We start from the raw sequence: 60,948 nt of genomic DNA, 5'->3' as shown, positions 1-60,948 counted from the left end.
ATGTGATGCAAACAAGTATGTACAAAATGACTTTCCATTAGCAGAGTTTGAACACTTGCTGAAAAACTTGAAATGTCTGTTTATCAGTCAAACCGAACAAGCAAGAAATGATTTTATGTAACAGTACTACTAAACCAAAAAACTGTTTTTCCAAAGTTTATATACATTTAAAGGGGCTGTATGAAGTATTTCTATTTTCAAATATATATCAAAAAATCACCTACCGTTACCAATGGTTTGTCAGAACTCTTAAGTTTTGCCAAAGATGATTGTAAAAATGTGAAGTAAATTGATTCACACTGAAGGTGGATTTCTGTGACCACTAGAGGGAGTAGTGAGTCTCTCTGTCGATCTCCTATGTTGAGAAAAACTAATGCCAGAGGGCCTTTGACCAAAGAGAGTTATGATATGAGGTTTACTGTTTACTGTTACTAAACAGAGCTAAGCTAACAGAGTTATAATGTAAACTATCAGCTGATGCATTACATGAAGATTATGAGACACAGTGTTACTCTGAGCGACTGTCAAATTAATAACAATGAGTTTTTGAGAGTTTGGATTATCAATAATACATAGAACCCCTTTAATTAGGTTTAGACATTTATCATTGATAAATTTCAGTTATTTCAAGAATAAAACCCAGATTCCTACTGAATAATATCAATTAATTTGGTTCTTTGTAATTAAAATACATAGCTATGGTTTTTATTTTATTTTATTTTATTTTATCATGAAAGCCGAGTGGCCTGTGTGTGTGTGTGTGTGTGTGTGTGTGTGTGTGTGTCAAGGTCATTATCATTAACAAAAACTAACGCAGTGACGAAAACTAGAATTGTAAAAACATTTTCATTAACTGAAATAATTAAAAACTCTAATTAAAAGAAAAAAAAAAGATAACTAACAAACTGTATTTTGTGTTTACAAAACTAACTAAAGCGTATAAAAATTCTGGATGAATTTCCCTTCGTTTTCGTCTTTGTCAATGTCGGATTGATATAAAATTGATTTATTTTTCTCAAGCAATTTTAGCTGATGGCACCATATGATATTTAACGGTCCGTCACTTCTTGTCACTTGTCGTTTTGTCGTCTTTTCATCCCCACTCTACCTGGAAACATGCAGACTAAAGTTGGGAGAAAGCAGCAGAGTCCTGTCTGGGATTTATTTGAATACGACGACAGAGAAGAAGAGAAAAGATACGACAAAACTAAAATTAATACTAAAACTAAACTAAAATTAAGCATTTAGAAAATAATAAAAAATTAATAAAAACCAGCAAACCTGCTCTAAAAACTAATTAAAACTAACTGAATTAAAGAAAAAAAGTCAAAACTAAATAAAACTAAACTATAATGGAAAATCCAAAACTATTAGAACCTTGGTGTGTGTGTGTGTGTGTGTGTGTGTGTGTCTTGGGAATCACAAAAAATCCAGAAAGAGCTGACTGCTGCAGTTTGTCATAATTATGTATTTTTGGTCATGGAAGAGACTAGTGAAAACAGCGAGTTGATAGGACCAATATTTTGGGAGATATTAGTAATTTTGGAATACAATAGCCTTACAATCACGTTGCTATGCCCAGAACACTTTGGTGGTGACTGCTGGACAAATGAGGTACAGCATGCACAAATACACAACAGTATAAAAACTACCACATCTAGAACCCGTGGATCCCTACGGGCAACACGCTAATTTTATTTTATTTTATTTTATTTTATTTTATTTTATTTTCAGGAACGGAATATAACATTCAACCTGTTTTCATCAGTGTAATCACCTGAAATTAAGACTTGTGTGTTTATTAGCTTAGAGTGAGATGTTTATGTCTACAGACTTTTTTTCGTTCTTCTTATTTTTTGAGTTATTATCCTTTGAACAGAAAAGCCCACAATGGACATTCTAAATCAAACAAATGAGAACCTGTCAGACATTGGAGGTTTTTGCTGCTGTCATAGACGAGGGTGAGGCAAGAGCTTTTCATTTAGTTACACTGTAGAAATTTAAAGGCATAATGTGTGAGATTTCCCAATTAATTTCAGAGAAGAAAAGCAGGTCAAATGAACTAGAAAGTTAAAGATTGTGCAAGAAGGAGAATGAAGCAGTGAGTTACTGAAATAAACCAGTATTTCTTGATTATTTCATAGTAGCTGGAGTCAAATTAACACGCACACACTTTCACATGAGCGCAAATGAAATTCTTCCACAAAGACATTAATGCAGCTCTGTGTGTGCTCAGCCTTCACTCAGTTTTGCAGAAAAAAAGAAGTAAGATCCTGCATGGAGGTGTTCTTGCCAGAGGGGAGCACAATAGTATATGCCCAGAAATGTCTAGAATACAGTAAAACGGGAAAAAGAGAAAAAAACAGGCAGAAGACCCTGAATTTATAGGTAAAAAAGAAAAGCACTCAGAGAGCGCAGACCTCCAACAAGGCAGATCCCTCCCCCCCATCCCCCCCCAAAATTTAAGGTTTTGTTCCTTGTGCCAGTATCAACATTTCCTGAAAATTTCATCACAATCCTTCTATAACTTTTTGAGTTACCTTGCTAACAAACAAACAAACAAACAAACAAACAAACAAACAAAGTAGAGAAGCACTAGCACAGACCTCCGCCAAGGAAGATCACCCCCCCCCCATCACCACCAAAATTTAATCATTTGTTCCTTGTGTCAGTATCAACATTGAAAACATAACCTCCTTGGTGGAGGTACTAAACTACTACTGCACTACACTGTCAACCTCTCCTGGTGACCTAATATTTAAAGTAATTACATTTCCTGTGATAACCACTAATAACACAACAAAAACAGAAGAAACAGCAGTAGTAGAAGAAGAACAGCAGTGCAGTAATTGGTGATGAACTGGAGTGGGACAACACAACATTTCACTTATTTTCAAATCCCTGTTTTTAAGTATGAGAAGGTCGTAAGTAGTCACTTTTCCACTGACCCTCAAATTGCGCAAATATAACTTGCGCATAAAAATTTACCTACTGGAAAAACGGCAATTTTACCAAAAGTCTCATTTCTCAATTAAAAGGTTTTGCGCTGGCAAGAGGTGGTTTTTCAGGCGTAGTACAAATGGTATGTCACGCAAAACTGCAATGGAAAGACATTTTTTCGCAACTACAGTCAGGTGAATTAAAAAAACGGATGCTGACGTACGTTACGACAAGCGAAGAAGAAGAAGAAACATGTTGCGGTATGTGTGGACACACCAGGAAACCCAATCATTTTTTAATTTAGTACGAAATAGAGGGGTAATATAGAATAATAATGAATATATCTGTAAATCAGCGCCATATTTACGTTTGTCGCCGTGTTTATGGAATGACTTCTCGTGTCATCTCGCGATAATGAATAAACAAATCATCGCATTTGTGATTTAATGGAAAAACCGACAGTGCAGACTTCTGTTTTTTTGACATTTAGTAAATATCGGTAAAATTGTGTGCAGATGTCCAGTGGAAAAGTGACTACTGTTTCTAAAAGCATCATTGGATAAAATACCCATAATTTCTTCTCAATATACAGGGTTATTCGAAAAGAATGAACTGATTTCATGACGCATTGCTTCAGTTCTCAAGCATCGTCATGGAATGAGTCAGTGACCATTTGAAAGAGGAGTTTTCATAATTTTGAATGGCTGCCACAGGGGGCGCTGTAGTTGTGTTGTTCTTCCGGCAGCGTTTAGTTGTTTGTTTACGCTCAGAATGGGCCACAAGACCTTGCTCTTTGTGCTCATCATGTGTGATTTTTTTCTTGTGGGGATACGTAAAAGATCGTGTTTATGTTCCACCGCTACCTTAAACATCGAATAACAACAATGATCAACTCAGTGGATCTTGATATGCTGGTACCAGTGGCGATTTCTCCCAGACTGCAAGAGAAGCTCGACTTCCCCTAAAATTACGAAAATTCAATGGTTAAATCTGTTCGGTTGTGTTGACATTTCATTGACTCCAAATGTGTTGGAACACATTCATCTCACAGACCAGTTGGTTCAGAATCAATTTTATCCCAAATCAGTGGACTGGATGTTGTTCACTTCTCCATTCCCGTGTCTCTGTTTTCTCATACGATCTCTGCATTTCAACCCAGCATGCACTTCAATGGGACTGAGTGGAACTGTTTTTTTCATTGTCTCAAAACTGGACGCTAATTACCTCCGCCAAGGAGGTTATGTTTTTGCCAGGGTTTGTTTGTTTGTTTGTTTGTCTGTCTGTTTGTCTGTCCGTTAGTGTGCAACATAACTCAAAAAGTTATGGACAGATTTGGATGAAATTTTCAGGGTTTGTTGGAAATGGGATAAGGAAGAAATGATTAAAGTTTGGTGGTGATCGGGGGTGGGGGGGCCCACAGGGGGGGCCACTGATGAGCCTTGGCGGAGGTCTGCGCTCTCCGAGTGCTTCTAGTTGGATAAATGCCATCATGTTGTCCTGCCCCCGGACACTCAGCATCTCTGGGGGTGAATGGAGCTGTGGGCGGAGCTCGGCTGGGCTGGACGCCTGGCTTCCATGTGCTGATTGGAGGATCAGTCCAAAGGCTGAATCCTGTTTGATTGACAGCTGTTTTCAGATCTACTCCTTCACTGACACAGTTCAGTTTCATACCGTCACACATTCTGCTGTGAAATCAGAGAAACCACTACCAAATTAACCGTTCATTTCTTGCACTGTAAATAAAACACACTCATTGTACTTCCTTGTTTCAATTTAACATAATTTCAGTGTTTTCTTGTTTAGTTGGTACGATAAGGGCACTGAGCCTTTTCTTAAAATGGAACAGAGGGAAGAATTTATGTTTAAACTAGAAAAGCACTCTGAGAGTGCAGACCTCTGCCAAGGCAGATCAGTCCCCCCCCCCCCGATCACCACCAAAATTTAATCATTTGTTCCTTGTGCCAGTATCAATATTTCCTGAAATTTTCATCCAAATCTGTCCATAACTTTTTGAAAGATCCGGATCAGTCTTTGCCATTTGATAGAACACCCCATTGTAAATCCCTGAGTCAAATTGCATGAGATTTGCACAATTCCCCCATATTGTGATTTCCACCATAAATATTAGTCCCATATTTATTTTACCTATATTTTAAGATTCCTTGACCATGAAAACATACCATTAGCAACTGGATTCATAATTATATCCTTATTAGTTCAGTAGTTATTCACGAAAATCACATTTCTCGTAATGGCGGTTTTCTTCTGGATCTAGCTCCTGAAGTATTAAAGCTACATGAAATCCGGTGGCATACTCCCGATGCGGAACTGACTGAGCTACACGATGGCGCTTGTCAGAAATTTCTACCTTTAATATTAAAGGCACAGTAGGCCAAAAAGTAAGGGCACCCCCATTTTTTATATAAATTGAGATAAAATCTGCCTTCTGGATCAGATCCAGATCAGCCTTTGAAATGTGATAGAGGACCCCATTGTCAATTCCTGAGTTAAATTTCATGAGTTTTGGTCAATAATTAAGCGAGATATTGGGAAACGAAAATTTTGGCCCCATTTACCACAATGTTAACGAAAATTTCAAAGTGATCCAGAATCCAGGATTTCTTCCGGATCCCCCCCAAAAGTTAATCATTTCTTCCTTATCCCATTTCCAACAAACCCTGAAAATTTCATCAAAATCTGTCCATAACTTTTTGAGTTATGTTGCACACTAACGGACAGACAAACAAACAAACCCTGGCAAAAACATAACCTCCTTGGCGGAGGTAATAACTAGACTTTTTTTTTTTTTTTTTGATGTAAGCCGACAATGAGCTTCCCCTGTCTGAAAGACCAGCAGCCGCCACTGGCTGATATGTGTCTGGGAGGAATTCTCTTATCACATTGATGTTGTCTGTGCTGGAGGTGGTGGACACTTTGAACACTTGTAAGACAGGAAATAAAAGTTGATTGTGAGTAAAATATTTGTGACTTGGCAGGAGTTTTCTTTTGCTTTTCCTTATTAAAATATTGCGTAATGAAATCGGTTCATTCCTTTTGAACAACCCTGTATTATAACTGATGTGATTTTTTTTTTTTTTTTTTTTTTTTTTCCAGAAAATGTGCCACGTAATAGAAGCTTTTAGCTGCTCATAAACAGGTAGGGTGTTAAATGTGTGATTTTCTGCTGCAATTACTGATAATTTTCCAATGACTTCAGCTCCCATAGCTTTAAGAGGTATTATGATTATTGTGATTTTTTTTTTTTTTTTTTTTTTCATTAAATAAGATCTTACATATTATGCCTTCAGGGGGTATTGTCACATGGCTCTGGAACTTTTCTGTATGGCATTGTCGACTGCTGGGAGGTTAATATCGTACCATCTGTGGCTTCAGAATATACACACACAGATGGATGACTAAAACCAGAGGGAAATTTTTTTTTTTTTTTTAGATTATTTCTCAACTGTGTTTAATGAACCTGCTTCTGCCTCAACTGGTCTGAATGGTTTAATGTCCATTTTGAACAGTTTTCTCACTCAGTGTGCTGCGCTGGGTCATCTGTGAGCTGGAGCGCCTCATCCAGGTGGAAGAGCAACAGGTCACATGACTGAACATTTCTCTGAACCTGGTGGACATGAGGTTGTAGAGGATGGGGTTGATGGCAGAGCTCAGGTAGAAGCAGACCCCGGAGATGAGGTGGACCGGTTCATAGATCCTGTGGTGCAGGTCAGACGACTGGTCCATGTAGCTCCACATCAGACGGTCCACGTGGAAGGGAGCCCAGCAGAAACCGAACACCACCACCAGCACACCTGGACACAGGTAAGACAGGTTCAGATGAATAGAATAGAATAGAATAGAACAGAAGACAAATAGAACAGAACACAATAGAATAGAAAAGAAGACAAATAGAATAGAATAGATAGAACTGAATAGAATAGAACAGAAAAGAATAGAACAGAACACAATAGAATAGAATTGAATAGAACTGAATAGAATAGAACAGAAGACAAATAGAACAGAACACAATAGAATAGAATAGAAGACAAAGAGAATAGAATAGATAGAACTGAATAGAATAGAATAGAACAGAACACAATAGAATAGAATTGAATAGAACTGAATAGAATAGAATAGAATAGAGTAGAGTAGAATAGAATAGAATAGAACAGAAAAGAATAGAACAGAACACAATAGAATAGAATTGAATAGAACTGAATAGAATAGAACAGAGTAAAATAGAACAGAACACAATAGAATAGAGCAGAACAGAAGAGAACACAATAGAATAGAACAGAACAGAAGACAAATAGAACAGAACATAATAGAATAGAATTGAATAGAACTGAATAGAATAGAACAGAAAAGAATAGAACAGAAATGAAGTCAAATAGAACAGAACATGATAGAATAGAACAGAAGACAAATAGAATAGATAGAACTGAACAGAATAGAAAAGAATAGAACAGAACACAATAGAACAGAACACAATAGAATAGAATAGAATAGAAGACAAATAGAGCAGAACACAATGGAATAGAATTGAATAGAACAGAACACAATAGAATAGAACAGAATACAGTACAACATTATTGTCATAACACTACAATGGAAAACAACTTAGTAGCATCTTCCTCGCACTAAAAAATTATAATAAAACAAATAAAATAAAAGAAACAGCTGAATAAAATGCAGATATTTCAATATTGCATTATATGCAATATTTCATGTGTGATGGCTTGATAATAAAGAGCCAATAATTAGGTAACACCATGCAGTTACCAAAGTAATAACCATGTAATGGCTTGGTATTAACAATAAGTATAAATTGGGGTAAAGTTACACTGAAATCTATTTAGCAAGGGGTCAGAAACACATGGTAACAAGGGCAAACATCTTAGTGATAATGATGCATGGATTGGATGACACTTTTAATTTTGTCGTACTTGTTAAAATGACAACGAAGACATTCTATTCTATTCTATTCTATTCTATTTTTTTTCACCAAATATAGGTTGATGATTTCACAATATTATAGGCCACTATCACCAAAGTCTTTCAAAATCCCATGGAAATTCTTGTAAATCAAAAAAGTAGTTACCATATAAAAATACTGCAGTCCACTCTCCCTTAACATCCCCTTTTGTTTCAAGGCTAAACTGTATAAATTACATATTTAACGCTGTGACTGTTACCTAGAAACACTTGAATCAAGGATGCAAAATGCTAAACAACCTCTTGCTATTTAAAGGCTGCCTGTGTGATAACTAGTGACGTCTCCATCTCCATTCAACACTACTGGGTATGCTAAAAAAAAGTAGTTGTTTGTTTGACATGTTTGGTTCTGATAAATCCAGTACACATGCAAATATAGTAGGTAATAATGTTGTACCTTAATACTGGATGCCACTTAAAAAGAGAAGTGTAAGTCTGCTCTCTACAAAAATAAATGGCAAAACCACAATCCTTATTTTCACGATTATACACCAATGAAAACATATTTATTAAAAGCATATTATATTCAATTTTTGCTGTTAGGTCCTCCTTAATCGTACACACTGGACCTTTAACTTCATTGTAATCACCAGATTAAATCAAACAGCTAGAATAAAAGTGTAATGAGCCTTTTCACCTCAGAGTTATAGGGTTAGATGAAGTATTTTTTCGCAAACTGTGTATTCATATACACTGTAACCCTGGATAAGTTGAGTTTTCTTAAAAAAAAAAAAAAACTGAGAAAAGTGGTTGCCTTAAAAAAGATTAAGTAATGATTAATGAACTTTTTAAATAGATTTAACTTACATTTAACTAAATAACCAAAAAATGTCCTGCAAAAGATCGATAAAGTATCTATCTATCGATCATTCGTTTGTTCGTTCACTCTATTGTTCCATCGTTCTATTGTTCGTTCTATCGTTCTAAGATTTTAAGTTAAATGTACTTCAAAAGTTCATTAATCATTACTTAATTTTCTTAAGGCAACCACTTTCTCAATTTTTTTTTTAAAGTAAACTCAACTTATCCAGGCTTACAGTCTCTCCCTCACTGAGAAAAATAGCAGGTCAGCTAGTGGACATCTAGCTAAGAGAAAATATCTGTGGAACAGGTTGATGGAACTGGTGGACAATAAAACAAAACAACAATAAAACAAAACAACAATAAAACACTCCTCTCAGAGTTAAAACAAACAATCGTCGATAGCCGACAGCGCATAGAACTTTTTGATTTGTATTTTTTATGATAGGCACTAAAACTCCTACAGCAGCTACTCTGTGACCAAAAGCGCTGAGGCAGGTGACAATTTACGTGGTCAAAACAAAAAGAGGTGTGGTCATAACTAAAACGTATTAATTTAAATGCATTTAACTTAAATCTATTCACACGTTCAACTATATCTCCAAATGAGGTGACCATACCTAATATTTTCTAGTAATGCCTTCAAACTTATATTTCCAAGTGCATTCTAATAAATTTTTTGAAGTATATTCGACATCCAGGCTTTGTTACAAATGACTAATATTAACCCATAAAGACCCAAACAACCGCTGGCGACCAAAATAATCTACCAATATAAAATGTTTAATAACTTCTGATCCACTAATCCTATCAATACATGTAAATATTTGGGGTAAAGTACAGTTTGTCATCTTTTCATGGTCATCAGATATGACCCATTTGGACTCTAATCCAACAGAGTGGAAGTGCTGCTGGGTCTTCTTGGTGATTATAGACAGGGGCTCTTTGGAAACTTGTGGTGTGTTTGGTTATTTAGAGTCAAAAAAATCTGCATAAGCATTCTAGATTTCAAAAACTGTTCCAAGGCACACTGTAGGATTTGTGTAAAAATAAAATGTCTTTATTACTTCATGGCAATCTTTTAAAATACAGCAAATGCGTTTCGACCTCTGGTCTTCATCAGGGCTTTTTTTCACTGGTGAGTTCCACACCTTCATACAATCACTTTAATGAACTGAAGGAGGGAGGTGTGAGGGAAGAAAAAAAAAACAAAAAACTATATATGTTTTTTTTTTTTTTTTTTTTCTTCACCAGTGAAAAAAAGCCCTGATGAAGACCAGAGGTCGAAATGCATTTGCTGTATTTTAAAAGATTGCCATGAAGTAATAAAGACATTTTATTTTTACACAAATCCTACAGTGTGCCTTGGAGTATTTTTTGAAATCTAGTGTACTTATGCAGATTTTTTTTACTCTAAATGACCTATTTGGACGTTCAGAGGCTCCATAGTTACCATGGAAACACCGTCATCTTCTACAACATTGATTCACCAGTAAAGCCCATGGAGTTGGATCAATGACAGTGGATGGACACACTTAGTTTATGTACAGTTAAAGAGGAATTTGTTTAAAAAAAAGTCTCATTTTCTTCATTTTCTGTTTCTGATATTATGACAGTTAACTTTCATCTGAGCTTTTATGAACATCTACACGATCAGTGAATTAAATATAGGAAAATACCAGATTTTTACTGAAGAAATGCAAAATACAGAGGAGAATATTATAATAAATGGTGTTAAATTGCTCAAGAAAGGTTAAATAGAGAGAAAAATTTACTTGGGAACTGCCGGAAAAGTAACATAAGAGTCTTTCAGGGTTAATGTGAAATCTTGGTGTGTTTATCCATCTTCGATATTATGAGTTGAAACTGCAACGTTGGAGAACTATATCTGTACCAGGTTAACAGGGCGGTGGATGCAGGTGGAGAAGGTAAGCAGCGGTCAACTGACACTTTATTCTACAGAAGTCAACCCAGGTCTCCACTTCTCTGTATCTGCATATTCTAAATGAGCAGTAGAATATAAAAAAGCACAACCTTCATCCACCCTTTGATGTGGAGAGTTCTTAAACGGAGGTCAAGCAGAGGGAACTTTCAACTCTACTCCATCATAACAAACCAAAAGGAGGCGTCTGATGTGAACCTTCAGCTACTTTTTGGTATTTCACTAACATTACATTAACCAGACTGACTTTTACTCAACCATCTGAATATCACTCACCACGCGTTCTCCTATGGCGGCTGCTAAGACTGAAAGGGCGAGGTCAAGGGCGTCACGGATGGACCGCCCACTACTTTTTGATTCATAAATTTTGAATCAGACAAGTTAAAGACAAGTATTATACATAATTGGAAAGGTCTAAATGCAGTCTTAAACATCCTCAAAGGGCAAAATTTAGTTTCAAATATCACAGATGGACAAAACATTAACATCTTTTTTTTTTTTTTTTTGCAAGAATGACAAAGTTCTCAAAAGTGAAGTTCCTCTGACATTTTCATCCTAAAATATATTCAATGTAAACCTTAAACCCTCTATTTTACAACCTATTTTTTGGTTAGAGGAAACATTTTTTTTTTTATCATACCTAAATAGTAAGAGTTTTGGCAAATGGCAGCAGCATGGATGGACAACAAAAGTAAATATCCAGTTAAAAATTTTTAAATTTAAATTATCAATATCATATACTTTTTTTTTTTTTTTTTTTTTAACAATATTTACAAAATGCAAATATTAACATTATATTCAAATGTGTTTTGCATACATATATGCATTTATTAAGTTTTAACACTGTGTTTAGAATATGACATAAATTATGTAATAGTCAAATATCAGTGTATTTGGAATAAATTTTGTTTATTTATGAGAGTTTATAAAATTAATCCAGAGTGATGGCAGAGTGACTTTGTCACTTTCCAAACATTCACATTCATCAAATTCCTCAATTTTTTATTTTTTTTTTCACTTATTTTTTCTCATCTCAAAATACATTTTCCTGAAAATATGAGTAATTACTCACCCAAAAACATAAGTCTGGTGTAGATTACTGTAATTAAATTTTTTTGACTAGATGTTAAACTTTTGTTGACTTCGCCCTACAGCCGATTATCAAATTTCCTGGTTTCTAATTTATTTACCACCTTTAGTTTTCATTATTGCATTATTATGCATTTTAAAACATGTGTAATAATGCATAATAATGCATGTGAACATTTTAGGTAATCTGCTCGAGGTTTGGACATATTTTCAGTATGGAACCACTGCTGCTGATAAACAAATATGACGTACTCAGAGAAATGTTTGTTGGAAGTCTGGACCTTATATGTGCAAAGGTCGTGACGTAACTAGTTATAGACGCAAGAAATTAAGAAGGAATTAAAATGGCTTGAAGAAATTCACTTGATTTTTGGCAAAATGAATATGAACATAGCTTTAAAGCACCCCCCAAATACACAAATAAATGTACTAAAGACTAATAAAAGTGGGTTTAGAATCAGTGTATCGTTCGTTCATTCGTTTTTCAATTTAAAACCAAAACTGAAAAAAACAAAAAAAAAACCACTCGTTCTTTTGTTTTTCATTTTCAAAACCAGAATGAAAAACTGATAATGGTTCATTTTTCCATTTCCCGATTTTGTGCTCAAATGAAACATGGAAAAAACGGATAACGACCATTTCATCTGATTTTGCCATTTTCAATATAGTTCACTTGTCTGACCCGGAAGTAGTCGTTACTAGGGAAAAAATAAACACACGGAATCATGGTCGGACTGGAGGAATATTTGGCTATAATTAAGCAGCTGTTTGATACAGAAGCATACATCATTCACACAAAAAAATTAATTTGGCTCTTTTTCTGAATGAATGAGATACTGTTTTGTGAAAAAAAATTACATTTAGCTCTGTTTTTCTGAATTAACGAGAAAATTATCTTGTAAATTGAGAAAAACAGAGCTGAATTTATTTTTTTGTGTGCATGCAATACGCTTCCGTATCAAACAGCTGCTTAATTATAGCCAAATATTCCTCCACTCTGGCCATGATTCCATTTGTTTATTTTTTCCCTAGTAACGACTACTTCTGGGTCACACACCCAAACTATATTGAAAATAGCAAAACAGAATGAAACGGTCGTTATCCGTTTTTTACATTTTTCATTTGAGCACATAATGGGGAAATGGAAAAATGAACTGTTATCCGTTTTTCATTTTGGTTTTGAAAATTAATTTGATTTTTGGTTTTAAATTGAAAAACTAATGAACGAATGATACACGGATTGTTTAGCAAAATATGACCCCTTTAATGAATAAATCCTACATTACTCTGCTATTACCATGTCATTACCGAGCTGTTACATAAATTTCTACTGTAAAATTGAAGAATAGAGGCAAATGGAAATGAATCCACTCATGGAGAAAACATACTTAAAGTGACAGCTTACACAACATTTTGGTGACTTGCAGGTTGCGTTTATTCTGTTTCTGCTTTTGAGCGTTGGACAAACTTTCTGGTCCAAAGCTCACGGTGTCGACCACGGTCAGCGCCCTCTCTCGGTGCAGCCGAATGCCAATGAGAAAGTAGAGGATGCTAATGATCAGCATTGGGAGCAGGAAGAAGGCCAATGTGGAGATGAGGATGATCAGGTTGTACAACCAGGTGGGCTTGACCAGATCTGAGGACAGAGATGCAACAGTGAGCAGATACAGTTACAATGAGAGGAGTTTTAATGCTTCCAAACATGAGACTTAGCAAAGTTTTATCGCCTAAGATGAATAAATAACATATACATAACAGTGACATGCAAATTCAGCCCAAACATCTGTCATATTTGGACAAAACTATAACGTGCACTTTATTAGAGTATCTTTATCTCATATTATCACATATAACATCTTTTAAATCACTTCTTAACACACATTTTTATAGACTTGCTTTTATGTGATGTCTGTCCCCTTTTTAACCTTAATTTTTAATTTCAATTTTTAAATTTGATCCTGTTTGATAATCAACTTGTTCATACATCTCTCTAATTGTGTTGCTTCTGTTTTAGTGTTTTTACTTGCTTCGTGTATGTCTCTGTCAAAGCACTTTGTAAACTTTGTTTTTAAAGGTGCTATACAAATAAAGTTATTATTATTATTATTATTATTATTATTATTATTATTATTATTATTATTATTATTATTATTATTATTATTATTATTATATTTTTATAGGGTATGGTTGTGATATTGTGCTTTATAAGTCAGCTGCATTGCATTCTATAACATATTTTATTATTCAGAATTCCTTACATTGTGTCACTTTTGTAGGAGATACCACTCTCTAAAATTACATAGCTTACAAAAGCTTGTACAGTTGAATATTTTCCATAATTTCTAGTAAGAAGATAGTATAAGTGTTGATTTAAGATTGAAACCACATTTTCTCTTCAGTCATTGCACATGTGAGAGAAATTTGCATCAATTCCCATTTCAGGTTCTTTGTAAATAACAGTTCATACATGTATATATTTGGAAAGCAGGTGTATCTTATGAGGAAAACACATTATTTTATATGGCTGTCAACTCCATCGACTCCATATTAATGCACATATTTAATAGACCAATCACATGGCAGTATTTAGACATTTAGACCTGGTCAAAATGATCTGCCGAAGTTCAAACCAAACATCAGAAAGGGGAACAAAGATGATATAAGCAAGTTAGAGAGTGGTATAGTTGTTCATGCTCTACCTTCTCCTGTAACAGAATCCAAAAACAAGGTGAAAATGTCATGTAAATGCAAAGATCAGAGAATAGACAGACTAGTCTGAGCTGATAGAAAGGCAACAGAAACTCAAACCACTGGTTGGAGCTGAGGTAGATATAGATATAGAACATCACTGAATGCGCAAAATGTTCAATCTTGTAGCAGATGGTTTATAGCAGCAGCATATGGGTGCTTATGAAACTGGGTTCATTTTGGTATCTGGCACTTTAACAGCTTTTTTTAGACCCAGTAGTAAAAGAGACATTTAAACCCCACCCCCCAGGATGTACCTAATGATGACCTCAAATAAATGCAAAAAAAATTATACTCTGGCTCTGAACCATCCCAAAATTAATGAATTTTTACCTCCACCAAGAAGGTTATGTTTTTGTTGGTGTTGGTCTGTCTGTCTGTCTGTCCGTGTGCAAGATAACTCAAAAAGTTATGGATGGATTTGGATGAAAATTTTGGGAAATGTTGATACTGGCACAGGGAACAAATGATTACATTTTGGTGGTGATTGGGGGTGGGGGTGGGGCACACGGGGGCCCACTGATCTGCCTTGGTGGAGGTCTGCGCTCTCCGAGTGCTTCTAGTTTATAAAGTAAAGTAAGTAAGTAAAGTAAATTTTATTTATAGAGCACTTTTCACAGACAGAGTCACAAAGTGCTTAATTTATAAAATGTTGGGGCCAAAAATAGGACCAAAATTGGGACAGGAAAAGCTACCTAGGTGTCAGTGCATTTGATCTGGAAAACATGGCTGTAAATGGTCTTATATACAGTCATAAATAAAGACACTGCACACAAAAAAAAAGATTCTTGGCTCTAATAAACATGAAGTAATATTTTAAAGTAAAATGTAACTGAAATATATGAAATTTAAAGTTTATTTATCCGAAAAAGTCAAACATAATGTGAATATGCTTAGTATAAAGTGAATCTAAACAAATAAAGTAAACTTTATTTCCTAGTTCACATAAAAAGGCTGAGCGTCACAGTCAAATACAGTTTATGTAAAAGTTTGCATTAACTAAAGCAAATCTGACTGAAGGTATTTAATTTATTCATATTGACTCAATATGATAGAAAAAACATTGTATTAAATGCAACTCTTTACATTAAACTTATGTAATAAAATTACATGGAAAATTTACATGTAATTAAAATACATAAAGTCAACATTTTTGGCTTAATTATTTTTTTGAGTGTGTGTTCAATTTGATGATCCTAGTGGTTTTTCTAATCCAGACATGTGGGTTTTTCATGAATCTCAGTCTCATTCCAGGTTTTTGTGTGTAACCCATTGTGTCCACCGGCGTTACATGCAGAACCTGCCCATTTAACCCTTTATCGGGCAAGCGATTATTTTTGGAAATTTTCCCATACATTACAAGATGGTGACTGCAACAGTTCCAGTGAGGACAGTGAGTCAACAATCTGAGGTCCACTGTGGTCTCCAGGGTCTGTCAGGTCCACCTCTGCATGAACAGTGAGTGTACCTGCTTTGTTTGGTACCATGCAGTAATGGTACTAATGTAAGGAATGATGTTCAAAGGGATCATGTGGATGTGGACAGGGGTCTGGATCAGCACTTATGTTGGTCTAATGTTCTAAAATACATGTTCCTTTCACCTTACATGTGTTTTTTCTTGTATTTTTTATAATTAATTTACTCCTTGTATTTTTTTTTTTTGGCACTTATAGGTAAGGAACCAAATATGGTAACTTCCTTAATCTTGATTTTCTACATAATAATAATAAAAAAGGAAAATTTTCACAAAATTAATAAAGTCTTATGTCCTCAAATAACAAACTAAGTTTGGAATTTTGAATTTCAGAGTATTTCTATGAGTGCCTCCTAAAGCAGGGGTGGGCAACTCCAGTCCTCGAGGGCCGGTGTCCTGCATGTTTTAGATATTTCCTTCTTCCATCGCACCTGGAAGCCATTACATCGTCATCAGGCTTCTGCAGAGCATGATGATGAGCTGATCATTAATTGAACCAGATGTGGCTGGAAGAGGGGAATATCTAAGACATGCAGGATACCAGCCCTTGAGGACTGCAGTTGCCCACTCCTGCTTTAAAGGGTTAAACACACAAAAATCGTGAGTGATTTTACAACAGTGCTCATTTTTGTGAAACACTCTGCCTTGCATAATTAGTTTGATTCCCAAAATGTACCTGTGAGAGAATAAAAAGATATTTGAACAAATAGTAGCATGTAATTTTTGTGTCCTTTTTTCCGTGTTACATGCGGATCTTTCTATAAAATATAATATAAAAATAATATAACGATGTGCTTTATCTGAAAAAATAGTTTCTCTTTTATCTCTGTAAATATTCCTTTTTTTTCTTTTTTTAATAGACCCAAAGTGCTTCCAAACTTGCTTCATATCATTAGTCTACATCTGGCTTGAATTTGTAGCCCCCATGTCCTGTTTTTAGGGACCAGTTTCATAGAAGCACCCGTATACACTCACCAACCATTCTATTAGATACATGTGATACTACACTGTGTATCTAATAATGTGGCTGATCAGTGTATTAACTATATGACATGACAGTGGGCCTTTCTGCGTGGAACTTTCATGTTTTCCTCATGTCTGCTCGGGTTTTCTCCTCCAGCTTCCTTCCACCATCAACAAACATGCATCTTAATACGTTAATTGAGTCAATGTAATCTAGTCAGTGGTTGTTTGTATGTGTCAGCCCTGGTGACTTGTCCAGGATGTGTAGGTTGTATCATGCCTTCACACACTGGTAGCTGGGACAGACAGCCCCTTTCAACCAGGGGTGTCAAATATACGGCCTGTGGACCAAAAGGGTCCATGGGGTGAATTGAAAACACAAAAAAAGTCTATTAAAAATATTTATAGGTTGGACTTAGCTAAACAAATACAACCTGTTTATATGCTCAACTTGAAATGTCCAAAAAATGTGGCTTCAGTACTTTCAAAAATGACACTTAAGACATAAACAGTCAAAGGTGTCAAAATCATTTTAGTTCAAGGGCTACATATAAAGCAATGCAATCTCGAATGGGTCAGACCAGGAAAATACAGGGTGACCCAAAAAAACGGGAATTTTTGAAGTGTGTATTGGCAGACATGAGAAAGTGGCAGCACTGCGAGACAGTGACCTTGAGCAAGTAAACACAGCCCCCATTTTAGTAACCATGGATCAGTGGAACGGGCAACAGCGTGCATTAGCCATAAAAATGTTTTATAAAACGGTGATAGTTTGACAGCTGCGCAGAGGGAGTTCCGACGTTTTTACAACTTAGGACGTCATGGTGCTGTTCCATCAAAACACGCGATAAAATGTTGGATTAATAACTTTGAAGAGACTGGATCTGCCCTAAAGAAGAAACCAACAGGATGACCAAGAAGTGCTCGTACTCCTGGCTCCCTAGATCGCCAGATTTGTGCGTTTGTGATTTTTTCTTGTGGGGCTATCTCAAGAGTAAAGTGTACACGACTCGACCAAGAACTCTGGATGAGTTAAAACAGAGAATTCAGGATGACATTCACAGTATCCCATCTGAGATGTTGCAGCGGTCAATGAGGAATCTCAACAGTAGATTTCAAGAATGCATTCATACAGGAGGACGCCATCTACAGGAAGGAATTTTTAAAAAATGAAAATTCCATCAATGTTTCTTAAATGGCATGGTTTAAGGTTTCAATGACTATGAATAAAATATTTTTCTTCCATCACTCTTGGTTTTATTGGATTGTTAAAAAGTTCCCGTTTTTTTGTGTCACCCTGTATATGTATGTATATGTATAACAACCAATAGATAATGACAACTCCAAATTTTTCTTTCTTTTAGTGTAAAAAAAATGTGAAAAAAAATGAAAATGTACAAACTATCCTCTCACAAAAATGGTGAAAAACCTGAACAAATATGAATGTGAAATGTCTTCAGAAAAGTAAGTGTAATATTAAAACACTTTTAACACTTTTGTATGCGGTTTTTTTTAAAATAGATATTTATACCGTAAGGGTTTTTCTTTTATATTTTAGTTTTTATACTCTTCTATATACATTATTCATACTTTTTATGGCACCTAGGATGACTGCACTTTTTTTAATTCCGTTGTACCTGTACGATGTCAATAAAGACATTCTATTCTATTCTATTCTGTTCTAGTCTAGTCTAGTCTAGTCTAGTCTAAAAAATATTACGCCTGTTATTAAATGTTTTGTGCCTGTGTAGATTCACTGTGATCTGTAAGTTATAATGAACATGTAAGGCATAATATTGTTAAAATTTTACTTTTTTTTTCTTAAGAAATGTCAGGTTGTTCATGTTATTCAGATTTTTTGAAGGATACTTTATAGACATGAACATTTTCATGATTTAATTTAACTTTTTTTCACTCTAAAACATGGATGAAAGTTAAGATTTTAAATCATTTATATGTTATTATTTTACTGGTCCGGCCCATTTGAGATCATATCAGACATTATGTGGCCCCTGAAATAAAATGAGTTTGACACCCCTGCTTTAAAGGGCTCATATTTATCTAAACCCACTTTTATTAGTCTGTGGTTCATTTATTTGTGTATTTGGACCCTAATAGTTCAAAAAGTTTGAATTTGAACCCTCCAGCTGCTGCAAAGCTATCTTTATATTCATTTGGGTAAAAATCGAGTGGATTTCTACAACCTGTTTTAATTCCTGGTTAATTTGTAACATTTTATAACTAGTTATGCCACCACATTTGCACATATAAGGTCCAGACTTCTGCCGAACATTTCTCCGAGTACGACATAATTGTTTATCAGCAGCAGCGGTTGTAGTAAAAACTGAAAATATGTCCAAACTTGGAGCTGATTACGTCAAATGTTCAGTTGTTGGTTGAATGGGACAGAGCAGCACAGCCAATAACCTGGAGGGGGCGGGGCCTGAAGTGGCTCATTTGCATTTAAAGGGCCAGCGCTCCAAACCAACTTTCTGGTGTCATTACTGAGAAATAGGGTTGAAGATGGACCTGTGGAGCTGAATTAACCCATAAAGACCCAGTGCTATTTTTGTGGTAGTTCCAAATTAATTTTTCTCTCTGTTTAATCTTTCTTAACCCTTTATAGGGCACTCACTGAAATACTCTGAAATTCAAAATGTCAACCTTAGTGTGTTATTGGTCATTTGTCATCTACCTCCTCTTGCCTTAAAACATCTGAGCAGCACTTGCTAAAAAGTAAACGCATGCACTAAAACAACTGTTATTAAGTCATAAACTGACAAAAATCACTTATATTCACTATTTTTACCTTCAAAATGTCAACAAAATCTCTCTGAATCACTGTATAATGTTATAAAACCCAACATAGAGTCTGGTTTCAGCCGACTCGATATGTAAAGTGTCATGAGATAACTTTTGTTATGATTTGGCGCTATATAAATAAAATTTGATTGATTGAACATGCTTCTGGACCTCATTGAGGCACAGGAATGGCCCCATATTTAATGTTTCAGGAAATGACCAAAAATAGTCACTTGCCCAATATAGGGTTAAGTGATTTATCACCATTTATTGTAATATTATGCTCTAAATTTTGTGTTTCTTCAATAAAAATCAGGTATTTTCTCATATTTAATTTACTGATCACGTAGATGTTCATAAAAGCTCAGGTTAAAGTTAATTGTCATAATATGAGAAAGAGAGAAAAATGAAGAAAAAGTAACTTTTTCAGAAAATATATCATTAATTGAACACGAAACAAGTGCATCCATCCACTGTCATTGATCCAACTCCATGGGTTTTACTAGTGAATCAATGTTGTAGAAGATGATAGTGTTTCCATGGTAACTACAGAGCCTCTGAACGTCCAAATGGGTCATATCTGATGACCATGAAAAGATGACAAACTGTATTTTATGCCAATTATTTACATGGATTGATAGAATTAGTGGATCTGAAAGTTATTTATTAAACATTGTATACTGGCAGATGATTTTTGTCGCCGGTGGTTGTTTTGGGTCTTTATGGGTTAATGAAGAATTCAAACCCAAGCAACAGCATTTAGAGTTTAGGTAGACCACAGGGAAATGTTTTCAAATGCATAATTCCATTTAAAAAAAACAAAACAAAATATCACTCCTTTATGTGGTTCAGAAAATGAATGAGTGCTGATGACACTTATTGTTGACGATGACAAATACTGCTTTACAAATTATAAACTCACACAGACTTATATATGAACATGCACTAGAATACATAAGTGTAAAAAAACAGTGTAAATAATCCACTGGCATGTTATAGCTGCTGGTTGGACATTACTTCACTACAGATGCTAATTGTTGATGATTTGTCCATTAAGCGTCTGAAAACACAGATGATTAAATCTTTCTATATTTACTCGTTCTTCTTGTTTTGTTCAGTATACAGAATGTTATTGTTCACAGTGAAAGTGCAGGAAGTGTTTGCCTTGTTAAACTCTTCTGTTATTCTCTGCTATCATCATGAGTTACTGCTGCCATTGTAAGTATACCGCTTGTGTAAACACATACTATTCTGCCAAGACGGATGAGTTTTGTAACAATGTTTTAGAGTTGAATCATTCAGCTGGTGTGGAACCATTTGTACTGCTGAGAATGATTTGCTCTGTTCTCTCCTTACACACATGAACTGTTATTCCAGTTCTCAGGAGTGTTACAGATAACTGGAGTGTCACACATAATGAATCTTGGAAACCCTATGAATCTGTACTTAACCCTTTGTAGACTATTGTCACAAATTTGATTCCTCTATTTTTGTCATGAAATGCTGCTCAACATTGTGAATGTACATGTGTTACCTGGTTTATCTATCATTCCCGACGTTCACGGATCAGTTTCAAAGCCCTGTTTCGGTAACAGTGTTATTAAATTGATGAGATTCTACTGATTTTTGGATCATTTTTGTTTTGTTTGGATTGTTGACTGGAAGAACTGATCAATAGTAGCATCAATACAGTAATCTACATACCCGAGACTGGAAAATTAGTTTAATTACTGTTATGCCAGATATGACAATTAAGCTTAATGTCACTAAGGCTACGTTCAGACAGCAGGTTTTAATGCACTATTCAGTTTTTTTGGTGAAATCTGATTTTTTTTGTGTGCTTTCTCATATTACATATTAAATGCAATGTCTATCAGTTTTGGGTTTGAACTGTATTCTACCCTGGGTGACCCACATGCACAAAAGAGGTCCTGACGTAATACATGACCACGTAGGCACACACTGTGTTTACAGAAGTAAAAATATTTTTCCTGCTGCTCCTCCTCCTCCTGGGATATAATTGTGACATATATCACATTTCTATGATGTAAAGGTTGGATAAATGCGACCTGGTCATTCAGACTGAAGTTGCATTGCAAAATACACAAAAAAAATCTAAATATTACAAAGTGTGTTTTTCTCATTTCTAGTCAAAATATCTCATCACACTTAAAATAAGACAATCACCTAAAGAGTAACTTTTCAGTGAGATATAAGAATTTATTTTTGGACAATAGATCTGGAGAATCTTATTTTGAGAAATCTTACGAAGATAATTTTTACTTGTTCCATTGGCAGATTTTTTGCTCAATTCAAGATTTTTTTTGCTTAATTCAAGCAAAAAAATCTTCCAATGGAACAAGTGAAAATTATCTTGGTAAGATTTTGATTTTTTTCAGTGTATCAGAGATGTATCAGATTCAGGACCACATATAAAAGTGGCATGGGGTGGATTTGTTGTTCAAACTGTCTTTAACAGATCGGATACAGGTCACATATGGGAAAAACAACGGGATTTGGGCCACATTTGCCTGCAGTATTAGCTACTGTATGTGCTATATATGTCAGGGTAGAGACTGCGATCTGGTAGGATCGGCGATTCTATCAGTAGAGACTCCGATCGTAGTCTCTACCGGTAGAAACTCCGATCAGAGTCTCTACTGGTAGAAACTCTGATCCGATCCGAACCCTAACCCTAACCCCTAACCCTAACCCCTAACCCTAACCCTAACCCTAACCCTTCTACTGGCAGGATCGGAGTTTCTACCGGTAGAGACTACGATCGGAGTCTCTACTGGTAGAATCGCTGATCCTACCAGATTGCAGTCTCTACCCTTACATATACAAATGAAAAAAACAACAGAAATAATTCATTTTCAACCCTATAACGCCAAACTTATCATATTTGATACCTGAGTTTTGAAGCCCTCTACATGATTTTTTTCTTGAAAAACCTGATTTATACAATTAGATACATGCAATACACAGATAATCCACCAGGTGGGAGGAATTCATCCACCAGAGGCTTTACCAGTGACACTACAAGACTGTCATCAATGAGGAAGGAGGAAGAACTTTGCCACTTTTGAAAAGGAATTACCAATTTGTTAGACTTGATTGTGTTGTGTTATATTATGTTTTTGTTTGGTCAAAAATAATAATATTTGAGCATTGAGACCTGATGTATCAAATATGATACAAAATAAAAACTCATACATGGAAACTGACAATTGAAAAAATGTTTTTTGGTTGTTCAGGCGGTCAAATAAAGGCTCCAGTTTCAAAGAACTGGAATTTTCTGTCAATGATTTAATGGTTCAGGCTTTACAGCGTTAAAATAATTGTTAATATATTTAGGTAGTAAGGGGTTAAAGCTGAAGTATAAATATGCAGTAACTCCTCTACATACTGCAGATTGTTGACCGGGGGAAGACTTTTCCAAACTTTGACAGCACTGTGATCCCATGCAGGCTGGTATTGGGCACGGCACACAGCATGGACAGCACCCACAGCATGATGATGACCCTCTTCACGTGGGCACGCGTGGTCATGTGTTTGACTTTGAGGGGGTGCACGACGGCTACGTAACGCTCCACGCTGAGAGCAGTGACGTTGAGGATGGAGGCAAAGCAGACGGTCTCAAACAGGAAGGTTTTGAAGTAACAGCCTCCTTCTCCGAGCAGGAAGGGGTAGTTCTGCCACATCTCGTAGATCTCTAAGGGCATCCCCATCAGCAGCACCAGCAGGTCTGACACCGCCAGGCTCAGCAGGTAGAAGTTGGTGGGCGTCTGCATCACCCTGTAGCGCAAAATGACGGCGCAGGTCAGGGAATTGCCAAGGACGCCCACCAGGAAGATGACGAGGTAGGTGATGCAGACGGGGATGAACACAGGGGACATGGGGGAGCCCAGGTACTTGGCCAGAAAGTCCTTTTCACTCAAGCATAACTCATCCAGCTCTTGTGCATCAGCTTTAGCCAACACCCAGGAGATATTCATCCCACACATGGCCGCAGCTTCAGGGCAGCCTACGTCACTGAAAACTGCATTTCCAGAGGATGAAAGAGCAGCATGGGAGCAGTTTAACACAGGCATGGTGGGGATTGAAGACAAGGCTTTTGTCAGTTAATAACCTAAACAAAAGACACAGAGCAGAAACGGTGACTTTTATCCTGAAATAATATACACTTACGTTGATTATGCTTAATTATGTCCTGATTAGATTCATTAATAAGTACAAATACTCAACAGCTTAATGCATTTTGACATTCAGTCCAAACTGCAAATATCCTAAAGTAGTGCAAAGTGCTATAACATTCATTTTAAACAATTCTCAGTAATCTTCCTTACACTGTCTCTTTAAGCACTGAATCATCTGCTTTGTTGGGTTTGATTGGAAAAGAGAGCGTTTAACTCTGTTTAGTGTGGGGACATTTTTGCATTTTAGATACACAGTTCAACTCCATTTAACCCTTTCATGCATATCACTACAGTGGTCTACAGTTTTGTATATTCATGGGTTTTGTTGTTTTATTTGCATATCAGCCAACACAGTGGACACTTACGCACCATCGCATAAACTACAATTTCATACAATTACTGTAACTTTGCTGTTCTTGATAAACCTGATCTACAGTAACATATTTGAGTGTAAATCAATTGCTAGTTGTTTCTAGACTGTAATTACCAGTTTTCTTAAACAAAAAGTTTTTTTTTTTTTTTTTTTTTTTTTTTTGCATATTATCTCCATGAAGTGAGTAATAACTAATATTAGAGTATGTTAAAATGAGAGAAAATATCAGATTAGCTGCATTAAAAACATTTTTATTTATTTTTCTCTATTTATTTATTAGGGACAGTGCATATTAACCCTTTCATGCATAGTGGTCACTCCAGTGGACAGTTCTTCTCCAGCTGTTCTCTTGTATATTCATGGATTTTGTTGTTTTAGTTCCAGATCAGCCGACAGTGTGGATCATCCCATACACCGACATTGGAACCATTACTGTAATTTTGCTGTTCTTGATAAACCTGATCTGCACTAACATGTTTGAGTGTAAATCAATTGCTTGTTATTATTATTAGACTGTAATTAACAGGCTTTTTTTTTTTTTTTTTTTTTAACTTTTTTTTTTTTTTTTTTTTGCATATTATCTCCATAAAGTGTGTAATAACTAGTATTAGAGTATGTTAAAATGACAAAACATCAGTTTAGCAGCATTAAAAAAAAAATAAAAATCATAGTTTTCACACAGTATGTCAGTAAATACATGTTTCGTTGTCAGGTCCGGCATGTGATTCAAAACTCATAATAAAGACAGTAGAATATCAAGGGGAGCCTCAATTTAAGTTTCCCTTGGCAAAACAAATTTGTTCGGCACAAAAAACCAGCCAGACTACCATTCTACTGTTAAGAGGCTGCCAAACAAGACAGGTACAAAAAAAAAAAAAAAAAAAAAAAAATCCATACTTTTCACACAGTATGTCAGTAAATACATGTTTCTTTGATTCAAAAATTAAATACATGGTTTCTGGCTGAGTGGACATTTTTGCAACTCCGTGAAAAATAGGTTCATTAAAAAAAAAAAAAAAAATCAATGGCATTGTTTTTTTTTCATGCCTAAAGAGGAATTAAAACACTCAGGAAAAAAAATCTTGAGTAAGGTTCTCATAATTCATGCATGAAAGGGTTAATGAACATGTACAACAGTTGCAGCTGTAAATATCCCAGATTGTAGCAGCAGTGCTAATTTCCATCTGTAGTTTTTCATAGTTTTCACACACTTTCTGTTATTATGTTTTAAATACATGTTTCTTTGCTTCAAAAATTAAACCCATGGTATCCAGCTGAGTGGACATTTTTGTAACTCCATAAACATTTTTTCCATCACATTGGTTTTTCATGCCGCAAGAGGAATAAAAATACTCAGGGAAAAAAAAAAAAAAAAATCTTGACTAATGTTCTCATAATTCATGCATCAAAGGTTTAACTGAAATTTATGTGAATGATAAGCCAGGACAATACTGATTAAATTGCATTTATTTTTTTTTAAGAAACATCAGTTTGTTCATAGTTCATGTTATTCACGTTTTTTTTTAAGGATTCTTTGTAGACGTAAACATTTTCATAATGACATGTTATGCTTACACTTTAAGTTAAATTAATAAATGCAAATACTCAACAACTTAATGCATGTTGACATTCAGCCCAAAATGCAAAGGTCATCTTGCTCACAATGTTTGTTTAAATCATGTGCGTTGTTGGGTTTGATTTGAAGAGAGAGCGTTTAGTTCTCCCTTCTGTTTTTGCGTGGGAACATTTTTGCATTTTGGATTCTCAGTTCAACTCCATTTAACTGAAATGTATTAATAGATCGCCCCAAAAAAAGACAGACCACTGCATCACACAGCAAAAACAACACTTCCCTCAACACTTAAAATTAGACGTTAAAACTAAACAATAACTGACACTGATCGAAAACCAAGCGCAGAAGATTTACTTTAAGTTTTATTTAAAGATGCCGACAGAGATGGAGTGCCTCATGTCATCATAAAGCTTGACCTTTTAGGCGTTTTTTTGCTCAAATCCAGTCCTCTATTACCAAATAAACCAAATAAAACAAACCAAAGTAGGCTCTTTTAGTGGTGTCGACCATTCAGAATGCAGGCGATGGTTACTAAGCAGCTGTGGGGTTCTGCTCACTGCAACTGAGGGAACATACCCACTACCAGCAATTTAACCCTTTCATGCATACTGGTCACTACAGTGGACAGATATTCTACAGTTTTTCTCTTGTATATTCATGGATTTTGTTTTTTTACTTGCATATCAACCAACAGTGGACTCTTATGCAACACCTCATACATTACAATTCATCCCATTACTGTTCCTGTTCGTGCTAAACCTGACCTTCAGTTACATATTTGAGTGTAAATCAGTTGCTAATTGTTAGTAAACTTTAACCCTTTCATGCATACTGGTCACTACAGTGGACAGCTATTCTTCTCTTGTTAAATTCATGGGTTTTGTTGTTTAAGTTTCAAATCAGCCAACACACTGGACACATAATGCATCATCCCATACACTGTAATTCACACCATTACTGTAACTTTGCTGTTCTTGATAAACCTGATCTGCAGTAATATGTTTTAGTGTAAGTCAATTGTTAATTATTATAAGACTATTAATAAAAGTTGTCTTAATCAAAAAGTTGTTTTTTTTTTTTTTATTGCATAGTATCTCCATGAAGTGAGTAATAACTTGTATTAGAGTATGTTAAAATGTGAGAAAACATCAGCTACGTGAAAAATGTTATTATTTCATAGTTTTCACACAGTAACTAGTCAACTTTCTGATGATAGGTTTTAAATACATGTTCCTTTGCTTCAAAAATTAAATGAATGGTGTTCAGATGAGTGGACATTTTTGTAACTCCATGAAAAATAAGTTCAATGAAAAACAAACAAAAAAAAAAAAATCAATAACATCGTTTTTTCATGCCTAAAGAGGAATAAAAACAGCAAAATAAATAAATAAATAAATAAAAATTCTCAACTAAGTAATTCATGCATGAAAGGGTTAATTTAAAATTCTTTTAAAACAAAAAGTTGTTGTTTTTTTTGTTGCATATTATCTGAGAGAGTAATAAATAGTATTTTAATATGTTAAAATATGAGGAAACATCAGATTCACAGCATGAAAAATGATTTTATTTATAGTTGATCGTGATGGATCAGTGAGTTTTTCTTGTACTGCTGCTGTAGTAACAAAACAATTTCCTGCAAAGGATCAATAAAGTATCTATCTATCTATCTATCTATCTATCTATCTATCTATCTATCTATCTATCTATCTATCTATCTATCTATCTATCTATCTATCTATCTATCTATCTATCTATCTATCTATCTATCTATCTAGTTTTCACACAGTATGTCAGTATATACATGTTCTTTGCTTCAAAAATTAAATGAATGGTGTCCAGCTGAGGGGACATTTTTGTAACTCCATGAAAAATAGATTCCTAAAAAAAATTTCAATCACATTGTTTTTTTTTCATGCCTAAAGAGGAATAAAAACATTCAGGAAAAAAAATCTTGATTTAGGTAATCATAATTCATGCATGAAAGGATTAAAGAAAAAAAAACAAAAAACAAAACAGTATGTATGGATACAAATGTGCACCAACCAACCAATTAATGAAAACTGCACACTCTGACATGAAATAATCATAATTCCCTTTGGCTTTAAAAATGTTCTTATATGATAAACAGTGCTTTCCATTCAGTGGAAAACAGACTCCAGACAGACTTTGGTTTGGATTTGTTTATCAATTCTACATGCAGTGAGTTCTTAACATAAGTTTACATGAACAGGAACCCCCTCTCTCTCTCTCTCTCCCACCTCCTCAAAAAAGTTAAAAATCCTACCTGTGGTTTGTGGATTCTTGATGCTGTTTATCCTTGTGGTATTTACCAGATCATGCGTGGATCATCATAATCCTCTACTTTGTCTTGGCTGCTTTAGTGTCTCAGTGCATCACGGCTGACTCGATTTCCTGTATTTGAGTGTTAGTGTTCACCCCACCTCTTTCTCTCTCTCTCTCTCTCTCTCTCTCTCTCTCTCTCCCTTCATCATCACCGGCACATCTTATTTGCAGCCTTCTCCATTAACCGTCTTCGTCCTCCCTCTCCTCTTTGACGCCTTTTCACCTTTTTTTCCCCCCTCTTTCAATCGCCTTTTACACGCACACAAGTGTAAGCACGCACGCACACACACACACACACACACACACACACACACACACACACACACACACACACACACATGCACACACACTTTCATTATCTTTATACATGAACCTGCAGAGAGTCTGAGCCTTGTCATCCTCCATTCTATTACTTTTGCCATTGAAAAACAACATACTATGCCCCTGAGAAAATTAAGGTTGAGATTGCTTTGACCTCAGAGCCTATGTTGTGTGTTTGTGTGTGTGTGTATGTGGAGTGGGAGCTCATGATAAGGAGTACATGAAGCTAAAGACTAAATGGTCATCTGTCGACAGTAGTATAAAACGTCTGTTATCGTCATAGAAAGGCCTCGTAGAATTGGATATTCCAACAAGATGTCAGCAGAGGAAGTGAGAAATCTATAATCAGGTTCATAAGTATTTGGACAGTGACAGAAATGTTGTGGTTTTGCCCCTGGACACCACCAGAGTGGATCTGAAAGGAAACGACAAAGTGGTGGTTGAAGTGTGAAGTGTTAGCTGTAATATAAAGAAAAATAGCGCATTAACTATGTAGGGATTACAACCATTTTAAACAAAGTCCCTCCATTTTTAGAGGCTCAAAAATAATTGGACAAACTCAGATCCTTATAAATACGTATGAGGGTAGATTTGTGTCTTTATTATTTAATCAAAAGAAAAGTTGCCTTAACAAAAATAAATATTTTCAATAAAAAAAAACCTTTTCAATCAAAGAAAAAAAGTGTTTGAATGCAACAAAAATATGTGAGAAGCAAAAAATTGTCTTTGAACAGTTTTTCTTTGATTGAAAAGTTTTTTTTTTTTTTTATTGAAAGGAGTTATTTTTTGATTGAAGTCATATTTTTTGTATTTTGGCCAAAATATGGGAAGGATATTTTTGTGTCTTTGTTATTCAATCTAGAAAAAATATCACTTCAATTCAATTTTTGATTGAAGTGAAATTTTTTTTGATTGAAAATATTTATTTGATTGAAGTGATATTTTTTGGGATTGAATAATAAAGACACAAATATCCGACCCATAGTATGGCCCAAATAGAAAAAAGATGACTTCAATCAAAAGATATGTTTTCAATCAAAAAATGATTCACTTCATTAAAAAAAAAAAAACCTTTTCAATCAAAGAAAAAAACTGTTCAAATGCCAATTTTTGAGTCTCACATTTTTTTTTTTTTTTTTTTTTTGCATCAAAACACTTTGATTCAAAATGTTGTTTTTTTTTATTGAAGTGAAGTTTTTTGATTGAAAATATTTTTTTGGTTAAGGCAACATTTCTTTTGCTTTAATTTGCTTTATTAAAAAAGAAACAAATCTACCCTCATAAATATGAACAATGTTTTGACATTTGGTTTAATATCCAACACCAAACACTGAGTTTAACCCTGCAGATGCTTTTCCAGGTCTTTTGTACAGCTGTCTTTACTTGGTGCTTGTTTATGGGTCTTTTTGCCCTCAGTTTTGGCTTCAGTGATTGAAAAGCTGCTCTATTAGGTTGACATGTGAAGAACTGAAGAACCTTTTATTTCTTCACCTCTGAAAGCTCTCAGGTTACATTTACAGTATGTGTTGTCAACCCACAGTGTGAAGCGCTTTTGACAACATTCATCTGAATCTGAGCAGAGGACAGACCTGTATACTTCATAATTCATCCTGTTCCTTCTATCAGCATCACATCACCATTTTGGAACATCTTGGATTCATCTGATATCCAGATATTATTATTGTAATCTATCCTTCATGTTATTAAATGTTACTAGTGGTTTGCACCTTGTTGTTAAACCTCTGTATCACTTTGATGAAAGCATCTTGATTGCAGACTTTGATTCAATAACACACCTACCTCCACTGTTGGTTCTGTAAAAAAGTGGGGGGAAAAGTTATTATCAGCTTTTTCTATTGTGATTGAATCATGTCAACAATGAAAGAATGAGTGGAAAAAAACTAAGACAACAACATGGTGCATGACAGTATTCAACAGTTTTAAAGGTGGGGTCTGAGATCTTAGAAAAACGGTTCCAGCAGCTACATTTTGAAAATACTCAGTTCAAAAGTCCAAACCCCTTTCTTCAGACATCTTTCCGAAGCCACGCCTCCAGAGTAGTGGCACGCACAATGCTTGTTCCCGAGGGTTCACGAGTGCCGCACAGCAACAGTTCACTGGCTGAGGCTCTGCTCCGTACCCGGGTTGGGCTCCGACGCCGTCTACAGTCCGGTCCGGTCTGGCTGAACCGTCTCCGACACCGGCTAAGGCTCCGTCCCCTGCTTCACCTCCGTACACCTCGGGCTCCTACCCCGACTCCGGCCCTGGCTGAGGCTCCGGCTGGCGTATCCATGCATACGAGGGCTGTTCAATAAGTTCATGGCCTCACCCAGAAATACTGGTTGTTATAATACAGGATGTTACATTCTTTCGTGATGGGATAGTGATGCTTGAACATCGATGGACCAAGTGCATTGCTGTAAATGGAGATTATGTTAAAAAATATAATACAAATTATCAGTCTGGGTTGTTCTGTTCTGGGTGAGGCCATGAACTTATTGAACGGCCCTCGTACCTCATTCAGTCTCCTTTAACCCCCCCGCTCTTCCAGAACAGCCCCAGTTCAGACCGATGGGACTAATGTTCCATTTCCTACTGGTTTATGTTTGTGACTAAACAGTTTGTCGATGAACTTTCCATCCTAATAGAACTAATATATTCAGGTTCTGGCTCTGGCCACTTCCAGTACAAGCGTTCCAGCCTCTGGGAACGCAAAAAGGGGTACGAACAGAGGCGGGAAGGGGGGAGGGGCCAATGGCAGTTGAGTTTCATTGACATATCACCGTTCAATCATTTCCAGTGGGCGCTCAAAATGATTGGATGGTGTTTTTTCAGTCCTGTCCATTCCACAGGTGACTGATTTTTTAAATTTTTGTGATAGAGCATTTAATTAATTAGTTGTAATCGGGGTGTGAAGGGGATTTTAAGGAATATAATAAAAAATGCTCCAGAAAAACATCTCAGACCCCACCTTTAAGTGCATCTCAATTTTACATAATAGAGCATTAGTAAACCTACTCAGGAAATTTGCCAGAGTAAAATTTATTCAAATTGAAGAAAATTTTACTGTACTCAGATAACATTTGGTCCCTCTTTAAAAAGAGTAAAAGTTACTCTTTGGGTAGAGCTCTCCAAACTCAATATAGAGCTAAATTTACTTAATATAGAGTCAAATTTATTTAATATAGAGCCAAATTATAGAGCCAAATTTTCTAAATATAGAGCCAAAGTTATTAAATATAGAGACAAAATTTTCTAAATATAGAGCCAAATTTATTAAATATAGAGCCAAATTTTCTAAATATAGAGCCAAATTTCTTAAATATAGAGCCAAAATTTTCTAAATATAGAGCCAAATTTACTCTTTTTGAGGAAAATACTTCTGACTCTGGAAAAAATGCTCAGTATTTTTTCCCGTGTAAATATCCAGGTACTACACAGTACTTAACAAGTGTAAACTGACTTTTTAGAATACATTTTTTACCTTTAATCCTGCTCAGTATCATTTAAGGTCACAAGTTTTAGCCTGAAAATGCACTATATGATGGAACGGTCTGGAATATATATGCATGAATTGTTGTTTCTTTAAAAAGATCAAAAATTTAAAATAAAACTGTTGTTACGTCGCCTCATTATAAATAATGAACACTGGATTTCTTAATTACTATAATATTGTTACTAAGGAAAGTCACAAATTGTCCATAAAGCTGAAGAAAAAACATCATTTATTTTCTTTCCCTATCTCTCAGCCCTATTTTCAGGTTATTTCAGAGTTAATATAAGGTATAAAACACGACAAACGGTGATCTTGCCAGTGAGATGTGTAGGATGGCTTGGCAACCTGTAATCAAAATAAAGCAAATGAATGCAATCAGTTCTCTTTCGTTTTAATCATTACTTTTATTTCAAGCTGCCGGAGCTGTAAATGCCACATAGAAGTAGATCTGCTGCTCAGTGCACAGAGGACTGGAAATGTACTTCAGCCTTTCATCATGCATTATACATAACACCATCATTTGTCACTAACTTTATCTCATAGTTTGTGTTTTTCCTTCTCTGTCTTCTCTCTTCTTATTCCTCAGGTTCTGGTTCTGTTGGTTCCTGATGTTTGGTTCTGGACTCCAACCTGTCCAGTGTTTGTCTATGTTCTTTTTCTACACTGTTCTTTTCTCTCTCCTCCGTCCAATAACTCTAGCCGATTGAGGCAGAATGACATCTACACTGTAAAAAAAACAACAAAAAAACCCCAAAACTGTATTATTCCAGCAGCAGTGGTGCCGAAAAAATACTGTAAAATAACAGAAAATAACCATCTCATAGAAATACGGTAATTTTCCATAATTCAAATACAGTTTTTTGCCCTAACTTTACATGAGATTTTGCATATTTTTTTTTTACTTTTTAATGTTTAATAAAGAATATTTACATGTATTAAAACAATCAAATTACCTATAAATATATACTTAAATAATTTTCAGTGAGACTCAGTTGTCCAATCCACTGATAAAAACTGTATTTGGACAGTTTATCAGTGCTCATACATGTTATACATTCACAAAAATACATATATTCAACATTTTTGTTGTGAAACCTCCTGTAGTTACACAAGATATTTGTCAATTAACGAACAAGTCTGGTTAAACTGACAGAACAAATACTTCTTTTATGGTTAACTGTCAGTAATTTTATCTTGTTTTATTTATTTATTTTTTACAGTATTAAACTTTAAAATTGACAGTTTAATCTCATAAATTGAAGAGAAATATTTGTGAAATTATGATACATTTGTAAATGTATTTTAACTGTATTTTTCTGTGAAAAAAGAAAAAAATTCTTTAAAAAAATGGAAATTTTATGGTTCTTCACAGTTACAGTTTTTTCATGTTATTTTACATTTGACATGTAAAATCAGTCTATTTTTGTCATTTCATTGTTATTTTCCTATATCTTAAAAATACAGGAAAAATTTTCAAATAAACAGTAAAAATTCTGTTAAATTACAGACTTTTTTTTACAGTGTGCCCTGGAACTTTTTCCTTCCCATCGTTACTTTGGGTTAGCTCCTGGAGGATTTGTTGGGTTTCCTCTTTGAGTCTGAATGTGTGAAGATCCTTGAGATACTCAGGCATTATGATCAGTGCCCTATAACTAAAACTGAACTGAATTCATCCAGTGTTACTTTGAAGGGATTTAACACTGACAGATTAAGACATTCATGACAATTTTCTGATTATTTACATTTCTGTCGAATAAATACATTAACGGTCAACCATATTGAGTGATTTACTTCATAAACCACTCGTGGCTGGAGCTTCGGATGCCTCAGGGCACTTTCACTATAACCACATTTGGTCTGGACTCTCAGGTTTTGCAGTTTGTGTGTGAAACTTCCACTGGACCACACTGTGGACTAGACTGCAGTTTGTTTTTTTTATCTCAGTCTGGACCAAACTGAAGCATGGTTGGGTTCATTCAGGGAGTTTTCACACCTGATGGGCAGAATCACAGAATGTGTTTTGTTAATTTATACATTTAGATTAATTACAATTAGGTTTTTTTTTTTTTTTTTTTACACTGCAGTTTTGGAGCACATCATTATCACTGACATCTGCTGTGTCTATCTATCTATCTATCTATCTATCTATCTATCTATCTATCTATCTATCTATCTATCTATCTATCTATCTATCTATCTATCTATCTATCTATCTATCTATCTATCTATCTGTCTGTCTGTCTGTCTGTCTGTCTGTCTGTCTGTCTGTCTGTCTGTCTGTTTGTCAAAATGTAAAATTTGTTGTTTCTGTAACAAAGTAAAACCATTACTATAAGTTTTTTCCTGTTTAAATCTTATGAACAATGAGCGATTGAGTAGCACCAACATGGTGCAAAATTATAAATCTCACTAAATTGTACCTTTAACAGCCTTAATCCCACTCAGAAATATTTTGTATCAAGTTATGATCTGAAAATAAGAACATTTTGGTTCTTCAAAAATTAAATTTAAAGAAATAAAAAATTAAAAATAAATTTGTTGTTTTGTTGCTTTATTATAAATAATGAACACTAGGTTTGTAGTTACTACTACTCTATCTATCTATCTATCTATCTATCTATCTATCTATCTATCTATCTATCTATCTATCTATCTATCTATCTATCTATCTATCTATCTATGAGTTTGATCTTGAATTGTAACAGTAACCAAAAAAAAAGACAAAGACTAACAAAAGAGACCCCAAAAAACAAAACCAAAATAAATAAATAAAAAATAAATAAATAAAAGAACATACAAATGAGAGCACAAAAAAGTACAAAAGAAAACTGAGCATGGGTAGCAACAGTCAGTCTATTGATTTTGTGTAAATATAGCCCATTTATTCCACTTTTTGTTATTAAAAAAAGTCTTGACTGACTTTCAAATAATGGTCAGAAGTCATATATGTAAGTTCAAGGAACAACTGAGAAAAAAAACTATTTAATTGGGCAAACATGCAAATATAAAAAGGAAGGGCCGTGCAAGCAAACCCCCCTGTAGTACAGTAAATAGACCCTCATTAGTACAATTATTGTACTGATTTTGGTATACTGGTTTACTGGTTTGGTAAGTAAGAGTAAAGAAGTGACAGCATTTGAGTTTTAGACTTGTGGAGTTCACACATGCAGTTAAGTTTAACAAAATGGATTAAAAAAAGAGTCTAGGCAGGATTTTTCAAGGTGGTAAAGTGGGATCCACAGCCGTATACTATACATATAAAGATAAATACTAAACAAGTGGTGTCGGGCACAACAAACCCCACCCCTCGCATGTATTGTAGGTTATTTTGGCATCAATCCAGCTGATGTCATCATGTCTACGCAGGTGCTGATGTCAGCATAGACAAATTTCGGCCATTCTAAGTAAATGGAAAAGGAAGATTTTAAAAATTCATAAAAAAATTTTACTTTAACCTACTTTTTCCAAAATATAATCACATCTATTCTGGGTCACTGGCAATCTATGAACCCAATTTGGTATGAATTCAACCAGCAGTTTTGCTGCTAAAGTGTTAACAAACAAACAAAGAAACAAACTGAACCAAAAACAATAAATATAAGCACATTGGCACTATGAGTCTTCACAGGGGCGCCTCTACTAGTTGTGGGCCCCATGAAAGGTAAACGTTGTGGACCCTTTCATAAAATTCTGTATCTTGTCGATCTGTTACAGCGCGGTGGGGGGGCAGTCCATACACAACGTCACTTACGGTAGCGTGAAAACAAAACTGAAACTTTACTGGCTTTCAGTGTCCAACTCCCGACTTTTATGTCTCTTATACAGCGGATCTTACACGAAATTTTCACAACTTTTAGCCTGTATCCCCCCACACATGCTGGGCCCCTTGAAATTGTCATGTCCCCCCCCCCCCCCCCCCATGGGCACCCCAGAGTCTTCATGAACGTCTATGTCCTTTGCATGTCTTCGAAACGACCCCCAGATTCGATAAAAATGTAGATAAATTTACTGCATTTTTTGCTTTCTCCCATCTTTTTTTTGTTTTTTGTTCTTCTGTGACAAAAGCCTCGCAGAACTTTTGTGATTGATCCAGAAATTGGAACAATCCAAACAGTGTTTTCACAGTGTTAATGAATTGAACCATGGCTCAGTTTGATCTGGTCCAACACTGAAGACCAGATGCACCACTGTCCAGAGGTTCCACACCTGCAAGTTTGTTTTAGATCAAATTGGAAAGTCTGAAAATCAGGACCAAAGGGACCTGTCTTTAAAGTGTGGAATCACCTTTCTACGCTTTTGACTTTTGGAACAATTACAGAAAGTTTTTTTTAGTTTTTCAGTCATTTATTTATTTATTTATTTATTTATTTTACCTTTATTTTACCAGGAAAAAAAAGAACCCATTGAGATTAAGAACCTCTTTGCCAAGGGAGTCCTGGCCAAAAGGTAGAATGAAATACAACACACAGTTACAACATACAATAATTCACAGGACAAGTCAAACTATGTATACCTAGCTGTTGTCACTAACAGGCTAAACAAAAGATCCAATCCAATCCAACTTTATTTGTAAAGCACTTTTAAAACAGCTGCAGTGGACCAAAGTGCTGTACAGAAGAATAATTAAAACCAAAATAGAAGAATCAAATACAAAAATAGATTTAAAGACATAGAAACTGTACAAAAAAGAAAAAAGTGCTATACAGAAGAATAAATAAAACCCAAATAAAAATAATAAAATACAAGAATAGATTAAAAAGCCATACAATTAAAAACAACTAAATAAATAAATAAATAGAATAGATAAATAAGAACAATAAACCACTACCAAATAAAAAATAAAGAAAAAAAAAGATGAAGAAAATGGAAGAAAATGGTAATATTTCATCTACAACCAACCAATGTAAAGCATAGAAAGATGCAATACAGGTAGATGTATAAATCATTTTAATTTGCCCCAAAGTTATAGAATAAAAGCAAAATGAATGGTCCAAAAGTATAGAGTGAGAAAAAATGTAAACCTGTGTGGAAATGCTCTAACAACTGTTGCGTTCTCAAAATCATGGTTCAAATAGACCAAAACATATATGATGCCAACACCAGACTGCAGCATGAGGAAGTACATTTAACACTGAACAACAGTACAATCAAACAAAACATAAACGTGAAGGTGGCAGAGCCAACAAAAGAAACAGAAGAGGAAAACTCCTGCAAACCATCTCAGCTCTGAATTTTGGCTTCTTCCCAGACTAAAATGACAATCAAGTACCAAAACCACAAAAAGGAAAACAAAAATAGACCTGCCGTCGACTCCCATTTCAGATACAAACAAAATGAAAAGAATTACAGAAATCATTATAATGCTGTGACACTGCTGCTCCTCCCTTCTAGTTTTTATCCTTCGCTTGTTTCTTGCAGCAACCAGGAACTGGGACGACATGACCATAACAGCATTTAACCCATAAACACCCAAACCTCCACTGGTGACCAAAACCATCTACTGAGCTTAACTGTTTACTATCTGTAGCCACTAATCCTATCAATACATGTGAATAATTGGTGTAAAATACAGTTTGTCATCTTTTCATGGTCATCAGATATGACCCACATTGACGTTCAGAGGTTTGATAGTTACCATGGAAACACTGTCATCTTCTACATCACAGGTGTCAAACATGCGGCCTGGGGGCCAAATCCGGCCCGTGGGATGAATTAGTGAAATGCAAAAATTAAAATTAACAATCAATTGTGTAAAAATCATTTAAATTCAGGTTCCACATACAGACCAATTAGATCTCTATTGGGTCAGATCAGTACAATACTATCATAATAACTTATAAATAATAACAACTGCAGATTTTATCTTTGTTTTAGTGAAAAAAAAGTTAAATTACATGAAAATGTTTATGTTAACAAACTATCCTTTTACAAAAAGTGTGAATAACCTGAACAAATATAAACAACATGAAATGTCTGAAGAGAAGCAAATGCAATTTTACCAATGTTATACCTGGTACTATATGTTTTGTGTTTTTGTAATTGTAATGTAAGTTGTGACACACGTGTAAATGAAAAACTGAGGCAGAATAATGTTAACATTGCACTTGTTTTTCTTAAAACATTTCAAGATGTTAATGTTTTTCAGATTTCTAAGGAAACGTTGTACATGTAAACATTATTATAATGTAATTTTACTTTTTTCACTGGTATTATTTTACTGGTCTGGCCCACTTGAGATCATATTGGGGTGAATGTGGAACTGAACTAAAACGATTTTGACAGCCCTGTTTTACAACATTGATTCACCAGTAAAACTCATGGAGTTGGATCAAAGACAGTGGAAGGAGACACTTGTTTTTAGTTCAGTTTATGATATCTTATCTACAAAACTCACCTTTACTTCATTTTTTTGCTGTTTTGATATAACCTTTGAATTAACTCTGAGTTTCCATGAAAAATATAGGAAATTAAATATAGGAAAATACATGATTTATAGTGAAAAATGCTATATATAGAAGATAATATTATAATGACCGGTGATAAATCACTTAAAAAAGGTTAAATAGAGGGAAAAATTCATTTGGGAACTGACACTAAAGTAGCACTGGGTCTTTATGGGTTAAAACATATGACGTGTTGGGTTTTTTTTTATCTTCATTTCAACAAAGTACATTTATTTCCTCATTACTTTGCATTTGATCTTGCTTTAACTTTTACTACATTACTTCAATAAGTGTGTTTCAGCCTAATTAGAAAATATTAAAGAAGTGATATTTTGCTTTTTTAAATGGAATTATCCATTTTCAAACATTTCCCTGTGCTCTACATAAACTGTAAATGCTCTGCTTGGGTCTGAATTCTCCATTCATTCAACTCCACAGGTCCATCTTCAACCCTATTTCTGACTAATGACACCAGAAAGGTGGTTTGGAGCGCTGGCCCTTTAAATGCAAATGAGCCACTTCAGGCCCCGCCTCCTCCAAGTTGTTGGCTGTGCTGCTCCGTCCCGTTCAACCAACAACTGAACATTTTAGGTAACCGTCTTGAAGTTTGGACATATTTTCAGTTTTTACTACAACCGCTGCTGCTGAAGAAGAAGAATTATGTCGTACTCGGAGAAACGTTCGTCAGAAATCTGGACCTTATATGTGCAAATGTTGTGACGTAACTACTTATAAAACATAACAAAATAGGAAAAGGAATTAAAACAGGTTGTAGAAATCCACTCGATTTTTGCCTAAATGAATATAAAGATAGCTTTGCAGCACCTGGAGGGTTCAAATTCAAACTGTATGAACTATTAGGGTCCAAATACACAAATAAATCAACCACAGACTAATAAAAGTAGGTTTAGAGAAATATAATCCCTTTAAAACTGCTTAGTTACTCATGTTATAAAGACATGACAAAGAAAAGTGCTTTAACAGGATGAGTCAGTGTCCTTGGAACAAGACGTCAGGCCTGCCACGACACATTTACTTTGCAACCTCTTTTCTCATTGTGCTTAAAGAAGGTCAAACTGCTTACCAGGAAATGCACAGTAAAGGATAGGACTGCACTACTAAGTGAATTCTGATGGCAATGTCCTGTACAACTGAAAATACCTGCAATTTAAAGATACAGATTATTGTGAGCTACTGGCAGAAATGGGAAAAAATAAAAGCAGAGAGAGGTACTGTGTCAAACATAGAAATGAGTCACAATATCTTTTTTTTTTTTTTTTAAGTCTTTTTTTCTTTGTGTATTTGATCTAACATCCAATCCAACTTTATTTGTAAAGCACTTTAAAACAACCACAGTGGACCAAAGTGCTGTACAGAAAAATAAATAATAAAAACAAGATAACAGAGTAAAATACAAGAATAGATTAAAAGACATAGAACAACTGTCAAAAATAAAAGAAAAAATAAAGAAAAATACAGAAGAATAGATAAAACCCCCAAAAAAGAATAAAATACAAGAATAGATTAAAAGACATAGAACAACTATCAAAAATAAAAGAAAAAAATAAAGAAAAAATAAATAGATGAAAATACAAAAGAATAGATAAAACCTAAATAAAAGAATAAAATACAAGAATAGGTTAAACGACAGAACAACTGAAAAAATAGAAAAAAACAAAACCTAAATAAATAAAAATACAAAAGAATAGATAAAACCTAAATCAAAGAAGAAAATACAAGAATAGATTAAAACAAATAGAACTTTTAAAAAAAAAAAAACCTAAATAAATAAATAAATAAAAACAGAGAAGAATAGATAAAACCTAAATAAAAGAATAAAATACAAGGATAGGTTAAAAGATAGAACAACTGTAAAAAAAAACCCAACAAAAAACTAAATAAATAAAAATACAATAGAATAGATAAAACCTAAATGAAAGAATAAAATACAAGAATAGATTAAAACAAACAGAACTGTAAAAAATAAAATAAAACTAAATAAATAAATAAAAATAGAGAAGAATAGATAAAACCTAAATCAAAGAATAAAATTCAAGAATAGATTAAAAGACATAGAACAACTGTAAAAAATAAATAAATAAACAAAATTACAAAAGAATAGAAAAAACCTAAATCAAAGAATAAAATACAAGAATAGATTAAAAGACATAGAACAACTGTAAAAAATAAAATAAAACTAACTAAATAAATAATAATACAGAAGAATAGATAAAACCTAAATAAAAGAATACAATACAAGAAAAGATTAAAAACATAAAAAGCTGTACAATTAAAAACAACAACAAAAAAGAACAATAAATGTAAATGTCTGTAAATAAGTAATGTGTGATTTTTCTAAATTGCAGTATGACTGTATTACTAAACTGTGCAGCCTTAGTAAAAGCTCTCCATGCTAAAATGTGTTTGTTATTATTATGCTAAGTCACATAATTATAACGCCCGACTTCTTCTAACTTGTTTGATCAGCACCGTCTCATTACACCTTATTTCATCACATCTGCAGAGAATGGAGTTAAGGATAAAAATATCTCCATGTTGGAACAGATGCTTTTATTGAAGGTGACTCATGTTGAGGCTGGTTTGACGCTACATGTGTGAGTCATGTGGGACTTACGGTGTTCCTGAACTAAAACGCTCTATAATCCTCCAGGTTCCAGGTGTTCCCTAATGCAGAACGTCTAATGAATACGACACTTTGGGATTTTTCCTCCTGTGCTTGTGCGCAGATGAGAGCTGAGGAAATATTTGACAAGCTGAGGGTTGCTTGGCTAATAGATCAAGCTAATGGGAAACATCCTACGCAGTGCATTTGCAGACGAGCAACGACAGGCTCAGGGAAATCTTTACCCAATAAATCATCAGCAGAGCTTCTGTCAGAGGGCAGAAAATTTACAGTTTTGGCCGACTGCACACACCCATATGGCTTGTTCTTTGAACTGCTTCCAGCCCTGCAAACCCCCCTGCAGTGGTGTCTAATTCAATCACAGCTTTTAATCCCAGGGTAGGGGCTCCAATACTTCATAGCAGGAAACTGACATGTTCTAAATTGGTGCCTCCATTTAGCTGAACATTAATTGGACTTCTGTGTCAGTCTGACTGAGACAAAAAGCTTTGATTGTGGCAACACTCTCTCCACATCCAGTCTGTCAACACTGTGTTTTTCTAAACTCTTTGCCCGTGAAAGAAGATTTTTCAAAAAATAAGACCGAATTATTAGACCTATATTTAACTGCAAGTCCAAAAATTGCTGTCTGTCCATACAAACAGACAAAAATAAGGAAAACTAAGAGCGCTGACTGACTATGAAGGTAGATTTGTTTCTTTAATGCTTCAATCAAAAAAAAAATTTTTCAATAAAAAAAAATATTGTCAATTAAAATAAACTTCCTTTCAAACAAAAAAAGCCCCTTTCAATCAAACAAAAAAGTGTTTGAATGTAAAAAAAAAAAATTTAAGATCCATAATATTGCATTCGAACCCTTTATTTCTTTGATTGAAAAGGGTTTTTTGTGTCAACACTCTCTCCACATCCAGTCTGGCAACACTGTGTTTTTCTAAACTCTTTGCCCGTGAAAGAAGATTTTTTGAAAAAATAAGACTGAATTATTAGACCTATATTTAACTGCAAGTCCAAAAATTACAGTGTGTCCATACAAACAGACAAAAATAAGGAAAACTAAGAGCGCTGACTGACTACACTGGTCTACAATTTTTTACAGATGATTTGCTGCAGACAATAAATGGGCTAAATGTTACGTATTTTAATAAGATTAATTGGAAAATAAATGACAAAAGCGCCAGTTTGCTAATGTTTTCAGGGTATGTGATTAAATGTTATTACACATATATATTGGTTTATGTACATTTATATAATAGTTTTACAAATCTTCCACTAAATAGAACCTGTAGAGTGAATGTATTCTAATGTGCAGACAGTGTTTTGAAGTAGATCTTGTAGCTCTGAGACAAATATTCCTTTTGAGTCAAACCCATTCTCTCGTTAATTCTTGAATTTCACATTTTGACCCAAGGCTGTATCTTGGAAAGTTCAGCCAACCAGCATTTTTGACTTGATTTTTCTTTATCAGTGACTCTCATGTGGTAAAATTTCATTACTTTTATTATGGAAGCATTTTCCTTGTAGACCAATGTTATGAAGGTAGAGTTGTTTCTTTAATGCTTCAGTCAAAAAAAAAAAAATTCAATTAAAATAAACTCCCCTTCAAACAAAAAAAAGCCCCTTTCAATCAAACAAAAAAGTGTTTGAATGTAAAAAAAAAAAAATTTAAGATCCATAATATTGCATTCGAACACTTTATTTCTTTGATTGAAAAGGGTTTTTTGTGTCAACACTCTCTCCACATCCAGTCTGGCAACACTGTGTTTTTCTAAACTCTTTGCCCGTGAAAGAAGATTTTTTGAAAAAATAAGACTGAATTATTAGACCTATATTTAACTGCAAGTCCAAAAATTACAGTGTGTCCATACAAACAGACAAAAATAAGGAAAACTAAGAGCACTGACTGACTATGAAGGTAGACTTGTTTCTTTATTGCTTCAATCAAAAAAAAAAAAAGTTTTTCAATCAAAAAAAATATTTTCAGCCCTGCGATGAACTGGCGACTTGTCCAGGGTGTACCCCGCCTTCGCCCCTATTCAGCTGGGATAGGCTCCAAGCGACCCCTGTGACCCTAGTGAGGATAAAGCTGGTTCAGAAAATGAATGAATGAATGAAAAATATTTTCAATTAAAATAAACTTCCCTTCAAACTGCAAGTCCAAAAATTGCAGTGTGTCCATACAAACAGACAAAAATAAGGAAAACTAAGAGCGCTGACTGACTACACTGGTCTACAATTTTTTACAGATGATTTGCTGCAGACAATAAATGGGCTAAATGTTACGTATTTTAATAAGATTAATTGGAAAATAAATGACAAAAGCGCCAGTTTGCTAATGTTTTCAGGGTATGTGATTAAGTGTTATTACACATATATATTGGTTTATGTACATTTATATAATAGTTTTACAAATCTTCCACTAAATAGAACCTGTAAAGTGAATGTATTCTAATGTGCAGACAGTGTTTTGAAGTAGATCTTGTAGCTCTGAGACAAATATTCCTTTTGAGTCAAACCCATTCTCTCGTTAATTCTTGAATTTCACATTTTGACCCAAGGCTGTATCTTGGAAAGTTCAGCCAACCAGCATTTTTGACTTGATTTTTCTTTATCAGTGACTCTCATGTGGTAAAATTTCATTACTTTTATTATGGAAGCATTTTCCTTGTAGACCAGTGTTATGAAGGTAGAGTTGTTTCTTTAATGCTTCAGTCAAAAAAAAAAAAATTCAATTAAAATAAACTCCCCTTCAAACAAAAAAAAGCCCCTTTCAATCAAACAAAAAAGTGTTTGAATGTAAAAAAAAAAAAATTTAAGATCCATAATATTGCATTTGAACACTTTATTTCTTTGATTGAAAAGGGTTTTTTGTGTCAACACTCTCTCCACATCCAGTCTGTCAACACTGTGTTTTTCTAAACTCTTTGCCCGTGAAAGAAGATTTTTCAAAAAATAAGACTGAATTATTAGACCTGTATTTAACTGCAAGTCCAAAAATTGCAGTGTGTCCATACAAACAGACAAAAATAAGGAAAACTAAGAGCACTGACTGACTATGAAGGTAGACTTGTTTCTTTATTGCTTCAATCAAAAAAAAAAAAATTAAATAAAAAAAAAAATATTTTCAGCCCTGCGATGAACTGGCGACTTGTCCAGGGTATACCCTGCCTTCGCCCTTATGTAGCTGGGATAGGCTCCAAGCGACCCCCGTGACCCTAGTGAGGATAAAGCGGGTTCAGAAAATGAATGAATGAATGAAAAATATTTTCAATTAAAATAAACTTCCCTTCAACCACAAAAGCCCCTTTCAATCAAACAAAAAAGTGTTTGAATGTAAAAAAAAATATTTAAGATCCAAAATTTTGCATTTGAACCCTTTATTTCTTCGATTGAAAAGGGTTTTTTGTGTCAACACTCTCTCCACATCCAGTCTGGCAACACTGTGTTTTTCTAAACTCTTTGCCCGTGAAAGAAGATTTTTCAAAAAATAAGACTGAATTATTAGACCTATATTCAACTGCAAGTCCAAAAATTGCAGTGTGTCCATACAAACAGACAAAAATAAGGAAAACTAAGAGCGCTGACTGACTATGAAGGTAGATTTGTTTCTTTATTACTTCAAATAAAATATTTTCAATACAAAAAAATATTTTCAATCAAAAAAAACTTCACTTCAAACAAAAAAAAACCCTTTTCAATCAAAGAAATAAAGAGTTCAAATGCAATATTTTGGATCTCAAATATTTTTTTTTGCATTCAAACACTTTTTTTCTTGGATTAAAGTTTTTTTTTTTTGTTTGAAGTGAAGTTTGTTTTGATTGAAAATATATATATTTATTTATTTAATTTTTTTTTTTTTTTTATTGAAACAATAAAGAAACAAGTCTACCATCATAGTCTGTCAGCGCTCTCAGTTTTCATTATTTTTGTTTGTATGGACACACTGCAATTTTTGGACGTGCAGTTGAATATAGTTCTAATAATTCAGTCTTATTTTTTGAAAAATCTTTCACGGGCGAAGAGTTTAGAAAAACAGTGTTGGCAGACTGGATGTGGAGAGAGTGTTGACACAAAAAACCCTTTTCAATCCAAGAAAAAAAGTGTTTGAATACAAAAAAATATTTGAGATCCAAAATATTGCATTTGAACACTTTTTTTCTTGGATTGAAAAGGGTTTTTTGTGCGAAGTGAAGTTTTTTTTGTTGAAAAATGTTTTATTTATTTATTTATTTATTTATTTTTTATACGGAATTTTTATTAGATTTTCTCTTTTTTCAGTACAGTACAATTATACATTCAAGTACAGTTCAATTAGTTTCTTTTCCCCCTACACAGCTGCAAATGTATTCTCATACACCTCCACAAGCACATATGATGAAATTTAAGAAAACAATAACAATTATAGCAAACAATGTTCACTAAAAAAAAAAAAAAAAAAAAAAAAAGGTCTGTAGATATAAATCTTCATCAGAGGCAGAATGACAGCACCTTGATAACATGGATTATTATTGCATCACCAATAAATATTATTGCAGCAGTAAAGGTAACATAGGTTCCCATCTTTTTTTAGTAAATCTGGTTTTCTGAAGCCTGAGCAGGTATGTGATCTGCTCCATCTGGTAAATATCCCAAACTTTGAAAAATGTTATTTTGATTGATTTTTTTTTTTTTTTGATTGAAGCAATACAGAAACAAATCTACCTTCATAACTGACATGTATCCTTTTGGGTCAAAACACAGTAATGTCCTGTCAGAAAGCGAACTTTAATTGATTGCCATTGCCATTGCTGTTCTTTGATTTGATTTTAATTTGATTTGATAAAGCACTTTGTGACTCTGTCTGTGAAAAGTGCTCTTTAAATAAAATTTACTAACTTACTTATTCCAACATTTATTTCAATATAAAGTATCTTCTCATTTTGGATAATCCCTTATGGTCCAACTAAAGCAAAAATGAATTCAAAAGTAAAAATGTGGGTCATTTAACAACACTAATCTGTTAAACTGTCTCTAAAATGTCCCGTCAGAGAGATTTTGAAAACATGTTTTGAAACTTCTATGGAAGAGGATTAGGGCCACTGGAAAAAAAAACCAATTATTCTGCTATTATTCTGCCTTCACAGTTGTCTTCTGTGAGTTTTTTTTTTTGTTTTTTTTTTAAAGTGGTGAGGTGATTTGTTGAGTTTTATTACAAAATACTTTTTCTGACCTTTTAGATTCTCCTAACTGAGAAGTTTCTTAAATATAAAATAATAAAACAAAGCATTTTCAACCAAACAAAAGCCAAACAAATCAATAAATACATGAATTAAAGCTGAACTGGAACTGAATAAAAAGATAGAACCAAATAAAAATACAAAGTCATAAAAAATGAAAATTGCAGTGCTGTAACCTTGGTAAATACAGATAAAAACAGAATAGTTCCCAAACAACTCTCTGCACAGACATGAATATTAAATGTGTTATTACAGTTGCATAAGGGCCATAGTTTGGTTTTATTCATCCACCTGTTTAGGTAAGCATTCTGAAATTACACTGGAAATAAGAGCAGTGCACACCTCTACATCTGCCCCAAGTACCTCTCATGAATAAAAAAAATAAAGCCTCACTTGGAATTATTTTTTTATTAGTGTTGAGAAGGTTAATTCTGAAATGCAGTTTTCAGATCATTTCTTACTCTATTAACAGCTCCCAAAATCACCAGTGAGTCAGCGCTACGTATCCACAGATTGTATGACTCACTGAATAAAGAATAAAGCTCATTATTTACATGCATCTGTATCGTGGTATCATCAAGTTTTGTCCTTCAAACAAAAACTCACACAACTGGTCAAAATAACACTAGTTGCTTTTCCATTGACGCTCAAATTGTGCAAATATAAAATGCTCATAAAAATTAACCTAATGGAAAAACGGCAATTTCGCCAAAAAGTATCATTTTTTGATTAAAAGTTTTTGCGACCTAATATTTTAAGTAATTACATTTCCTGTGATAACGCTGCAGAAACAGAAGAAATAATAGTAGTAGTAGAAGAAGAAGAACAGCAGTACATTAATTGGTGATGAACTGGAGTGGGACAACGCAACATTTCCCTTATTTTCAAATCCCTGTTTTTAAGTATGAGAAGCTCATAAGTAGTCGCTTTTCCATTGATCCTCAAATTGTGCAAATATAACTTGCGCATAAAAATTTACCTAATGGAAAAACAATTTTGCCAAATGTCTCATTTTTCGATTAAAAAGTTTTTGCGCTGGCAAGAGGTGGTTTTTCGGGCGTAGCACAAATGGTATATCATGCAAAACTGCAATGGAAAGACCTTTTTTCACAACTGGAGTCAGGTGAATTAAAAAACTGGATGTTGACGTACGTTACAACAAGAGAAGAAGAAGAAGAAACATGTTGCGGTATGTGTGGACACACCAGGAAACCCAATTATTTTATAATTTAGTAGGAGATAGAGGGCTAATATATAATAATAATGAATATATCTGTAAATCAACACCATATTTACGTTTGTTTGATGTTTATGGAATGACTTCTCGTGTCATCTCATGATAATAAATAAACAAATCATTGCATTTGTGTTTTAATGGAAAAACCGACAGTACACACTTCTGTTTTTTCGACATTTAGTAAATATCGGTAAAGTTTTGCGCAGATGTCCAATGGAAAAGCGACTAGTGACTGTGAATAACTTCAGTTCATAGCTTTACAGTATAACACACTGACATCTTTGACATAATGTCAGAGCTTTTTATTTTTATTTTATCTGAACACTCCAATGATACTTTGAAGTTTAAAGACTTAGCTGAACTAAGGACATTGTTGATTGTGTTTGAAATGAAATGAACTTTTGCCTGCAAATCAATCAATCAATCAATCAATCAATCAATCAATCAATCAACCTTTATTTATAAAGCGCTTTTCATGCACAGATGCAACACAAAGTGCTTTACAGAATTAAAACAATTACACAATAAAAACAGAAAAACAATTACAAAGAAAACCCCTCCCTCCCCCCCTCCATACTAGACACGCACACACACACACACGCCCACACACTTACACACGCACACACATGCACACGCACACAACAGGGAGACATGGCATGGCACTGTGGATCAAGGAAACACCACCTTTGGGGCCGTCCACACTGGGAGGAGCCACAGGCCGTGCCATCGGGGGGACCAGCACCCAGGCCCCCCGACTCCGACAGACAGGTGGACCCCCACATCGAAGGGAGGACCCCCAGCCAGCCGGGCCAAAGGGACCCAAGGACAGTACCCCCACTAGCAGACCAGACACAGTTCCCAGTGTGGAGGACCCCCCTGAGGAAACACTGGCGTTAAAAGCTAAAAACTAAAAGCATAACATAGGACTAAGAGAATAAATAAAATAAAATAAATACAGTACCAAGAGTAAAATACGTAAGATTATAAATAAAATAGAATAGATAAAGTATCAGTGATAAATAAAACAAAATAAGAACAAGAAGAGTTTAAAAATATGCAGAGGTTATTTGTTTTAGTATCACAGGATGAAAAACATAGTAGGAGGTTTAATTTGAAACAGCAAAGGGTTCAGATTAATATGAAGCAAATGTGCATTTCTGTTGTGGATGTCAGAATGTGGAATTCTTTGGCAGTGGAAGAGAAGAGCCGTACAAATATTATTCAGTTTAAGAGGTCGTATCAGGAAAGAGTAGAGAAACTTTATAAAAGCATATAATGAAATAATTTGACTTATGGATTTTGGATTTGTTTTATTTTCATTGACTATCATGTAAAGTGTTTACTGTAATATCTGTAACGGCAACTTATCTGACATAAGCAGATGTTTGAAGAAAGGGGCAGGTATTGTTGTAATGATCCAAATTACGTCCAAAAATAATGAAGAGAGACTCTGGGTTTAAAAAGATGTGTTCCTTTTTACTGTGACAACTTAAAACACACACACAACTTTAAAATTTGTAGCATACATACATCTTACTTCTGTGAAAATTCCTAAGCTTCTGGCTAATGCTAAGCCTCATGGGAAACGTAGTCTTTATGTAAACAATCTTAGCATTCACTATTGCTTATTTGAACTCCACTTTTAACCTAAATCAAAAGTGAAATATATTGTATCTTTTTCTACGCTGAAATAAATTAACAAGCAATTGCATATGCATCATGAAATTATAATAAATCCAAACACAAATTACTCGTACTTTATCTTTACCAAATATAGTCACAACAGGTATTATATGTTTTCTTCATCCTGCTCCTTTCCAATCATTTAGATTGGAATAAATAAATAAATGAAAAAAAAAAAAAGAAATACTTCTAGGTCATGAGTCTGCAACCTTTGCAATCTAAAGAGCAATTTTAGGACAGACAAAGAAAAGGAAAAACAAAACTGTCTGAAGCCAAAAGATACCCTTATAAACCTTTCCATCAAACTGGTGACTGTTTAAGAAGCTCTTTAGGATTAGTTTTTACCGAATATGTGGAGAAAAAAAGCAAAGTTCCAGTGCATTTACAGAACTACAAAGAAACGACAAAACTAAAGAAAACATTAATGTTCGTCATTATTTTTGTTTGATGCAACAATCATGTGTTAAGTGAAGGCTTTCTTTGCAATGGAGAATATAGACGAATACTTTCAGTGTTATAAAATTAAAAAGTAGTCTACTTTAGCTACTATTACTATTTTTTTAAATTTAATTTGTAGAGTCTACATTTTTACAACTGCATAACGTCAGAATTACTTTACTGCAATGGTAAAATATGTACAAAAAAAAGTCTTATTCATTTCCATAGAATTTTTGATAAAGTTACATTGAGCCCCTGGAAAAAGGGTCCAAGAGCCACAGGTTACCTAGCCCTGTTTTAGGTCATTTCTGAATATATTTAAAGTAGAAATACTACAAACGGGTCTCATTTTTACAGTGGCCGACAAGGGCCAAACACATTGCAACGGCCCAGTGAAGCTCTGTTAGGGAAAACAGCTGCAAGTACAGAAATGATGCAAATTCACAAACGCAAGTCTAAACGAGGTACAAAAAGAGGAACGGGGTGCAAATGAAAAAATGTGCTGCAAGAAACAAAAACATGCAAAAAAAATGCATAATCATCAAATGCTCTGCAAATAGAGAAACGATGCAAACCAAGAAAACATCTGCAAACAAAAAACGCTGCAGAACCAGTGACTACAATGGAAGTGCTCCAAACCTGTAGGGGGCGCTGTCAGCAGAACAGCTCAATGCACAGACACAGTATGGAGAGAGAGACGGAGAACAGCTGACTGACAGGGCTTCAAACTACAGTGGAAACAAATTGAGGTTACGTTGTAGTGCGGTAATGTGACTTTTATTGGATTATATTTGACACTAGTCTGTTGTCTATAAACGCTGCCCCCTGCAGGTTTGGAGCCCTTCTGTTCTCGTGACCAATGTAACTGCAATGTAATCACTGGCATTTTAATTAAATATATATTTAATGTACTGTAGGCTGTAACATGTAACTGTGCCACCTTCCATTCAATAAATAGTTGTTTTTCACTGTTTTGAGTAATACAACATTCGTTAAATTTGGTTTTTCAGATGTAAACAGTTCATGTGGTCCAATAAATCCTCCAGCGAACACAATAGCAGCAGCAAAACTGGAGAACTCTAAGTAGTCGCAGCATAAATCACAGGTTGTCAACTAAATAATGCGACATAAACACAAAACTGTGTTAATTTGATCAATTATAATATCCTGGATAGTTTTTACCTGCCGTGCATTGCATGGGAAATGCAGCATTGTTGTATTTTTCGGTGATAAAATGAACAAATTAGATCCATTCAGAAGTGCGTCTCAGACTATATTAAAGCATTTAATGCAAACATCCAAATCAATACTGCACTTGAATTTAAATCCAAAGCAAAGACATTCAAAATCAATACTGAGGAATGATTATAAATGTGTAAAATAGGAAAGCACCAGAGAGAAGGGGAATATTTCTGACATGTTGTGGCTCAGTCTGATGCCTTCAGCCAGGGCAGGTCAGGCCAAAGGTTTTCATTTACATCACAGCCGATGCTGGATGTTTTTTGCCTGTATCGGACACCGTTTCTGTACGAGGAGGTAATGTTTGTGCGGTTGAAGAATAGCAAACAAGGTGGAAGAAACAAATTTATGATTCTGGTATTGTTTGTGCAACTCCAGCAGCAGCGTGATTAAAAAAATGTTCCAAATAACGAGCAGAGTGTCTGCTCCGGCTGCAGCTGCTGAAATATGTTTTCCTGAAGAGCATTAGAGCAAACCATCATGTGTGGTGTGGCAGGGTCGCCGAGGAGCCCCCAGTGGGCTGGTGGCTGTACACGGTGGGACATTTCCTTCATGCCAGCACTGCTTTTCTTTACAGCTTCCTGTAGTAATAGATACAGGGATGATTTATGTCAAGATAACTTATTGTAATTGTACACAGCTCTGCTCGTTGGCCACCTGTGTCCACATCATAAATACACCACTACACCTCCCTTTAAGTCAGCTGCAGCTCACTCATGAATCTGTTGTATTTAACCCATAACCACCCAGTGGGACATTTGTGGCAGTTCCCAAATGAATTTTTCTCTATATTTAACCGTCCTTAAGTGAGTTATCACCATTTATTGTAATATTATCGTCTGTATTTTGTGTTTTGTTTTTGTTTTTTCAGTGAAAATCTGTTATTTCCCGACATTTAATTTACCAGTCATGTAGATGGTAATAAAAGCTCAGAGTGCAGGTGAGAATTATTGTATGAAAAATTGAGAAAACCGAAGAAAAAGTGACTTTTTTTTTTTTTTTTTAGCAAAATCTATCATTAACTGAACATAAACCCAGTGTGTCCATCCACTGTCATTGATCCAACTCTATGGGTTTTACTGGTGAATCAATGTTGTAGAAGATGACTCAGGTATTCTCATGTATTTAATTTACTGATCATGCAGATTTTCATAAAAGTTCAGAAAAAATTCAAAGGTTATTATATCAAAACAGACTTTTTCTGCAAAATATATCATATATTCATAAAGACCCAGAGCTACTTTATGAATTCTCCCCTGTATCTAGCATTTCTTAAGCGATTTATTACCATTAACTATAATATTATCCTCTGCATTTTGCATTTTTCAGTGTAAATCATGTATTTTCCTATATTTAATTTACTGATTATATAGATGTTCGTTTAAAGCTCAGAGTAAATTCAAAGGTTATTAGATGAGAAACACAAAAAAAAGAAGAAAAAGTGACTTTTTCCACAGAGATATCAATTATTGAATGTAAAAACACGTGTGTCCATCCACTGTTGTTGATCAAACTCTATAGGTTTTACTAATGAATCAGTGTTGTAGAAGATGACTCAGGTATTCTCATGTATTTAATTCACTGATCATGTAGATTTTCATAAAAGCTCAGAGTAAATTCAAAGGTTATTATATCAAAACAGACTTTTTCGGCAAAATATATTAATCTATATAGAACTGGTGCTACTTTTGTGTTAGTTCCCAGATGAATTTTTCCCTCAGTTTAACATTTCTTTAGCAATTTATCACCATTTTCTCTATTATCTTCTATATTTTGCATTTTTCAGTGTAAATAATGTATTCCTACATTCAATTTAGATGCTCATTTAAAGCTCAGAGTAAGTTATTGATTGATTGATTGATTGAAATCTTTATTTCGAACATGTAGACAGTGAAATCAAAACAAAACCAACCAACAAAATATCAGTAATGACACATAAAAGGTTGATAAGTAAACAAAAGAAAAAGAAAAGAAATAAATATGAAAATAAGTGAACTTGGAAATTATTAGATCAGAAACAGGAAAAAAAAAAAAAAAAGAAAAAAAAGTGAATTTTCTGCAAAGATATCAATTATTGAATGTAAAAACAAGTGTCTCCATCCACTGTCATTGATCCAACTCCATGGGTTTTACTAACGAATCAATGTTGTAGAAAATGACGGTGTTGCCACGGTAACCACGGAGCCTCTGAACGTTGAAATGGGTCATATCTGATGACCATGAAAAGATGAAAAACTGTATTTTACACCAATTATTGACATGGATTAGTGCTGTGGTTCTCAACTGGGGGGAGTGAGTACATTTGGGTGGGTGGGGGGGTGGGGGGTGGGGGGGGGTTTGGAATGAGATAGCTGGGATGGGGGTGCACAGGCACAAATGGGGTGCATTACCAACTACTGTTGTACATCACAACATTATACATCACTCAACCCCACCACCATGTAAAAGACCCTGTGTAAACTCTCATGTATAACAGAGGCATATACGCATACCATGCACCCCCCCCATCTGGTTGCAAATGTGTTTATGGGGGGTGGCAGGTAGGCAATGATTGAGGTGAGGGGGGCTTATCTAGGTCAGGTTACAAATCCATCACATTACTTTTAGAATTACATTACGTTACATTAGTGGGGCTTTGTTCAAACAAGGTTGAGAAACACTGGATTAGTGGATCAGCAGGGATGGACCAGTTTATACAGGATTAGTAGAGGATATTGGTATATGGTGGATGTTTGGGTCTTAATAGGTTAACAGTTTATAGGTGTCTGCGATCGCCATTTCACAGCAGGAGCCTAATTTTATTCTCGGCTTATTAAACCCCTTAAAGGAGTGATATTTTGCTTTTTTAAAATGGAATTATACATTTTCAAACATTTCCCTGTGGTCTCCATAAACTGTAAATGCTCTGCTTGGGTCTGAATTCTTCATTAATTCAACTCCACAGGTCCATCTTCAACCCTATTTCTGACTAATGACACCAGAAAGGTTGTTTTGAGCGCTGGCCCTTTAAATGCAAATGAGCCACTTCAGGCCCCGCCCCCTCCAGGTTGTTAACCATGCTGTTCTGTCCCATTCAACCAACAACTGAACATTTGAGGTAATCAGCTCCAAGTTTGGATATATTTTCAGTATGGACTACAACTGCTGCTGCTGACAAACAATTATGTCGTACTCAGAGAAATGTTCGTCAGAAGTCTGGACCTTATATGTGCAAATGTTATGATGTAACTAGTTATATATGAAAAAAATTAAGTAGGAATTAAAATGAGTTGTAGAAATTCACTCGATTGTTGCCCAAATGAATATAAAGATAGCTTTGCAGCAGCTGGAGGGTTCAAATTCAAACTTTATGAACTATTAGGGTCCAAATACACAAATAAATGAATCACAGACTAATAAAAGTGGGTTTAGATAAATATGAGCCCTTTAAAGCAGGGGTGTCAAACTCATTTTGTTTCACAAGCCACATAATGTCCAATATGATCTCAAGTGGGCCGGACCAGTAAAATAATAACAAATAAATGATGTCAAATCCAAACTTGTATCTATGTTTTAGAGTGAAAAAAATTAAAATTAACCCTTTCATGCACAGTGGTCCCTCCAGTGGACAGTTCTTCTCCAGCTGTTCTCTTGTATATTCATAGGTTTTGTTGTTTTAGTTCCATATCAGCCAACACAGTGGACACTTATGCACCATCCCATAATAATACACTGACATTCAGACCATTACTGTAACTTTACTGTTCTTGATAAACCTGATCTGCAGTGATATGTTTGAGTGTAAATCAATTGCTACTTGTTATTAGACTGTAATTAACAGTTTTCTGAAACAAAAAGGTTTTTTTTTTTTTGTTTGTTTTTCCTCCTGAGACCCAGCAATGCCTTTTGTCCTCTATAGGGGACAGAAGTTTGACAGTTTAACTTAATGCTGTCCATTGCAAAGGACATTCCATTAAAAAATCAATAAATAAATAAAAAGGATTTTTTAAATGTATCTGAAAAAACTTGCATTGTGCAGACTCCAATCAAGACAATTTTTTAGTGTAAAAAATCTAAAATTATCAATTTCCTTGGTCTCAGGAGGATTTTATCTTCATGAGATGAGTAATAACTAGTATTTGAGTATGATAAAATGTAAGAAAACAACAGATAAGCTGCATTAAAAATGTTTTTGTTTTGTAGTTTTCACACAGTTTATCACTTTCTGATGATGAATTTTAAATACATGTTCTTTGCTTCAAAAATTAAACATATGGTGTCCGGTTGAGTGGACATTTTTGTGACTCCATGAAAAATAGATTCATAAAAAAAAAAAAATTCAATTGCATTGTTTTTTTCATCCCTAGCGAGGAATAAAAACACTCAAGAAAAAAATATTGACTAAGGTTCTCATAATTCATGCATGAAAGGGTTAAATTATGAAAATACACAAATGAATGTATCAAAGACTAATAACAGTGGGTTTAGTAAAGTATGACCCCTTTAAAAATATGGTTGTTTCCAGGTTCAAGTATCAGCTCACAGCGCTGGGGATGCTTCCTAAAATGGAGACAAACACAAAATAGATTCATTTCATCAGTGAATTTAATGAGGGTCTGTATTTACACACAGATCGCACAGCGGTGGATACGTAAACCCTGACATTTTCTGCCCTTAAATATATCTACTATTAAACAAATCTGACATTTAAGAGGACTGGCAGCATTTCTAATCACATCTGTAATGTCTTTGTACAAGCATGTATGTGTTTCTGTGCATAAAGAGCTGAACTGTTAAAGAGGCCAGTGGAGGGTTTGTGTGTTTCAGTGAATCTCTGCGGTCTGAGCGGGGTGTCTCCATCAGTGTCCATTACAGACAGAAGCTGAACGGGAAACGCTGCTGGAGATCGGCCTGTGTCACACAGCGTCCGCTGGTTTCTCAGAGGTACAGCTACTTCTGTGTATAGATTATCGAATATTTTTCCAAGACAGTATTCAAAGCGTTTGCAATAGTCACGCCTTCTACTCATTTGCAAATTTATAGGATGAATAATAAATTGTAATGATCTGTATTTTACTTAGAGTTTCAACATTTCTAGGCTTATTTACAGCTTGTCAGTAACAGATGTGTGGTTGAGGGTCATTATGTCAGTGTTTTTCAACCTTGGGGTCAGGACCCCACGCGGGGTCGCTTGGAATTCAAATGGGGTCGCCTGAAATTTCTAGTAATAAAAAATAAAATAAAATAATAATAAAATAAAAAAATAAAAATAAAAACTTACTAATAAAAAAGTATATGGTGAGTTGACAGAGACAATCCCATACATAAAAGACATGACAAACTGTGAAGCTGAAACTGAAGCAATGTGGTACTGTTCATCTGTCAAATGTTCGTTGTGGTATTATCTGTGTTCCTTATTCATTCATTCATTCATTATTCTGTTACGCCCCAGCCTAGGGGTTTACCAGGGTGAACATAATATGCTCTCGTTTGTCCCCTCCCACCTCCCAAGCACACACGTCAGTTGAAACTGAAATTCACAATATTTATTATGATTTTTTTTTTTTAACAACTAAAGGAGGGTTAGGAGAGGGCGCGGCTAAAACAACAAACAAAATATCTTCTCTACAGTTCAAACTAAATTACCTAACCAAAATAAATGGAAGAAATAAAATACAGAAAACTCACCTAAACTTCCTAACCAAAAAACAGGAGAAAACGGGAAAATAAAAGAGCCGGCCTCCCCTACCAGGAAAAGGATTGAATTTACAAAACATCTATTTACAACTAGAAACGATCGAATTGTCACAGGAACACACGAAGACTGACGGTCACACACACAGAACACAGGGTTGAGAGCTGGCAGGAGGCAAGAGAGAGGACCAACTGAAGCTCCAGGGCCATTTTTAAAGGGGCCGGGCAATCACCCTCCACCAATCTGCTTCCTGCAAAACAAACAGACACAAAAGGGCACAGCACACCTACAGGACAGGGGGAGAACACACACACTATACAGAAGACATATACATACACAGATAAATGGACAAATTATGACCCAAGGTAAAAAAAATCATTGATTTATTATCTTTTTTTTCCGGTGCAACAGGGTGGGAATGTTCATGGGTTTGAGTATAAAAAACAAAAAACAATGACTGTATTATGCTTTTCTGAATGACTCGACATGTAATAAAAACACTTTGAACAAATGTTCATTGTGGTCAGTTTCAGATGCTGCAGCTCTTTCATAATTCATAGTTGGAGTTATTGTTTGTTCAGTATTAATTGTCAGCCTTGTAAATCACAGCTGGACTGTCTGTACATATCCTGACCAAGGAAAATAAGATTTTCACTTTGTGCAGTAATCTACACCTGGATTTTCTGCCTCTGTCAATAATAATATATATTATGTGGACTAAATGTCGACTAAAATTAACGTTTATTTGCAACATAGTATAGCAAATTATTACATGATCAAAAACAAATTCATTTTTAGCAAAAAAAAAAAAAGTCTGTTGTGAACGTCTGGGATTGCCAGAAATTTGTGACGCTAAAATGGGGTCACGAGCCAAAAAAGGTTGGGGACAACTGCATTATGTGATCAGCAAAACAGTTCAACAAAGTATTTTCTGTAATATATGTATAGAAATGATTGCGCCATTACTTACTGTTTGACAGTAGAGAGATTGGGGGAAATGACAGTTGAAGGCTGAAAATGAAGCCCAAACGTGAAAACATTCTTTCATCACCTCAGAAAATTTTCTATTCTTCTGCAGAATCTATCCATGATGCTGTTGTTATCCTCCAGTTTTCATTTAATATCCTTCAAACATGTTTAGGATAATCTGAAATTAGTACTTAAACTGTTCCAGAAGTAAATAGATCCTATTGTCAAAGGCACAAAATACTGTATACCGTATTTGTGAAATTCTTATCATAATGAGTTGTTTGAGAGAGTTCAATATAATCAGTATCTTGGTGTTTGGGTTGACGACAAACTTCATTTTAATGTTCATAATGATTCAGTATGTGTCTAAACCAGGGCTGTCAAACTCAGGTCCTGGAGGGCCGGTATCCTGCATGTTTTAGATATTTCCCTCTTCCAGCCACACCTAGAAGCCATTACATCATTATCAGGCTTCTGCAGAGCATGATGATGAGCTGATCATTAATTGAACCAGGTGTGGCTGGAAGTATTGAGTAAAGAGGGTCGACACTGATCTTGTACTGAACCAGAGCTGAATGAACTGGAGAACACCTGTGGAACAGTTTCACAGATACCCCTCCCACCTTATTTGAGATGAAAAAATTCCAAGGTAATAACCGTACTTTTTCCCAGTCCACATCAAAATATAAATTATTCCAAAAAAGATAGAAGCTAATGTTTCATCAGTATTAAGACAAAATGAGTAAAGAGGGTCGACACTGATCTTGTGCTGAACCAGAACTGAATGAACTGGAGAACACCTGTGGAACAGTTTCACAGATACCCCTCCCACCTTATTTGAGATGAAAAAATTCCTAGGTAATAACCGTACTATTTCCCAGTCCACATCAAAATATAAATTATTCCAAAAAAAGATAGAAGCTGGTTTACAAATTGTATCCCTTTGAATCATTTCTCTACTGCATTTATTATAAGTTTTTTTGAATGGATCTAAATTTCCTATGTATAATTCTGATTGAGCAGTTTGAAGGGGTCTTTCATCCTGAATTGCTTTGAACTCATGATCATGTCATGACATCACAGCCAACGCGGCCTCTGATTGGCTCGCCCTGGCAGCACTCAAATGCTTTGCAGATGTGTGATTATTCCTAACATTGTGTGGTCGTCACCACCATGGACAACCATCCCAGCGCCACCCCTGATAGTGATGTGCCGCCCCAACCATGGCCATATTTTGTGTCATATACACCACATGTACATTCTTAATTGAACACTGAAAATAAAATGTAGCAGCCAAAACTACTTCTTCCTGCTGTAGTTTTACAAACTACATTTCTCCAGGGGTAGAAATGTCATTTGTTTGAACTACTGCCATGATGAACTACTTGTAGGTTTATAAGCTACACTTGAAAAGCAGCTTCCCCAACACTGACCACTGAGACATTTTCAAGGTTTAATTGCTAATTTTATTGGTTTTATTTTATTTTATTATTTACTTACTTGTAATTTTCACTGTTAGAACTATTTCTGATTTACATTTACATTTATGCATTTGGCAGACGCTTTTTTCCAAAGCGAACCAATCAAATCAATCAATCAAATTTTGTTTATATAGCGCCAGATCACAACAGAAGTTATCTCATAACACTTTATATATAGAGTTGGTCAAAACCAGACTCTGAGCCAATTTACAGAAACCCAACAGAATCTTATAAGTGTTTCTTATAAGTGTCTTACCTTTTTTAGTACTGTACAGCTGTAGTAACTTCTGCAGCTGTTATTGGAAAGTCTTACTTTTACATTTTTACTCCTTTATGCCTTATATTCCTGATGTTTTTTTTAATTTATTTTTTTTATGTACCTTAGCATCATTGAAAATTAGGATTTCGCTCCCTTTTCTGAGGGTTTGAATAAATGAACAAACACACAAATGAAAACTCCAAATCACAGTTCTAATTTCACTTATATTTGTCTTAAATGTGCTAGTCTATATTTCAATGGGACATGTTCAATATTCTGTTGAACGTGTACAAGTCTAAATCACAATAGCTCAAACATCACTCAGAGGAAACCCCACTTCCAACCTTTAAACAGATCATTAGTGACACGGTGGATGTTAAAGGATGAAAAAGATTCCTCATTATTGCTGGTTTGTATCATGCAGGGAGAAAATGGCTTTGCGCAACATGGGACCTGTAATAAACAATGGTGGGTAATAATAATAACAATAATAACTTTATTTTTTGTAGCACCTTTAAAAACTAAGCTTACGAAGTGCTTTGATAAAGCAGAAGGGCACAACAGCAGGACACCCAGGAGTCAAAATAACAACAGAGGGCCAAACAGGAGCACAGAATTAAGCTGAAATTAAAATAAAGCAAGACATAAGCAAAGACATTAAAACGTAGAAAAATAACACAACACAGTAAAAGAGACAAGAACAGCAAACTAGAAAAACATGACACTCCGAATAAATTTAAATATATTTAAGTAGAGAGGGCAGAGATTACAGAGGCATAACATGATGCTGTCAAATCAATATAAAGATGAAGGAATGGAATAAATAATGTCAACATAAATGAGTATCCAAAAAAAGGGTAAAATTAATTATTTCAAAGATTAAAAATACTTAAAAGAGACATCATATAAGGGCAAATCTATAAATATGTGTTTTAAGAAGTGATTTAAAGGGGTCATCAAATCTACTCTCATAATTAAGAGCATTATTATGTTACATTTATAAAATGTCGCCCTGTGTTAATATTGGTGAGTAATGGTAAGTGGAACCTTTGGCACTGTAGTCGTCCACCCCCGGTTACCTACTGCGGACACATTTCCGGTTCCGCTTCAGACACAATCTGGAGGAAGATCCAGGTGTGTCTGCCTTTCTCCCAGTCAGACTCCACCTTTATTATCCAGGTCAGTACTCGGTTAAAATTACTATTGATGAAAGCCTTCCGCTTCGTATTACCTTTTTTATTTGTTGAACGTAATGTTGTGATGATTTGTGTGACTGTAAGGTCAGTTTGTGAAAGTTTATTGAACCGTGGGAAAACTGAACCGCATGGCGCCGTAGTCTCGCGGGAGTTCGTATAGTTATCGCGAGAGTTCGCGCTGAATGCATTTATTGCACTGTAATCCGTGTATGATAGGAATTATATACTGAATGTATGTGGCTCTAATTCACTGCCTATGGCTCCTGATATGACTGTTAGTGTTTTGAGAACCAACAATGCACTTTTTCTTTATTTAATGTTGAATATGTAATGTTAATGTGAATATATAGGTTTCTTATATTGTAATATTGTTTAATGCAGTTACCTACAGTGACGTAATAAACAGGCTAAGG

At 34.7% G+C, this 60,948-nt stretch overlaps 1 protein-coding gene across 1 annotated transcript; it reads right to left on the bottom strand.

The window, feature by feature from the left end:
• Positions 1–6,145: 6,145 nt before the first annotated feature.
• On the bottom strand, positions 6,146–28,278 carry LOC115437571 (neuromedin-U receptor 1-like). Its single transcript, XM_030160817.1, has 4 exons — positions 28,184–28,278; positions 23,164–23,886; positions 13,173–13,403; positions 6,146–6,752 (listed from the first exon to the last, which is right to left on the bottom strand). The coding sequence occupies exons 2-4, from the start codon at positions 23,846–23,848 to the stop codon at positions 6,448–6,450; spliced, it is 1,221 nt and encodes a 406-aa protein (XP_030016677.1). The 5' UTR covers positions 23,849–23,886; positions 28,184–28,278; the 3' UTR covers positions 6,146–6,447.
• Between the last annotated feature and the right edge of the window lie 32,670 nt (positions 28,279–60,948).

Source organism: Sphaeramia orbicularis, chromosome 17 (genome assembly GCF_902148855.1).
Source record: "Sphaeramia orbicularis chromosome 17, fSphaOr1.1, whole genome shotgun sequence".
NCBI lineage: Eukaryota > Metazoa > Chordata > Actinopteri > Kurtiformes > Apogonidae > Sphaeramia > Sphaeramia orbicularis.
Note: the sequence above shows the minus strand (reverse complement) of the source record. Positions and strands in the feature narration are given on the sequence as shown.

Bases quoted from the DNA above. Each gene is read 5' to 3' on its own strand.
- LOC115437571 (XM_030160817.1), bottom strand. From the start codon at position 23,848: ATGCCTGTGTTAAACTGCTCCCATGCTGCTCTTTCATCCTCTGGAAAT. The intron at 13,404-23,163 runs GTATGTAGAGGA...CTCTGTCCTCAG, and splicing joins CCCCCGGTCAACAATCTGCA to ATCTGGTCAAGCCCACCTGG. The intron at 6,753-13,172 runs GTAAGCTGTCAC...ACCTGTGTCCAG, and splicing joins GCAAGTCACCAAAATGTTGT to GTGTGCTGGTGGTGGTGTTC.